Source organism: Lycium barbarum, chromosome 4, assembly GCF_019175385.1.
Source record: "Lycium barbarum isolate Lr01 chromosome 4, ASM1917538v2, whole genome shotgun sequence".
NCBI lineage: Eukaryota > Viridiplantae > Streptophyta > Magnoliopsida > Solanales > Solanaceae > Lycium > Lycium barbarum.
In genome coordinates, this window is record NC_083340.1 from 90,352,284 (window position 1) to 90,424,372 (window position 72,089).

Sequence of the window (72,089 nt, forward strand, 5' to 3'; positions counted from 1 at the left end):
GCAGTTTTGCCAACTTTCAACTTTTCACATTTCTCGTTTTTTCATTCTAATCATTCTCGTCCATATATGCACATTGCCCATGAAACATTATACACTCGCACTCCTCGCACACATCACTAGTTCGTTTACTTGCGTACCAATGGAAAATTTTCCGAGGTGTAACAAAAACTTACCTTTGATAGTGTGGGAATGAGCTTTAGGTGGAAATACTTCACTTGAGCAAAACCCTAATTCCACTTCCCATGAAATTTCTTGACTTGGATGAACTTTGATTTGTTTCTCACACTTAGTTTTGTTGATTTGATGAAGTTGATCATCAATTTCTCATGAGTTCTTGTATATGGAGTGTGTGGAAGGTTCTAGAGAATTCTTGAGTTGTGGAGAATTAAGATGAAATGAAAATAGTGAACTTGGTGTCCTTTATTTAAAAGTTAAAAATCTGTCCCGACATAATTATATGGACACTTATACGGTCCGTATAAATTTATACGGTCCGTATAAGTGACCGTGAAATTGGTTCAGTAACCATCCCTTTCTGTGTCAATTATACGACACATTATACGGTCCGTATAAGTGACCGTAAAATCACCCCATTCAACAACTCATTCTGTGACCATTATACGGCACATTATACGGTCCGTATAATCCCGTCAGTGAGGGACCTTCACTGTGATGATTCTGCGGACCATTATACGGACCGTATAATATTACACGGACCGTATAATTGGTCGTATAATCGGTCCTTTCTCAGATTTTGTTCTCGTCACTTAGTTTGATCTCAAATCCTCATGGGACCTTCTTGTTACTTGTTTAAAACCTTGTTAACAATCTAGGGAACATTATAACTCTTTTCCAAAACATCATTAAGCCATCATTAATTCGATACTCGTAATTTCTGCCCGACACACAACATATGCCTTGCTTTCCTTAACAATTTTCATCTCCTACCTCAAATGTCTTTGAAATCTTATTTAAAATCATGAAATGGTATTTCTTTCTTATCGAAACATCGTATACATCGTGCCCTTCATTAGTCTACTCATTGTACGTTAACGAAATATTTTCGGGGTGTAACATTCTTCCTCCCTTTTGGAACATTCGCCCTCGAATGCTAAGCACTCGGGAACTCTATGAAAATTTTGCCAGAGTTTCCCCTGTAATATGGCATTACCATCCTGTCACAACAACTCACAATAACATTGCCTCACAGGGCCACAACACAATAATAATTTAAGTTTGCCACACGCGACCCACATACATAAAAAAAAAAAGCATACATACCTCATAATCTTGGTGTTGCATCTTGGCTCTCTTCCGGGAGCTGAAATAAGTGCGGGTATTTGGATTTCATACTCTCTTCTACTTCCCAAGTCATTTCTGCTCGATTATTATTTCGCCGAGAAAAGGACAAAAATGGTCCCTTAACTATGATAGTAGGTCCAAAATAGTCCCTTAACTATGCACTTAACGGTTTTAGTCCTTTAAGTTTGTTACAAGTTAACAAAAATGGTCCCTTAACTATGAGAGTAGGTTCAAAATAGTCCCTTAACTATGCACTTAACGGTTTTGGTCCTTTAAGTTTGCCATAAGTTGACAAAATGGTCCCTTAACTATGAGGGTTGGTTAAAAATAGTCCCTTAAGTATGCACTTAACGGTTTGATAATGTCAGAAAATGGTGTCTCGAAGCACAAAGACCGACAGACTCTATCGATTAAAACTGAGGGAATCCATCGACTAAATAAAATACACTAGACTTTAGAAATAAATTAGAAATAGCAGAAACTAAAAAGTTGTCACTACCAAAAACAAACGAAAAAAACGATGGACGGAAACCGATGGATAAAATGGAGAGACACTATTTTTTTTTAATTTTTATTGTTTTTTACGAAAACCAACGGAAGTCCATCGGTTATTTTTGAGGAAAAATGCGCGGAAACTATTTAAAAAAAAAAAGAATCACTACACTCGAAGTATTTAGTTTTCTCTAATTTTCAGTAAAAACGAATCTAGTGTATTTTACATAGCGAATGGATTCCCTCGATGTTAATCGACAGAATCCGTCGGTCTTTGTGCTCTGAGACACTATTTTTTGACATTATCAAGTCTGTAGGTTTTTCCTCAGTTTTTTCCTATAACCGACTAACGTCCATCGGTTTTGTCCCGAGTTATTTGACCGATCTAGAGTTCTCACTAATTTTTCCCTTTTTTTCATAGTTCTCGTCAAATCTAACAAATAGAGTTCGGTGAATATTTTGTCGAGACTAAAACTGTCAACTTATGGCAAACTTAAAGGACCAAAACCGTTAAGTGCATAGTTAAGGGACTATTTTGAACCTACTCTCATAGTTAAGGGACCGTTTTTGTTAACTTGTAACAAACTTAAAGGACTAAAACCGTTAAGTGCATAGTTAAGGGACTATTTCGCCATAAGACTTTAACTGAGGCCACTTCCTTATTTCGGAATTTCCGTACTCGCCTGTCTAATATGGCAATGGGCACTTCTTCATATGCTAGTTTTTCTGTCACTTGAACATCATCTATTGGTACAATCCCGTAGGATCTCCAACACACTTACGCAACATGGAGACATGGAAAATTCGATGGACTGATTCAAGTTCTGGAGGCAAGTCTAACTCACAAGCTACTTGACCCACCTTGCGGATAATCTTATACGGTCAAATGTACCGAGTACTTAACTTTCCTTTCTTTCCAAATATCATCACACCTTTCATTGGTGAGACCTTTAAGAATACCCAATCATCAACTTGAAATTCTAAGTCTCGCCGGCGGTTGTCCGCATAAGATTTTTGGCGACTTTGGGCTGTCAATAATCGGTCTCGGATCACCTTGACTTTTTCTACCGCTTGCTGAATCAACTCATGGCCTATTAGTTGTACTTCTCCTATTTCAAACCATCCAATAGGGGATCTACAGTCCCTTCCATATAAAGCTTCATACGGAGCCATTTGGATACCGGAATGATAACTATTGTTATGTGCAAACTCAATCAGAGGTAAGTGGTCATCCCAGCTACCACCGAAATCTAGTACACATGCCTGTAGCATATCGTCCAAGGTCTGAATAGTATGTTTGGCTTGCCCATCATTTTGCGAATGGAATGTCGTGCTAAGCTTTATTTAAGTACCTAGACCTTCTTGGAAAGTTTTCCAGAACTTAGCTATAAATTGCGCTCCCTTATCTGTGATAATGGATATCAGAATGCCATGGAGTCGCACAATTTCTTTGAAATACAACCTTGCATAATCTTCAGCCGAATATGTGGTTCTGACTGGAAGAAAATGAGTCGCTTTCATGAGTCTGTCCACGATCACCCATATGGAATCATAGTTGCCTCGGGAACAAGGTAACCCCAAAATAAAATCCATGTTGATCACTTCCCATTTCCAAGTAGGGATTTCATTGCTTGCAATAATCCTTCTGGATTTTGATGTTCGATTTTCACTTGCTGGCAATTTGGACATTGAACTACAAATTCTGCTATGTCTCTCTTCATGCCATCCCACCAATATATCAGCTTGAGATCATGATACATCTTCGTTGCACCTGGGTGAATAGAATACCGAGGATAATGAGCTTTTTCTAGAATTCGACGGCGTAATTCTGCAACATTCGGAACACATAGTCTGCCTTGGTATCCAAGAATTCCATCCATAGAAGTTTCAAATGGAGACCTCTCTTTTTCACGAAATGTGTCTCTATAATGGCTCAATTGAAGATCTTTATATTGACGCTCTTTTACTTCCATATCCAGGGGCGAAACTGTGGGATCATTAATACCAATTCCAGCACTACCTGAATCAATTAGACATACTCCAAGATTAGCTAGTTAGTGGAGCTCATGAATCAATTCTTTCTTTTCCGGAGGAACTTCACATAGGCTGCCCATTGTTCGGCGGCTAAGCGCATCAATTACTACATTTGCCTTCCCAGGGTGGTAGAAAATACTTACATTATAATCTTTCAGTAATTCTAACCACCGCCTCTGCCGCAGATTCAACTCTTTTTGTTTGAAGATGTATTGAAAACTCTTGTGATCTGTATAAATATCGACATGTACCCCATACAAGTAGTCTCTCCACATTTTTAACGCATGGATAACTGTAGCCAATTTGAGTTCATGAGTTGGGTAATTCTTTTCATGTTTCCGCAGTTGCCTCGAAGCATAAGAAATAACTTTACCATGCTTCATTACCACACATCCTAACCCAACATCGGAAGAATCACAATATACAACATATCCATCTGGCCCTTCTGGTAGTGTCAAGACTGGGCTGAGGTTAATCTATCCTTCAACTCTTGGAAGCTGGATTCACAAGCATCATTCCACTGAAACTTAGCTGACTTTTGGGTTAGTTTCGTCAATGGGGCTGAAATAGATGAAAACCCTTTTACGAACCTTATGTAGTACCCTGCCAATCCCAGAAAACTACGGACTTCTGTAGGTGTCGTAGGCCTTGGCCAAGTCTTCATAGCTTCCATTTTTTGAGTATCAACTCGAATGCCGTTATGTGAAATAACATGGCCTAAAAATGTAACAGAATTCAGCCAGAACTCGCACTTTGAAAATTTTGCATACAATTCTCGGGTTCGAAGAATGCCAAGAACAATACGTAAATGATCTGCATGTTCTGATTCTGAGCCAGAGTATACCATAATATCGTCAATAAACAGTATTACGAATAAATCCAAGAGAGGCCTGAATACATTATTCATCCAATTCATGAACACTGCCGGAGCATTAGTCAACCCAAATGACATCACTCAGAATTCATAATGGCCATATGTCGTTCTGAAAGCGGTTTTGGGAATATCTTCTTCTTTAACTCTCACTTGGTGATAACCTGACCTCAAGTCGATTTTGGAAAACCATTTGGCACCCTTTAGTTGATCAAACAAATCATTAATCCTTGGGAGAGGATATTTGTTCTTTATCGACACTTTATTCTGCTGCCTATAATCGATGCACATCCATAGGGAACCATCTTTCTTCCTCACGAATAGGACTGGTGCTCCCCACAGTGATGAACTGGGTCTAATGAATCTCTTCTAACGCAAATCTTTCAACTGTTCCTTTAATTCTTTCAATTCTGCCGGAGCCATTCGGTAAGGAGGAATAGAAATAGGCTTAGTGTCCGGCAACACATCAATGGAAAAATCAATCTCTCTTTCCGGGGGAAGACCTGGAAGTTCGTCTGGAAATACGTCCGGGAATTCATTCACTACCGGAACGGATTGGAAAGTTTACGACTCTGCTTCGGTATCGTGAACTCGGACTAAGTGATAAATATATCCCTTAGCTATCATCTTTCTCGCCTTAAGGTAGGAAATAAACATACCTTTTCGAGAGAATGTATTACCCTTCCATTCAAGCACGGGCTCTCCCGGAAATTGAAATCGAACCACTTTCATTCGGCAGTCAACATTATCATAACATGAGGCCAACCAATCCATACCCATAATTACATCGAAATCTGACATTTCCAGCTCAACTAAATCAGCTTTAGTCTGGCAATCGCATATCACAATTATACAATTTTTATACACTTGTCTAGCTATCACGGGATCACCAAACGAAGTAGATACCTCAAAAGGTTTAATTGGCTTGGGTTTCACCCCAATATGACCAGCAACATACGCAGTAATATAGGATAGGGTAGAACCCGGATCTATCAATACATATACGTCGTGGGAAAATATGGATAATGTACCTGTAACCACATCCGGAGAGGACTCAAGATCCTGTCATCTGGCTAATGCATACATACGGGGATGAGTGGCACCCGAAGTAGATGCTCCCCCTCTGCCTCTACCTCGACCTTCTGGAATCTGGGAAGTCTGCCCTACCGGGCGCACTGAAGAAGAACCAGCCGCTGATCCTGTGGGCTGAGCCCCACCTCTACCATGCCTCGAGGGACAATCTCGCATCAAATGCCCAGTCTGTCCACAAACATAGCAAGCATCTGTACCCTGGCAAAATGCCCCTGAATGTAATTTACCGCACTGACTACATTGCAGCACTGGTGGTCTCCTCATGCAATGATCACCCCCAAAGTGAGAGCCTGAAGCTCTCGAACTCTGACCCTTTCCTGAAGGAAAAGAGCGATCAAATCTCCTATCTGCAAATCGTGGAGGCGCACTAATCACCGACTGGCCTGAATGTCTGGAATGGGTCTGCCTCGATCCCCTTCTATAGTCACTACCTGCCCCCATAGATCTGGCCCTCTTGCTTTTCCTTCTATCACTATCACGATCACCCCTTTGTGGATATTGTTGTCCTGCTAAATTTTGGGCATGGGCTTGAATACGGGAAATGTCCATCCCATCTTGCAACGAAGCCGTCAAACAATCCTTGAGTAAATGTGTCCCTAAGCCACCTGTGCACCCTATCCCCCATGTCAGCCACCATAGTCGGAGCATATCTAGCCAATGAATTAAACTGAAGGCTATACTCCCGGTCACTCATATTTCCTTGTTTCAAATTTAAAAATCTATCCCCTCTAGCTCGGCGGACCTCAGGTGGCAAATAGTGGTGGAAGAAGGCATCTACAAATTCTTGCCAAACGGGAGGAGGCGCATCCTCTTTTCTTGACGATATCCAATTATTATACAATAATACTGCCACATCTCGAAGTCTATAAGATGCCAACTCCAAAAATTCAGTTTCGGAGGCATGAATAATCTTCAACGTCCTCAACATTTCATCAATAAAACTTTGTGGGTCTTCATTCGGCTTTGACCCGAAAAATTCCGGAGGATTCAAACTCATGAAATCACGGGCCTTGGTGCTAGCTTCCCAATCACTTCGACCCGCATTCTGCCACTGTGCCTAGGCGGCAACTAATTGCGTCAATAGATGAATAGCCTCAGTTACTTGTTGACCCGAAGTAGCCGGTGGAGGAACTAGAGCTGAAGCTCCTCCTTGTTCTTCTACATTGGGCGGGGCGGAGGAAGTATGTTACACCCCATAGTTTCGCATGTCGAGATTCGAGCTACCTTTCAGGAGGTGTGTGAGCTTATATGTGTTTAACTTATGGTGTTAAGGATTTAAGTTCATATAGTAAGCTGTGAAAGGATGGGCAGGCAAGTGAATCAAGGAAATTAAGTTTGTCGGACTTTGGAGAAAATATGAGGAGAAATTTTTGTCCAACTTGGGGGACGAATATCTCTTAGCATATGAAGTGTTTTAAGGTGAAACAAAATCCCAAAATGAAGTTCGTCGAGTGTAGTTTCCAACGCAATAAACCGCTCATTAATAGGACATCGGAGTAGAGAATTAAGGACGTTACAAGTTCAGCTGACAGAGCAGAAACGCGTGCTACAGAACCCCTTTACTTAGCGGTTAGAACTTTACAGAAACCCGACCCGAATTTGACCCTTATTTTTTTTAAAAATAAATTGTGTTCTAGTAGGCCAGGCCTGTTAGAACTTTTTGTTAATAAATGTATAATTGTCACACCCCAATCCTGATGGGGAATGATGGGCACCCGACCACTTTACTTAGAGCCGAGCGAACCCACTGATTCTCAGTATATTCATAGTCTCACTGGACTCTTAAATCACAAAACGAACTGCATAATGAAAGCTTTTCAAGAACATTCCTTTCGTCTTTCTCAACTCAAGTAAAATCTGTAATCATATGATATTTGTAACATAATGCATAATGATACATCGGCTTGCAGAGCTGCTTGCAAGACTGGCATGCTATATACGTGACTCTGTCTGCAAAGTCTCTAACATAAATCAATATACCATAACTGTTATATCCCGTACTTTCGCATGTTCGGGAAAATTCGAAATGATTTTGATTTGCAAGGAATGAGGCCATATGTTGATATGAATTCACATAGGTGAGTGTTGTTCATGAAAAATATTGGTGTGGGAATACGGAGGAAGGCCAAGGGCAAAATTGAAACTTCGGAAATTAGTTTCGGGAATTATAAAAAATAAGATTTCTTTGGAATTGGGCTCACAAAATAAGGGATAAAATTAGGCCCAAAAGAAATGGGGTGGCCGGCCAAAGCTATGGCCCAACCCATGATTTTAATAATTTTCCATGTGCAAAAATTATATAAGGGTCACTATCCATTAGAATTTTCAAGAAACAACAAAGAGAGGACAAAACAAAAGATGAAGGGCAAGGGAAAGGAGCTTTCGACCATGGCTATGGAAAAATAGCCATGGGAAATCTTGTTCTAAAAATATTTTTCTTGTGGTATTTATACTAATTCAAGGTCCCTCTACAACATGGTGCAATTATTTGGGAAGAAAGGGCACTAGTTTCTTCAATGGGACAACATATTTGAGTGAAGAAGTTGAAGAGAAAAGGTAAGAATTCATTCCATATTATTATGTTATAAAGGTTTGTTTGTGTTGTAGTATATGGAAATGAGTAGAAAGTGTGGAAAAATGGAAGTTTGCAAAGTGGGAATGGAATATAGAATGTGGCCGTGTGTGTGTGTTAGTGTATAGGTGTGATTAGTTGAATTTTATGTTGCATTCTAGTTGTGTGTAGGATGGAATGTATATTGAGAATGAAAGTTGAATGATTTGATGGAAGTTGGGAAAAATGGAGTGTGGCCGTGTGATGTTGAAATTGGAATGGAAATGAATCACTTTGTTTAATATGTTAATTGTGTTAATGTGATGCTTGCAATGTAAATGAAGATGAAATGATATAAGTTTGCATTGAAATGGAAAGTAGAAGTTTATGTCGTTTTATGATAATTTTATGACATTATGAAAATGGAGTTGTTAAGGATACAATTATGATGATCATTGGTGGATTTGGAAGATGGAAACATGTTATGAATATGTATGCCAAAGATTAGGAGTTTTGAATGAAATATGGTTTTGGTTGAAAATTGTATATTTTGTATATCGTGTGAATATTTTGTGAAAACGATATGAAATGCTTTTAAACCATATGGTGATGACCTTGATTAACGATGAATATGAAAATTTGAGATTAGTTTGGAAATGTGAAGTCGGAATGAACGTTATTGCATTATGTCGGAAAATAGAACTAGTTGCCTTATATTGTGCTATATTGTGGTGATTGTGGACATTGTTGATGTTGTTGGGTTGTTGTTACTACTATTTGAGCCGAGATGATTCTCGGGGGTGCTATATTTATAGGGGAGATGCTGCCGAAATTTCGGTAGACAAAATGAAGTTAAGTGCCTTCTTAAGTCTTGGAAATTCTAATTGGTAACAATGACCAATTGCAGATTCTGGACGAAACGGTAATCGAGTTTGAACGAGCGTACGAAGTAAGAAAGGTATGTAAGGCTACCCTATTCCTTCCTTTGGCATGTCTTAGTATGCTAGGTCGATATCGGAGCCCCAGGAGCAATCCGGCTCTTGGAAACCCGAATTGGAAATTAGGTACTATTCATTCAATTCAATTGAAGCATGAAACTCTCATTTGTGTCGAAAAGTGATCTAATGTCCGAAACTTGTATAAATGTGATCGAATTGTATCGAAACCTCCATGTATGATCCCATAGACCCCAAATGTCCGTAAATCATATCCGCCACCTCGACTTGACCCGAGGTGGGCCCGCTAAGTCCGAAACCCTTTTGTTTGCCCTATAAGGTTCACTTTGGCATAACGCCGGTAAAGGACTTTCGTTTATGAATTTGACTATTGTAAAATAATGTTTTCGTCGCCACGATATCTTAAACTATATTTTGAACCACAACGACCATTTTGGAAATATTTTTGTGAAATGAACCCCGTTTGATTAATTATCCGAATTATTTTGAATATTGGGTCAACCTATGATTTTATCAAGCTTACAAAAGTATTTCGACATTCTAACTTACATTTTGAACTATAAACATAGTTTTGGAAGAGCCTTTGTGAAATAAACCCCGTATTGACCATTGTTCGGACTAGTTGGATTAACGGGCCGACATATGACTATATTGGGCCCTATAGCTATTCCGATCCATAAATTGTGTTAGCCGTTCATGACGCCGCTCGTGCCCATTATTATGATATCGTTCAACGGTCCTCCGGGCCGGGTTATTGATCGTGCGCACTATGACAATTTGACTGCATGCCCTTTTATTGACATGAGTATCCGAGCATAGGTGTTCCGATACAAGTACTCCGTTAGAGCTATTTTGACATTAGTATTCGGATATGAATGTTTTGATCGAGTAATCCGATACGAATATTCCGATAGTATGTTCAATCACTCTCACCAGTCTTATTAAAATGCTTGGACATGTGAAATGACTCTAGACGTTTTGTGTTGAAACAATCCATCGTGCCATCCAAAGAGTTATGTATGTGCCTTATGACTACTGTCCGATTCCTTGGACCGATCCGTCAATCGAAATCTGTTTTGAAACGTTCGTAACGATTCTGTGGTAAACGTATCCGTGAATATCACGTATCAATTGTGATCGTTCCGAATTACGTCTATAATCCTCCAATGTCAATAAGTGTTTGTATCTATCGAGTCTGAAAATATGTGTATCTGGTCTCTCACTACTCCGTTCGTGCAAGCCCTACCATGTCTATTCACTGAGCCAGACCAAGCTATGCTGTCGTGCGCTATTTCCCTATGTTGCCTATGGAGTTCTGAAATAAAATCGTGAGGGGTGGTCTGGGCTGAGCTCGATCCCCAAAGCGGATAGTATCTGCGCTGTGTGATTTGATACCAGGCAGACGCGTTGGGAGTGTACTGGGCGGAGCTCGAGCTCCCGAGACTGGTCCGTGACCCGTGTACTGGGCAGAGCTCGAGCGGGAAAAACGGGCAGTTTCTGCATGGGATGACCACTGTACTGGGCCGAGCTCGAGGTGGCATACCCCTTGTAGACGCGTATTCTGATATGACATGATATGATTTGATACGATATGTTTGTGTATGGTGTGACCACTGTACTGGGCTGAGCTCGAGGTGGCACACTCTTTGTAAACATCATATGATTCACAGGTGGCAACATCTGATCTGATAAGCTACGGCGTTCTGATATGGCATATGACTCTATATAACTCTGGATTATGATTCTGTCTATCCGCCTGGAATCTGATTCTGTCTGTCCATCTGAAATGTGATACTGTCTATCCGTCGGGAATCTGATTCTGCCTGTTCGTCTGAAATATGATTCTATCTGCCCGTCTGGAGTATGATTTTGTCTGTCCGTCTAGATTTTGATGTTGTCCGTTACGCCTCGGTCTGTCCGATACGATTATGATTCTATTCGTACACTTCGGTCTATCTGATAGGATTATGGTTCTGTCCGCTACCCTTCTGTCTGTCCGGCTAAATTACGTTTCCTTATGTTGTACTTCTGGTAATCTGATCCGGACCACGACTCAGTCTGTTCCATTCTGTACCTCTGTCTCTGATTATGATGGTATCAGTTACATCTGTGCCCCAGCTCTGTGCGATGATTCTGTCAGCTAAACTCGGTATGTTTGTCTTGGATTTGGATTCGATTATGCCTGTATATATTTCTGTGCTTCTGGTCCGGGCTATGATTGTACTTGTGATATTTTTGCTTTAGATACTCGGTACATTTTCGTATAAACAAGAAGCTGCGGGCATTTTAGGAATGACTGACCTTTTTTCCTCATAGGAATCGTACGATAGAGATATGATATCAGAAATTCTTGTTCCTTAATCGTGTGTTGTGTATTTCAGAAATACCTGTAAAGAGAAAGGCTACAGCAGCCCAAAAGGGCAAGACGGTGGCAGAAAAGCGGGCTGAAAGAGCACCGCTACCGGTAGTAGTGGAAAGTGAGTCCCAGAGTGCGGATCAATCTCAGTCCTCTCGTTCAGTACCTATATTAGAGAAGCGTGAGGGAGCCTCAGCCCCAGCTCCAGCACCTCCGGCTCCTCCACCGGATGCTTCAGGCCAAGATGTGAAAGAGGCCATAGGTTTGCTTACTCAGTTGGTTGCTGCTCAGACTCAGCGGCAAAGTGCAGGGCAAGGCGATAGGGCTGTTAGTGCTAGGGCCCGTGACTTCATTACTTTGAACCCTCCAAAATTCTTTAGATCAGAGCCGGAGGAGGACCCTCAGGAATTTATTGATGGTATGTTGAGGACGCTTCGACTGATACATGCTTCAGACACCGAATCGGTGGAGTTAGCGTTGTATAGGCTGAGAGATGTCTCGATCCAATGGTACACTGTTTGTATGGCTTCACGGGAAGCCAATGCACCTCCCCCGGTATGACAAGAGTTTGTTGATGCTTTTCTCCGACACTATATGCCTCCAGAAGTTCGACAAGCTAGAGCCGATAAGTTCTTAAATTTGAGGCAAGGTAGCATGAGTGATCTAGAGTATAGTCTCCGCTTCAATTCCTTGGCTAGGTATGCTTCGGCCATGGTAGCGAATATGGGTGACCAAGTACACCGATTTGTGAAGGGCCTAGGGACGCATTTGATGGATAGGTGCTTGACTGCGTCCCTTCAGGACAACATGGATATTGCGTGCATTCAGGCTCATGCTCAGATCTTAGAAGAAAGTTTACAACAGCAGAGAAGTGAACGCGAGCAGGATAGGGGTCATAGCAAGAGGGCCAGATCTTCAGGTCCAATGAGTGAGTTCAGTGGTGGGCACATACAGTAGATTTCTAGGCCCTCAGGCTATTCTATGACTAGTGCACCTCCCCGGTTTTTCGGCCATTGATTCGATAGATCTATTCGTTTCGGGCCGACTCAGAGTTATTCGGGGTTTCAGTTTAGAGATGATTAGGGTCAGGCAAGGCCACCTGCACTATGATGTTCCCAGTGTGGGAAGTTACATTGGGGTCGATGCCGATTGGATTCCGATGTTTGCTAGTCATGTGGTCGACCAGGCCATATCATACGTGATTGCCCCTCAGTTCATGGTAGAGGTAGGAGCCAACCTTTAGGGTCGGTAGCCGGGTCGTCAGCATCTGTGCGCCCTATGGGGCCAGGTTCACATGCGCCAGTCGGCCATGGTAGAGGCAGAGGGAGAGTCCCCAGTTCTAGCGGTCCTCAGCACCGTGTTTATGCTTTTGCTGGACGCCAAGATGTTGAGTCTTCTCCTGACGTGGTCACAGGTATATTATCGGTATTCTCTCATGATGTATATGCTTTGATTGATCCAGGTTCCACATTGTCATATGTTACTCCATATATTGCGGGTCGATTTAGAGTCGAACCGGACTCGATCAAACCTTTTGAGGTGTCTACACCCGTTGGTGAATCGGTAATAGCTAACCGAGTATATAGAAATTGTGTAGTTGTGATTTGTGATCATCGTACCATGATTGACTTGCATGAGTTAGAAATGGTGGATTTTGATGTTATTATGGGCATGGATTGGTTGGCTTCTTGCTACGCCAATGTTGATTGTAGAATGAAAATGGTTCGTTTCCAATTTCTGGGAGAACCAGTTTTAGAATGGAAAGGAAATACGGCGTCACCAAAAGGTTGGTTTATTTCCTATCTAAAGGCAAGGAAAATGATCACAAAAGGGTGTATCTACCATCTAGTCCGGGTTCAAGATGTAGAAGCTGAATCACCAACTCTTCAGTCAGTTCCTGTAGTAAATGAATTTCCGGATGTGTTCCCGGAAGAGCTTCCAGGCCTTCCTCCCGAGCGGGACATTCATTTTGCTATTGATGTGTTGCCAGGCACTAAGCCTATATCTATTCCTCCCTATAGAATGTCACCTGCAGAATTGAAAGAGTTGAAGGAGCAGTTGAAAAACTTGTTTAAGAAAGGCTTTATTAGGCCTAGTTCATCCTCGTGGGGAGCACCCGTATTGTTTGTCCGAAAGAAAGATGGCTCCTTGAGAATGTGCATTGATTATCGGCAATTGAATAAGGTGACGACTAAGAATGAATATCCTCTCCCGAGGATTGATGACTTATTTGATCAATTCGAAGGCGCCAAATGGTTTTCGAAGATAGATTTGAAATCCGGATATCACCAAGTAAGAGTTAGGGAGAAAGATACCCCTAAGACAGCTTTTAGAACAAGATATGGTCATTTTGAGTTCCGGGTAATGTCAGTGGTTAGTCAATTCATGCAGAATCCAAGACAAGATCACTGGGAGGCTTTTTGTCCTATCTTGAGGTATCTCAAGAAAACTCTTGGGCTTACTATTGCACCGGCAGTGTTTATGGATTTTATGAGCAATGTGTTCAGGCCCTTTCTGGATTTATTTGTGATTGTATTCATCGATGATATTTTGGTGTATTCTAGATCCGAGGCAGAACATGCGGATCATTTGCGTACTGTCCTTGGAGTTCTTCGAACTCGAGAGTTGTTTTTAAAATTCTCCAAGTGTGACTTTTGGTTGAACTCAGTGGCATTTCTGGGGCACATTGTTGCCGCAGATGGTATTCGAGTGGATAGTCAAAAGATTGAGGCCATGAAGACTTGGCCAAGGCCCACAACTCCTACGGAGGTTCGTAGCTTTCTAGGCTTAGCAAGTTATTATAGGAGATTTGTTGAAGGTTTTTCTTCTATTTCTGCCCCACTCACAAAGTTGACCCAGAAATCAGCAAAGTTTCAATGGATAGATGCTTGTGAACGTAGCTTCCAAGAGTTGAAAGGTAGATTGACTTCCGCCCCTGTCTTGACGCTTCCAGAGTGTTACACCTTGGAAAATCCCCCGCACAGGTACAGTGAGTAGGCTAACGAAGGACATAGCGTAGGCGATGTTGTGACAAGTAAGAAAGAGTATTAGATGACCCCCGACGAGATTCTAAAGGCATACAATTCAAGGAAAGAAAGTTGCTAAGAAAACGAATCATACGTTGTGTATCGGATAAGAATAACAAGCAACGATTTGGTGATGGCATAATGAGGTCTTAGGGATAAGAAATAACGTCCTTTAGATGGGTATTGAAGTGTGGTTTCATGGCATGGTCATTATGTATATATATATATATATATATATATATATATATTATTTTGCTAGCCTAAAGGCTCGTGTGTATAAAACATTTTGTTGCTAAATGAAGAATGGGTTTTTATTAAAAACTGAGCATGAATCGGGTAAATGATTGTTAAACAAGCCTAAGAAGTAATAGCACGAGTGGTGCTCGGTGGTCAGCCCCGGGTACCCGTCACGGCCCCTAGCCGGGTCGTGACAAAAGTGGTATCAGAGCAGTTCGGTCCTAGGACGTGTCTACGAGCTGTGTCTAGTAGAGTCTTGTTTATGGTGTGTAGCGCGCCACATCAATAAACAAGAGGCTACAGGGCATTTAGGAAAAATGACCATCCTTCTTCTATGAGATCGTGCGATAGAGCCGGGTGTAGGATTTTATCCTCCCTAATAGTGTGCTATGATTTCACGATGCCGCCAAAGGGAAAAGCTATAGCCGCCCAGAAGGGTAAACCTACATGAAAGAGGCGGGTAGAAAGAGAGCCTCCGATGAATATAGAGGAAGGCGAATCACACAACGAGGCCTTGTCAAAATACTTCTTCTACCCCGCCCGATGTGGGAGAGCAAGGAGGAGCCCTAGCTCCAATTCCTCCGCCGGTTGCTTCGGGTCAACAAATGACCGAGGCCATTCAGTTATTGACCAAATTGGTTGCCGCACAAGCACAATGACAACATGTGGGTCCAAGTGACCGGGCAGCAAGTACTAAAGCCCGTGATTTTATGAGTCTAAATCCTCCGGAGTTTTTCACGTCAAAACCGGAAGAAGACCCACAAGGCTTCATTGACGAAATATTGAGGACATTGAAGGTTTTCCATGCTTCCGAAACCGAATCCGTGGAGTTGGCATCTTATAGACTCCGGGATGTGGCGGTGTTATAGTACAATAATTGGGTATTATCAAGAGGAGAAAATGCGCCTCCTCCGGTTTGGCAAGAGTTTGTAGATGCTTTTATTCGCCACTATTTGCCGCCCGAGGTCCGCCGAGCTAGAGCAGATAGATTTCTGAATTTGAGACAGGGAAACATGAGTGCCCGGGAGTATAGCATGCAATTCAATTCCTTAGCTAGATATGCTCCGACTATGGTGGCCGACATGGGAGATCGGGTACATAGGTTTGTGAGTGGTTTGGGACCACATTTATTTAGAGATTGTCTGACGGCTTCCTTGCAAGATGGGATGGACATTTCCCGGATACAGGCCCATGCTCAGAATTTAGAGGGGAGACAACAACAACAAAGGGGTGATCGCGACAGTGATAGGAGGCAAAGCAAAAGGGCTAGATCTATGGGCATGGGCAGTGATTATAGATGGGGATCGAGGCAGGCTTATTCCCGACATTCAGGCCAGTCAGCGACTAGTGCACCTCCCCAGTTCGCAGATAGGGGATTTGGTCGCTCTTTTCCATCGGGCCAGGGTCAGAGCTCGAGTGCTCCGGGTTCTCAGTTTGGGGGTGATTACAGTCAAAGACGACCGCCAGTTCCACGATGTAGTCCGTGCCGCAAATTACATTCAGGGCTGTGTCGTTAGGACACTGATGGTTGTTATGTTTGTGGGCAGACTGGACATTTGATGCGAGATTGTCCCTCGCGATATGGTAGAGGTGGGGCTCATCCCACCGGCTTAGCAGTGGGTTCCTCATCAGCACGCCCCGCAGGGCAGACTCCTCAGATGACAGCAGGCCGAGGTAGAGGCCGAGGGGCAGCATCTACTTCAGGTACTACTCAGCCCCGTGTATATGCTTTAGCGGGACGACAGGATCTCGAGTCCTCTCCGGATGTAGTCACAGGTATATTGTCTATATTCTCCCGTGATGTGTATGCGTTGATAGATCCGGGTTCTATATGTTATGTCCCGTATTTTCGTATAACGGGAAATCAAGAAATAAATAAGACTTGTGTGTGTTGAGGAAATAATTTGATTCAAGTTGCTATGCTCATGTTGATTATGGAATCATTGATGTCAAGACCTCGGGGAAGGCCGAGGGTAAATTTGGAATTTTAGAAATTAGTTCCGGGAATTACCAAACGGGACATTTCACGAATTGGGCCAAGTTTGGACAACAAGGAATTGAAGCCCAAGTCCTTGAAGAGGCCGGCCAAGGGGGGGCAAGCCCAAGCCCATTTCATTAAGGTCATGTGCTATGCACATGACCTATGAGTGGATATATATCAAGCACACTTGGTAATTATCAAGAAAATAGATCAAAAAAATCAAGAACATAAAGAAAGAGGGGTTTCGGCCACTAGAGAGAAAAAGAAAGAAAAATTTCCAAGCTTGATTGTTGATCCAAAAATCTCAAGTTTTACATAGTTGTGGAGTACTCAAGACGCTCTCCGACGTGATACAAGTAGTTTGGAGAAAGAGCGACGTTTGCGACAAGTCGGAAATTCAAGAAAAAGGTAAGATTTTTATGTTTTAATGTTATGAAATGGATATATATGTGTTAGTGATTGGATTAGTGTGAAGATTGTGGGATGAGGTTGTGTTTGTGCATGGTGTGTGTGTGTAAAAAGGGTGTGTTTGGCCGTGAGTTCCATGTGGTGCAAGCCATAAGAATTTTATCTTGTTTAGTTTGAATAATGTGTTGTTGTGATCTTTATGTCGTAAAGGATCGATTAAAGAATTGAGTTGGTGCTAGCAAATAATTTCGGACGTTATCGGAAAGCGTATACATTTGGTATATTTGTGTATATCATAGTATATTTATGACACTAAAGACCTTAAATAAGATTTATGGTTGATGATAACGAATTTGGAACGAAACGACGCAAGTTAGAACATTCGTCGTAACTTTTGGTGTTTTGAATGAAAATTGGAAAGTAGTGAACTTTGGGGATGTTTCTATGTGGTTTGGAACTTGTATGTAGTGTGTTTGAATAATTGGGGATGAGTGAATGAATGGACTAATGTGGAAATAGATTTGGAATTTTGAAGTTGAATCAAGAATTTGTCAACTTATGCATTAAAGTGAAATTTTGAAGTTAATGTAGTATGATTGTGGTTTGTACGGTTTAATGATGTTTGGGTTGTTGTTGTTACTGTATTTTGAGCCGAGCCAAGTCTCGGGGGTGTTAGATTTATAGGGGAAGTGCTGCCGAAATTTCGGTAGCCAAATATAGCCCAAAGACTAAAATGTTAATTCTCATGAATAGTAACTGGTAAAAGTGACCATTTGCAGTTTCTGGACGAAACGGGAATTGCGATTTGAGGAGCGTAAGGCGCCAACCAGGTATGTAAAGCCTACCTATCATTTTTTTGGCATGTCCTAGACATACTAGGTTAAGATCGGCCCCTCGGGAATAACCCTGCTCTTGGAAATCGAAGTTCAAGTTCGAGCACTATTCATTCAGCGCGATTGAACCCTTTTTGTCGCATTTGGTTAAAAGAATGTTCGTACCTCCATAACTTGTGTTGTTGTGTCCGAAACTCCTCGAAACTTCCGTAGATGGCTCTATGGAGCCGAAAGTCTGTGATTTGTGTCCGCCGCCTCAATTTGACCCGAGGTGGGCCCGCGAGCCCCGAGGCTCCCCTTATCCGGTTTGTTTGGTCCGTTTGTGTCCGTTATAATCTGCGACCGTCTGTTTATGACCCAAGGATGTGTTTGAAACTTCCTATGCCATCAATGTACGTTTTCCCCTCTGAATGATGTGAGATTTTCGGAAAATGACTTATGAACGCTTTTTCTTGAGAATTTGGCAGTTTGGAACTTCGTAACTTTTACACATAAACTTTTATCAATCTGATTCCTGCTCCGAGCCTTCTGGCGTCAGTATATACCTATACGTAAACTATATGTTGAGTCCGACAAATTATTTTTGATATGCATATGGTTTCTGCACTACTCTGTTCGTGCTGTCTGCTATGACTTCATTCGTCGGTACCCGGGCTGACTTTGTGATCGTGCGCGCTAAAATATATTCGGGAGTTATGATGTGTTACGGTTTCCGAGGCCTCGCCATAGGGCCGATTACCGCTTATGGAGTTATGATGTGATATGGCATTTGATATGTTCTGATGATATGATGTGTGTGTGATATGATGTGTTTGGAGACTGTACGGAGATTTGAAAACTTCTGGAGTTATGATGTGTTGTGGCACCAGCGTCGGGGGGTGACCACGTTCCTAAACCCTATACATGATCTGATTTGCATTTGTACGTTCGCCTCCCGCGCAGGTTTGCTTTGTTTACGATGTTGGTGTGTTTGTTCTTTCTGACTCCAGCTGTGTTGTGATTTCTGTACCTTCTGCTTTACATACTCAGTACTTCTCCCGTACTGACCCCCGTTTCTTCGGGGGCTGTGTTTCATGCCCGCAGGTACAGAAGCTCGTTTGGGTGGTCCTCCAGTTTAGGCTACTCATTCTGCTGTGTTGGAGAGCTCCCCTTGATTCGGAGCCTACTTTTGGTACATATCTTCTGTTGTATGTGTGTGTTCGGTACATTTGTGTATGTGTGGGTACGGCGGGGCCCTGTCCCGTCATATGTTCATATGTTCTGTTTTGTTTAGAGGCCTGTAGTCAGATTTGTGGGTCGTGGGTCCAGTGTGTTTGCATGTGAGTCTGTTTTGCGTTCTTAAGCGGCCCGTACGCTGCTATGGCCAAGTCGGTCTCTGAGTTTGTATGTATGTGTATGTACTTGGGGGCGATGTGCATTCCGCCACCCTTCTGATGTGTGTGTGTGAAATTTGGCGATGTATATTCCGCCTCCTTTCTGATTTGTGTTTTGTCTGATCTGTACGGGCGACTGCTTAGGATAAGTGTTCGGTAGATGTCTGATTACGATGTTGAGTTCGAATAACGTACGTGAGTTTGGGCGAGTCTGATTACGATGATCTGGGTGTGAGTTCGTTTGGGGTGTCCCAGAAGGGCACCAGTCGCGGCCCACGGGGCTGGGTCGTGACAAAAGTGGTATCAGAGCGGTTTGTCCTCGGAATGTCTACAGGCCGTGTCTAGTAGAGTCTTGTTTATCGATGTGTTGTGCACTACATCTATAAACAGGAAGCTACAGGACATCTAGGATGTTGTGTTACCTTTTCTTTGGAATCTTAGATCGTGCGATAAAGCTGTATGATTAGGATGATTCTCCTTTACGAATTGCTGTACCTGCAGTAAGGCTCCAAGGATCAGAGGTGTCGGTATTTGGGGAAAAATGATTCTGACCCTCTTCCTGCAGGTGATTGTAGGTTGGTGAAGGATGAAGAGGACGGCTTCCGACGATGAGGATGGGGGTGCCAGGAAGGCCCCCAGGCTGTCACCGGGGCCGAGTAGGCAGGGCCCCAGTTACTCGATCGAGACGGATCCTTCGGAGGATTCCCCGGAGGATAGCTACGATACGGATCCGTCGGAGGACCCCTCTACGACTCCTCCAGAGTCCCCGATTCCTGGGGCGGAGGATCCCGTGGAGGATGGCTACGACACAGATATCTCGGAGGATCTGGCGATGACCCCTCCAGAGCTTCTTACCTCCGCGGAGGAGGATAGTGATGAGGCAGGCCCATCGGAGCATTCTTCTGGGATGACTCAAGAGGAGATTTTCAAATATGCGCCAGCTCTTATCGTTAGGGAGAATCCTGATAGCCCAGCCACCTCGGAGAGTGCTATGGATTTCTCCGGTTCTTGGCCTGGGTCGTCAGTGAGCCGGGATTTGTCTGATCGTCCGTATCCCTCCGATTCAGATGCGGGTGATAATGGAGACCGGATAGGCAGGGAGCAGACAGACGTGGATGATAGTGGACATACCTCTCACGGCAGCTCCCCAGGTCAGACCCGATATTGATTATTTATAAGTGTATGAGTTTTTAGAATTTTCTATATGTGTATGATATTCGCAAAACGTTGTCCTATGAAGACGACGGAAATTTAAAGGAATTAGAGACCGGGTGACCCAAGGCAACGGCGACTAAATATCCCCACCGTCCGAGTGATTTTGGAAATCCTGGATGAAGGTAAACAGGAAAACGCCTCTTATGCCGTTTGAGTTGGGCACGTGTGGTAAGTGTCGACGATGTTATAATTCCTTTTTGAAGTCATCAGCCCTGTGTGGCTGCGTTACGACGTGATATGATGTGTATGTGTGTACATATGTGTTGGCCCTGTGAGGCGTGGTTGGTATTTCTGGTGTACAGGTTTCGGATAGTAAGAAATACAGAGGAAACTCTGCCCAAATTTTTCCAGAAATATAGAAGTAAATATGTAGACTAAGTACAAAGGCCCCGCGATACTTATCGGGCTTTAGTTTTCTTCTGTCGGTGGCCAGAGAACACCTTACGGTGGCATTTCTATCGGATCACATCGACTATTTGGAGGCTTAAATTCGTGGGTTAGTTGTGATCATATGTATATGTGTATGAAAGTGAATGTTGGAAATTCAGAAAGGCGACAAGGTAATGGTACGGCTTAGCCGAGAGTGGGACCCGCTACGAAAAATTTCCGAAAGATTTGCTAAGACCCCGTTTGGCCTAAAATTGCGTGACAAAGGTCGTGCAGGGCAATTGATGGAATTATATCAGCCCTAACGCATCAAAATGCGTGAAAGTTTCGGGGTTAAGCGTGCTCAAGCCAGAGCAATTCTGGGATGGGTGACCCCCTGGGAAGTAATGCAAAGTTTTTCATAAGTGTAAGTATGATTAATGTAGATGGGAATTTGAGGTAACCAAAACGTAATAGAATGTGTGTGGAGTAATTGGTGCCCTTTCGGGAGTCGCGCGAGACGAGGCGGACTAAATGGGCAAAAAGGAAAGGGTACAACACCTCTTGGGAAATTGAACGAATTTGAATAATAGTCAGAGATGTTCGCCAGTAAGGTGTGAGTAAACGTGTGTATGTGTATATGTATGTGTATGTGTGTGTATGATTCTCATTTGCTGCCTATGAGGGCTAAGAGCCGAGCCCCGGAAACTGATGTGGTGATAAATAAAAGATAAGCAGTGTGAGTAATTGGAATCCTTGAAGGAGTTGGTACGTAAGACGCAAGGTAAATTGTGTGACGACTTGGTGAGTGAGTTTGCAAATAAAGGGAATTATCATGAATTATTGAAGCCTTAATAGGAATGATTTGATCCTAAATTGACATCCTATCTGTGGCGCTTTTGCATTTCCGAGTCTGATAAGGCTCTGCCTAGTACGCCTCTATATTTCTGAGTTCGACTATGTTCCCGTCCGATGAACCTTTTGTGCGTTTGATTCTGAATCCGTTCCTGTCTGGCGCACCTCTGTGGGTCTGAATCTGGATATAAATCCGTCTGATATGCTTCGGTGCGTTTGATTTTGACCGCGTGTGTGTTTGATACACTTCGGTTTGACTGGTCACAACTTTGTATGAAACAATCCTGTATATTTGATTCTGATTTCGGATCCGTTCCATATGAGTCCATACGTTTGACTTCAATTGTGAATCTGTCTGGTGTATCTTCGTGTGTTGATTCTGCTTACAAATTCGTCCGATACGCCTTTGTACGTCTAACTCCGAGCCCAGATTTGTTTGACACATCTCAGTCTGTCTGATATACTTCCGTACCTCTGACTTCGATTACGAATCCGTCCGCCATAGTTGAGTATGTCTGCCTCCGATTATGAATCCGTCCGGTTTTAGTTCTGAATCTGTTTGGCATGAAGTGTCTGATATGAAGCAAAGTGAGATTACGACGATGTGGTAAGGAAACTCAGGAGTGTGAAAAGAAGACGATATTGACGATGATGTCTGGAAAGTGTCCGTCCCTTACAAGAATATAGTGCAGAGTTCGGTGATTACGTAGAGTATGAGAAAATGTATTATGAAGGTATTTGAGTCAGTGATGTGAAAAATCTACCCTAGTATTGGTAAAGAAGACATGTCGGAGAAATCAATAAAGGACAACTATCAAGAGAACCCTCCCGGAGTAGTACGACACCCATGAGTTCGATTCAACATTCGAGGACGAATGTTCTTAAGGGGGGGAGAATGTTATGTCCCGTATTTTCGTATAACGGGAAATCAAGAAATAAATAAGACTTGTGTGTGTTGAGGAAATAATTTGATTCAAGTTGCTATGCTCATGTTGATTATGGAATCATTGATGTCAAGACCTCGGGGAAGGCCGAGGGTAAATTTGGAATTTTAGAAATTAGTTCCGGGAATTACCAAACGGGACATTTCACGAATTGGGCCAAGTTTGGACAACAAGGAATTGAAGCCCAAGTCCTTGAAGAGGCCGGCCAAGGGGGGGCAAGCCCAAGCCCATTTCATTAAGGTCATGACCTATGAGTGGATATATATCAAGCACACTTGGTAATTATCAAGAAAATAGATCAAAAAAATCAAGAACATAAAGAAAGAGGGGTTTCGGCCACTAGAGAGAAAAAGAAAGAAAAATTTCCAAGCTTGATTGTTGATCCAAAAATCTCAAGTTTTACATAGTTGTGGAGTACTCAAGACGCTCTCCGACGTGATACAAGTAGTTTGGAGAAAGAGCGACGTTTGCGACAAGTCGGAAATTCAAGAAAAAGGTAAGATTTTTATGTTTTAATGTTATGAAATGGATATATATGTGTTAGTGATTGGATTAGTGTGAAGATTGTGGGATGAGGTTGTGTTTGTGCATGGTGTGTGTGTGTAAAAAGGGTGTGTTTGGCCGTGAGTTCCATGTGGTGCAAGCCATAAGAATTTTATCTTGTTTAGTTTGAATAATGTGTTGTTGTGATCTTTATGTCGTAAAGGATCGATTAAAGAATTGAGTTGGTGCTAGCAAATAATTTCGGACGTTATCGGAAAGCGTATACATTTGGTATATTTGTGTATATCATAGTATATTTATGACACTAAAGACCTTAAATAAGATTTATGGTTGATGATAACGAATTTGGAACGAAACGACGCAAGTTAGAACATTCGTCGTAACTTTTGGTGTTTTGAATGAAAATTGGAAAGTAGTGAACTTTGGGGATGTTTCTATGTGGTTTGGAACTTGTATGTAGTGTGTTTGAATAATTGGGGATGAGTGAATGAATGGACTAATGTGGAAATAGATTTGGAATTTTGAAGTTGAATCAAGAATTTGTCAACTTATGCATTAAAGTGAAATTTTGAAGTTAATGTAGTATGATTGTGGTTTGTACGGTTTAATGATGTTTGGGCTGTTGTTGTTACTGTATTTTGAGCCAAGCCAAGTCTCGGGGGTGTTAGATTTATAGGGGAAGTGCTGCCGAAATTTCGGTAGCCAAATATAGCCCAAAGACTAAAATGTTAATTCTCATGAATAGTAACTGGTAAAAGTGACCATTTGCAGTTTCTGGACGAAACGGGAATTGCGATTTGAGGAGCGTAAGGCGCCAACCAGGTATGTAAAGCCTACCTATCATTTTTTTGGCATGTCCTAGACATACTAGGTTAAGATCGGCCCCTCGGGAATAACCCTGCTCTTGGAAATCGAAGTTCAAGTTCGAGCACTATTCATTCAGCGCGATTGAACCCTTTTTGTCGCATTTGGTTAAAAGAATGTTCGTACCTCCATAACTTGTGTTGTTGTGTCCGAAACTCCTCGAAACTTCCGTAGATGGCTCTATGGAGCCGAAAGTCTGTGATTTGTGTCCGCCGCCTCAATTTGACCCGAGGTGGGCCCGCGAGCCCCGAGGCTCCACTTATCCGGTTTGTTTGGTCCGTTTGTGTCCGTTATAATCTGCGACCGTCTGTTTATGACCCAAGGATGTGTTTGAAACTTCCTATGCCATCAATGTACGTTTTCCCCTCTGAATGATGTGAGATTTTCGGAAAATGACTTATGAACGCTTTTTCTTGAGAATTTGGCAGTTTGGAACTTCGTAACTTTTACACATAAACTTTGATCAATCTGATTCCTGCTCCGAGCCTTCTGGCGTCAGTATATACCTATACGTAAACTATATGTTGAGTCCGACAAATTATTTTTGATATGCATATGGTTTCTGCACTACTCTGTTCGTGCTGTCTGCTATGACTTCATTCGTCGGTACCCGGGCCGACTTTGTGATCGTGCGCGCTAAAATATATTCGGGAGTTATGATGTGTTACGGTTTCCGAGGCCTCGCCATAGGGCCGGTTACCGCTTATGGAGTTATGATGTGATATGGCATTTGATATGTTCTGATGATATGATGTGTGTGTGATATGATGTGTTTGGAGACTGTACGGAGATTTGAAAACTTCTGGAGTTATGATGTGTTGTGGCACCAGCGTAGGGGGGTGACCACGTTCCTAAACCCTATACATGATCTGATTTGCATTTGTACGTTCGCCTCCCGCGCAGGTTTGCTTTGTTTACGATGTTGGTGTGTTTGTTCTTTCTGACTCCAGCTGTGTTGTGATTTCTGTACCTTCTGCTTTACATACTCAGTACTTCTCCCGTACTGACCCCCGTTTCTTCGGGGGCTGTGTTTCATGCCCGCAGGTACAGAAGCTCGTTTGGGTGGTCCTCCAGTTTAGGCTACTCATTCTGCTGTGTTGGAGAGCTCCCCTTGATTCGGAGCCTACTTTTGGTACATATCTTCTGTTGTATGTGTGTGTTCGGTACATTTGTGGATGTGTGGGTACGGCGGGGCCCTGTCCCGTCATATGTTCATATGTTCTGTTTTGTTTAGAGGCCTGTAGTCAGATTTGTGGGTCGTGGGTCCGGTGTGTTTGCATGTGAGTCTGTTTTGCGTTCTTAAGCGGCCCGTACGCTGCTATGGCCAAGTCGGCCTCTGAGTTTGTATGTATGTGTATGTACTTGGGGGCGATGTGCATTCCGCCACCCTTCTGATGTGTGTGTGTGAAATTTGGCGATGTATATTCCGCCTCCTTTCTGATTTGTGTTTTGTCTGATCTGTACGGGCGACTGCTTAGGATAAGTGTTCGGTAGATGTCTGATTACGATGTTGAGTTCGAATAACGTACGTGAGTTTGGGCGAGTCTGATTACGATGATCTGGGTGTGAGTTCGTTTGGGGTGTCCCAGAAGGGCACCAGTCGCGGCCCACGGGGCTGGGTCGTGACACTATATTTTTTTATATTACTCCATATGTTGCTGGTTGTATTGGGGTGAAACCCGAGTCAATTAAACCCTTTGAGTTGCTTACTCTGGTTGGTGATTCCGTGATAGGAAGACAAGTGTACAAAAATTGCGTCGTTGTGATATGTGATCGTCAGACCCAAGCTGATATGATCGAGCTGCAAATGATAGACTTTGATATAATTATGGGTATGGATTGGTTGGCGTCATGTTAGACTAATGTTGATTGTCGCACAAAAGTGGTTCGATTCCAATTTCCGAAAGAGCCCGTGCTTGAATGGCAGGGTAATACAGCATCTCCGAAAGGTAGGTTTATTTCCTACCTCAAAGCAAGGAAGATGATAGCCAAGGGCTATATTTATCACTTAGTTCGGGTTCACGATACCGAGGCAAAGCTGCCAACTTTCCAGTCAGTTCCGATGGTGAATGAATTTCCAGACGTATTCCCAGAAGAACTTCCAGGTCTCCCACCAGAAAGAGAGATTGATTTCACTATTGATGTATTGTCGCACACAAAGCCTATTTCTATTCCTCCTTATCGAATGGCTCCGGCAGAATTAAAAGAGCTAAAGGCACAGTTGAAAGACTTGCTCGAGAAGGGATTCATTAAACCCAGTTCATCACCGTGGGGAGCACCGGTCTTGTTTGTGAGAAATAAATTCGTATCTCTACGAATGTGTATCGACTATAGACAATTGAACAAAGTGACGATAAAGAACAGATATCCTCTTCCAAGGATTGATGATTTATTCGATTAATTGCAAGGTGCCAAGTGGTTTTCAAAAATAGATTTTAGGTCGGGTTATCATCAAGTGAGAGTTAGAGAAGCGGATATTCCTAAAACAGCTTTCAGAACGAGATATGGCCACTATGAATTCCGGGTGATGCCATTCGGGTTGACTAATGCTCCGGCTGTATTTATGAATTTGATGAACAACGTATTCAGGCCTCTCTTGGATTTATTTGTGATAGTATTTATTGATGATATTCTGGTGTATTCCCGCACGGAATCGGAACATGCAAATCATCTAAGGATTGTTCTTGGTATTCTTCGAACCCGGGTGCTATATGCAAAATTTTCAAAGTGCGAGTTTTGGCTAAATTCCGTGACATTTCTGGGCCATGTTATTTCCGATGATGGTATTCGAGTCGACACTCAGAAAATTGAAGCAGTGAAGACTTGGCCAAGGCCTACGACGCCTACAGAAGTTCATAGTTTTCTGGGTTTAGCAGGCTATTATAGAAGGTTTGTAGAGGGATTTTCATCTATTTTGGCCCCATTGACAAAGCTAACTCAGAAGACAGCTAAGTTCCAATGGGATGATGCTTGTGAGCGCAGTTTCCAAGAGTTGAAAAATAGATTGACCTCAGCTCCAGTTTTAACACTTCCAGAAGGGCCAGATGGCTATGTTGTGTATTGTGATGCTTCCGCTGTAGGATTAGGATGCGTATTGAAGCAGCATGGTAAAGTTATTGCATATGCTTCGAGACAATTGCGGAAACATGATAAGAATTATCCAACGCATGATCTTGAATTGGCTGCGGTTATTCATGCCCTGAAAATGTGGAGACATTATTTGTATGGTGTGCACGTTGATATCTATACAAATCACAAAAGTCTCAGTACATTTTCAAGCAAAGGGAGTTGAACTTGCGACAGAGGCGGTGGTTAGAATTGTTAAAAGATTATGGTGTGAACATTTTATATCACCCCGGAAAGGCGAATATAGTAGCCAATGCACTTAGCCGCCGATCAATGGGCAGTTTATGTGAAATCCCTCCGGAAAGGAAGGAGATGGTTCAAGAACTTCATCGATTGGCTAATCTTGGAGTGTGTGTAATTGATTCGGGTGATGCAGGTATTGGTATCAAAGATTCCACCATTTCGTCCTTTGATATGGAAGTGAAAGAACGACAGTATGAAGATCCTCAGTTATGCCGTTATAGAGACACATCTCATGGAAAGGAAAAGTCTCCGTTTAAAGTTTCTATTGATGGAATTCTTAGATACCGAGGCAGGTTGTGTGTACCGAATGTGGCGGAATTGCGCCGATGAATTCTAGAAGAAGCACATTGTTCCCGGTATTCTATTCATCCAGGTGCAACCAAAATGTATCATGATCTCAAGATGATGTATTGGTGGGAAGGCATGAAGAGAGACATAGCAGAATTTTTAGCACAATGTCCAATTTGCCAACAAGTAAAGGTTGAGCATCAGATGCCGGGAGGCTTATTGCAAGCGATAGAAATACCCACTTGGAAATGGGAAGTGATCAACATGGATTTCATCGTGGGATTACCCCGTTCTCGTGGTAAACATGACTCTATATGGGTGATCGTGGATAGGTTGACGAAAGCAACCCATTTTCTTGCAGTTAGGACTACGTACTCAGCAGAAGACTATGCAACGCTGTATCTTAAAGAAGTCGTGCGACTCCATGGTATCCCACTGTCTATTATCACGGATAGAGGAGCACAGTTCACAGCTAAGTTCTGGAAGTCCTTTCAAGAAGGTTTAGGCACGCAAGTGAAGTTTAGCACGACATTTCATCCACAGACCGATGGGCAAGCCGAGCGCACTATTCAAACCTTAGAAGATATGCTACGAGCATGTGTGCTGGATTTCGGTGGTAGTTTGGATGAGAATTTACCCCTTATCGAATTTGCATACAATAATAGCTATCATTCTAGTATACAAATGGCTCCATATGAAGCGTTATACGGAAGGAAATGTAGATCTCCAATCGAATGGTTCGAAATAGGAGAAGCACAGTTAGTGGGCCCTTAATTGATTCAACAAGCAGTAGAAAAGGTCAAGGTGATTTGAGATCGGTTGTTGACGGCCTAAAGTCGCCAAAATTCCTATGCGGACAACCGCCGATGAGACTTGAAGTTTCAAGTTAATGATTGGGTATTTTTGAAAGTGTCACCAATGAAAGGGGTGATGAGATTTGGTAAGAAAGGGAAACTAAGTCCTAGATACATCGGACCCTACAAAATCATCCGCAAGGTGGGACAGGTAGCATATGAATTGGAGTTGCCTTCGGAGCTTGAATCTGTTCATCCAGTCTTTCATGTTTCGATGCTCCGCAAGTGTGTTGGAGATCCCACAAATATTGTCCCGATAGATGATGTGCAAATAACGGAAAAGCTAACTTACGAAGAGGTGCCTATTGCCATCTTGGATAGGCAAGTACGAAAGCTTCGAAATAAAGAGGTAGCGTCAGTCAAAGTCCTATGGCAGAACAACAATCGGAAAGAAATGACTTGGGAGGCAGAAGAGAAGATGAAGTCCAAGTATCCACACTTATTCCAACCCCCAAGAGAGATACAAAATGAAACGCCGACAATATAAGGTATGTATGCTTTATCTTTATGTTTTTGGTCGTGTGTGGCCATAGATATGTTGCTATTGTGATGTAGTCCTGTGAGGCGATGGTATTATGGGTTGTTGTGACAGGTTGGTAGTGCCAAGTTACAGGGGAAACTCTGGCGAAATTTTTATAGAATCTCGAGTGTTTAACATTCGAGGACGAATGTTCCAAAAAGGGGGGGAGAATGTTACACCTTGGAAAATCCCCCGCACAGGTACAGTGAGTAGGCTAATGAAGGACATAGCGTAGGCGATGTTGTGATGAGTAAGAAAGAGTATTAGATGACCCCCGACGAGATTCTAAAGGCATACAATGCAAGGAAAGAAAGTTGCTAAGAAAATGAATCATACGTTGTGTATCGGATAAGAATAACAAGCAACGATTTGGTGATGGCATAATGAGGTCTTAGGGATAAGAAATAACGTCCTAAAGATGGGTATTGAAGTGTTAAATGTTATATCCCGCAATTTTGCATATTTGAAATTTTTTGAAATAATTGTGACAAGCTAAAGACAAGGCCATATTTTGATTTGGTTCAAGATATATAAGTTGTGCATGAAAAATATTGATGTGGAGAATATGGAAGGAGACCAAGGGCAAAAATTGGAATTTTGGGAATTTGTTTCGGGAATTACAAAATAAGGTTTCTAATGAATTGGGCTCAAAATAATACAAGAAAAATTGAGGCCCAATCCACATAAGGTGGACGGCCATGGAACTAAATAAAGAGGCCTAAGGCCCATTTTTAAATTAAATCCATGTTAAATAAGAGAGAAGACCATGTGCACATCATTTTGACTCTAGAAAGTTCAAGAAAAAAAAAATCAAAGAAGAGAGGAGAAAAAAAGAAAGGAGAGCCACGGCCAAAGGAGAAAGAGGAAAAATAAATAATAAAATTTCCAAGCCTTCATTCTTGATCCAAGAATTAAAATTTTCTTGTATTCTTAATAAGTTCAAGGTTCTCTACAAAGGGGTATAATTAGTTGGCAAGAAAGTGCTTGTGCTTGCAAGGAGAACATGTTGGAAAAAGGTAAGAATTTCATATTTTTTTATGTTATAGAAGGATATATATATTATAGTATGTAGAGATGAATGACAAGTATAAAAATTTTGTGTGTTGTGGATGTGTATGTGTGGCCGTGTGGTGCCTCATGTGTAGGAGAATTGATGGAATTTGTTTAGTATGTTAATTGTGTTGTTATGGCTTTGTGAAGTAGATGGAAGAATAATGGGTTAAGCTAACATGAAGAATTTGTTGTTAAGTTGTTGTCGGAAAGTATGTCGTTTTAGTATGATCTTATGTAATTATAAGAATTGAAGTTGTAGGGTGCAATTAATGATGGTTGTAAGTGAAATGATAAGATAACAATGCGTTGTGAACATTTATGTTGAAGTTGGAGGTTTTGAGTGAATTATGATCTTGGAGGAAAACTTGTATATTTTGTATATCTTGTGTATGTTGTGTAAAATGATATGGAAAGGATATGAAATGCCTCCAAATTGTGTTGTAATGGTCGTGATTAGTAAGGAATGTGAAATTAATAAGATTAGTGTGGAGGTATGAAGTTTGGGTAAAAGTTGTCGCCTTATGTAGAAAAGAAGACTATTTATACTATGTTGTATTTTGTGGTGATTGTTATTTGTTGCCGGTATTGTTGTTGGGTTGGTTGTTGATGTTTGGAGCCGAGTTAAATCTCGGGGATGTCGTATATATAGGGGAGATGCTGCCCAAATTTTTGTAGAAAAGTATGAGTAAAAATTCAAGTTCTAAAGGCTTGAAATTGCTAATTGGTAAACATGACCATTTGTAGATTTTGGGCGAAACGGGAATCGAATTTGGACGAGCGTAAGACGCGACCAAGGTATGTAAAGTTTCTCCCTTCATTCTTATGCATGTTCTAAACGTAATAGGCTCGGTCGCGAGCCTTAGATATGACTCAGTCTCTCGAAATCCGAGATTGAAAGTGGCCTCATTTCATTCAGTAATATTGAATTAGTTTCCTTACAAATTGTCGTCAAAATGACTTATGTGTATGAAACCTTCCCAATTGAAGTCGAATGGTTCCAAAATTCTCATAAATGACTCTATAAGGTCTATGATTCATAACTTGAGTTCACCACCTCGATTGACCCGAGGTGGGCTCGCAAATTCCGAGACCTCATACTATTGCTTTATTTGTCTTATATCTATACAGTGCTTAAAAGAAACTTTGGATTATTGTTCCGTTTATCAAATAAAAAAATGTGAAGAATCTGTATTATACTTTGATACGTGCTATGATTCTAGAAACATGATTTGATATGATGAATCGTGCCATCCCCAAAAAGCCCATACATGTACACTATGACTAGCGTCCGACTTCTTTCAACTGGTTTGTCATTTGAACTGTTCCATTCGTTAAAGGACGACCATTCTGACTATCCTGTTGAACCCCATGGTATATTTGTTATGTACGAACAATCTCAGAAATTCTGCTTGACATAATCCGTCGCAAATTACGAAAGGTACATTCTATGATTTATTGTTTGGTTTGCCTAGTGAGTCTGGATTTATATGCATATGTTTCTGCACTACTCTGTTCGTGCAAGTTATAGTATGTCTTTTTACTGAGCCCGGGCCAGGACATGATCTCGTGCGCACTTCTCTGCATTTCCCACCGAGTCCCTCGTACTTGCGGGCCGGGACACGTTATTTGTATATGTTTATGATATGATAATACGGGGATGGCGGCCAGGATGGCACATGATGATTATCCACCGAGACCCGCAGTAGAGGGCCGGGACACGTTATGTATACACAGTACATGATTCTGACATGCACGATTTCACCACCGAGTCCCTTAACAAAGGGCCGAGACACGCTATTTGCATATATGATATATGATTTTGTTATACATGATTTCATCCACCGAGTCCCTTATCAGAGGGCCGGGACATGTTATATGTGTTTATATGATGTTATACGACTTGGCATGCATCATCTATGCTTTGACATTACTTTTCTGAGGTCTCGGATAAGGTATTCACCTTTTGTACTTCGGACTCTGACTATAGTTCCGTCTGTCTTATTCTGGATCTACGACTCCGAGTATGATTCTGCTATCTATATCTTTGTACCTCCGTCTCTGACTGTGATCCTGACAGTTATCATTCTCCACTTCTGTTCTTGATTATGATTTTATTTGTTGCATTTCTGCTTTACATACTCGGTACATTTTCCGTACTGACCCCCTGTTCTTCGGGGGGCTGCGTTACATGCCCGCAGGTACAGACGCTCCTTTTGATACGCCACCGGCTTAGGACACCTGTTCCGCTACTTGGGAGTGCTCCAGTTGATCCGGAGCTTATATTTTGGTATATATCTTCTGTTGTTTTCATCTTCTGTACATATGGTCATTTGGGTACGGCGGGGCCCAGTCCCGTCATATGATTCTGTTATGTCCATTAGAGGCCTGTAGACATGTCTGTGGGTTATGGTCTTTCTGTATGGTTATGTGTATATGTTGTTTGGGCGATCCCATACGCCGAGGCGGCCAGTCCGCATATGTTTATACGTTGCTTTGTTAGCCCTGTGTGGCCTTTGATGGTGTTTGCTGTGTACCGGGCTATTTTGGATAGTTTGTAAAACAAGGGAAACTCTGCCGAAATGTTCTAGAAATTATCTAAATTTGGAATATAGCCTTGTCGGCTTCTGCTATATATTTGAATACATTTGATAGATGGGTTTGGGTGCCCAGATCGGGCAATAGTCACGGCCTACGGGGTTGGGTCGTGACATTAAACAAGTGTTAAGAAGGTTCCATAAGGATCGGAGATCAAACGAGTCGACGAAAACGGAAGTCGCTTCAGTTGGCATTATACGGCCAAACATACGGTCCGTATAAATTATACTGGCCGTATGTTGGACCGTATAATTAGCCAAGATGAAGATAACATTCTAGACCAAATGTACGCCCATACATACGGTCTGTATAAATAGTACAGACCGTATGTTGGTCCGTATAATGAGGGTCGGACAGCTTTTAAGTTTAAGTGTGAGGGGTCTTTTTCATTTCATATTTCACTCCCTCCTCACTCTATACTTCAAGAGACCTCTAGAACCTTCCCTACTCTTCAACTACAAGAGAAATCCAAGGGAAACTAAGATCAATAACACATAATCCATGAATCAAAGTGTATGAAACTCAAGTAAAGCTCACCTTCTTCAAAGAAAACCAAGAGAGGTGAGATAGGGTTTTGGTGTTAGAGGAGTAACTTCACTCAAGGCTTGTTCAACCATCATCCAAGGTAAGTTTCATGACCATTTCATGTTGTTTAAGGTATTGGAAGGTGAAGATACCCGAATTGTAGAAAAACATAGCAAATGGGTCATTCAAGAGTGAATAGTGTCATAAGTGACTGGTAGTTGAATTGAATCATGAATGTTAGTGTGTTGTGAGTATGAATATGTTATAAATGACATGTAGACCATGAGATAAGTGTGATACATGGGAAAATATGATAGCGAACCCAAAACCATGAATGTAGGAAAAATGGAGAGAAATGGTGGATCATGGTTATTGTATATGAATGATGATTATTGATTGCTATATTGTGATTGTTATTGTAAGTGTTGGGAGTTGATATGGAATACGGGAAAAGTCGTATAAACAAAGGAAGTGCTGCCCAATTTTCTCTAGAAATAGTCGTGCGTTTTTATGGTTGATTGACTAATGTTAGTACGAATCCTCTTTTGAAGATAGAGGCTCGTAGATACTCAACGTGGGTCGTGTGGTTTCATGGCATGGTCATTATGTATATATATATATATATATATATATATATATAAATATATATTATTTTGCTAGCCTAAAGGCTCGTGTGTATAAAACATTTTGTTGCTAAATGAAGAATCGGTTTTTATTATAAATTGAGCATGTATCGGGTAAATGATTGTTAAATAAGCCTAAGAAGTAATAGTACGAGCGGTGCTCGGTGGTCAGCCCCGGGTACCCGTCACGGCCCCTAGCCGGGTCGTGACACAGAGGGATCGGAAGGATATGTTGTTTATTGCAATGCTTCAGGTGTTGGGCTAGGCTGTGTATTAATGCAACATGGTAAGGTGATTGCCTATGCTTCAAGGCAATTGCGAAAACATGAGCAGAATTACCCAACCCATAATCTAGAATTGGCCGGAGTGGTTCATGCATTAAAGATATGGAGACATTATTTATATGGTGTCCATGTGGACATTTATACAGATCATAAGAGTCTTCAGTATATCTTCAAATAGAAAGAGTTAAATTTGCGGCAACGACAATGGTTGGAATTGCTAAAAGACTACGATGTCGACATCATGTATCACCCCGGAAAGGAAAATGTTGTGGCTGATGCCCTTAGCCGCAGATCTATGGGAAGTTTATGTGATGTACGACCAGAGAAAAGAGAAATGGCTCGTGAGCTCCAACAACTAGCTAGTCTAGGAGTTGGAGTAGTGGACTCAGGTAGCAAGGGAACTACTATTCAGAATTCAGCAGTCTCGTCGCTAGTAGCAGAAGTGAAGAAGCGACAATACGAATATTCCATGCTAATGCATTACAGAGATACACTCACTCAGAAAGAGGAGTCATCATTTGAGCTTTCAGGAGACGGAGTTCTCTGATATCGAGGCAGACTATGCGTTCCCAATGTGGCAGGTTTACGCCACTAGATATTGAAAGAAGCTCATTGTTCCCGTTGTTCTTTTCACCCCGGTGCGACAAAGATGCATCGTGATCTTAAGTCTGTATATTGGTGGAATGGGAATGAAGAAAGATAGAGCGGAATTTGTAGCTCAATGTCCCAACTGTCAACAGGTGAAAATCGAGCACCAACAGTCGGGTGGATTGTTGCAAGCCATAGAAATTCCATCTTGGAAGTGGGAAGTAATTAACATGGACTCCATTGCAGGCTTACCCCGTTCTCGACGTAAGTATGATTCTATATGGGTGATTGTGGATAGGCTCACAAATTCAGCTCATTTCTTACCGGTCAGAATGACCTATGTGGTAGAAGATTATGCAAGGCTTTATATTAAAGAGATAGTGAGACTCCATGGTATTCCAGCATCTATTATCTCTGATAGAGGGACTCAGTTTACAGCAAAATTTTGGAAGTATTTCCAAGAGGGTTTAGGGACCCAAGTGAGCCTTAGCACGGCATTTCACCCGCAGACCGATGGGAAAGCTGAGCGCACCATTCAGACTCTTAAAGATATGTTACGGGCATGTATGCTAGATTTTGGAGGTAATAGGGATGACCATTTGCCGTTCATTGAATTTGCTTACAATAATAGCTATCACTCTGGCATTCAAATGGCACCGTATGAAGCCCTATATGGGCGGAAGTGTAGATCCCCAATTAGGTGATTTGAACTAGGAGATACTAAGTTGATAGGACCAAACTTGGTCCAGCAAGTCATAGAGAAAGTCAAGCTCATACAAGATCGATTATTTGCAGCTCAAAGTCGTCAGAAGTCCTATGCGAATAATCGTCGAAGGGACTTGGAGTTCCAAGTTAAAGATTGGGTATTCTTGAAAGTGTCGCTAATGAAGGGTGTCATGAGATTTGGAAAAAAAGGGGATGCTTAGTCTCCGATACATTGGGCCCTATGAGATTGTACGAAAGATAGGCAAAGTGGCCTATAAGCTAGAGTTACCTCCAGATTTGGAGTCAGTCCATCCAGGTTTTCATGTCTCGATGCTTTGGAAATGTGTTGGAGACCCTACTAAGGTCGTGCCAATAAGTGATGTGCAGGTGACAGAAAAGTTGACTTATGAAGAAGTACCCATTGCCATACTAGATAGGCAAGTACGGAGGCTTAGAAACAAAGAGGTGACCTCAGTTAAGGTTCTATGGAGAAGAAGTAAACGAGAAGAAATGACATGGGAAGCGGAAGAAAGTATGCGATCCAGATACCCGCATTTATTTCAACCCTTGGGAGAGATCCCAGACGAGATATCAAGATCAAAAGGTATGTATGATTTCCTTTTCATACTTTTGGTCGTGTATGGCCATAGATATGTTGATATTGTGATGTAGCCCTGTGAGGCGATGATATTAGGGGCTGTTGCAGCAGGTTGGTAGTGCCAAATTACAGGGGAAGCTCTGGCGAAATTTTCGCAGGATCCCGAGTGTTTAACATTCGAGGACGAATGTTCCAAAAGGGGGAAGACTGTTACAACTTGAAAATCTCCCCGCGAACGTACAGTGGATAGGCTAACAAAGGGCATAGCGTGTACGATGTTTTAATAAGAAGGGAACGACGTTTAACGACCCTAAGTAAGATTCCAAAGGCAATTGCAATAAGAGATAGGTTATGCTCCATAATCACTAACTATAGGTTCTGAAAATGTGAAAAATTGCAGATTTGCACTTTGGCCAGTTGATCGTAAAATGAAATACGGACCGTAAAGTAGTTTACGGGCCGTACACTGCCATGTCGTATTTCAACTTCCAAAACTTCAACTTTCTGTCAAATGCTTGAATGGTTAAAGACGACTTGAAATACGGACCGTAAACTGAAATACGGCCCGTAAACTGTGTTACGGCCCGTAAACTGTGTTCGTAAATCACCATGTCTCAGCCTGATTTTCTAGTTCTGTTATGATTAAATACGTCCACGAAATATGGCTCGTAAACTGGAATGCGGACCGTAAACTGAGTTTACGACCACTGGTGCACTTTCGACGACTGTTCATGTCAGATCAGATTTTGGGTTATTAAAAGGGGGACCAAGTTTATTATTTCATTTCCACATTTCACCCCTTCTCTCTAAAAAATCTCTCTACATTTATTCCACAAGAATTCAAGGATTATTAGTGATCAACAACATAAACCAAGTGAATCAAGTGTAAGAAAACCCATTAAAGATCATACAAGTCAAGAAATCTCATTGGAGATGAACTAGGGTTTTTTACTCAAGTGGAGTATTATTGTTATAGCCCGTATTTTGTACATTCGGATATTTCAAGGAAGTCGTGGTAAGTTGAGGGCAAGACTATTTTCCAAAGTTATTTTTATGTACAAGTTGTTTATTAGTATGGAAATATCGTGAAAGGCTAAGGGTAAAAAGGGAAATTTACAAGGTGGCTCATGATAATATTGTGAAAGGCTAGGGGCGAAACGGGAATTTCGCAAAACATTCAAGAAAATTCTTGAAAAGGCCACTTTGGCCGTGTGACATAGGTGTCGACCCCACCCCATGGCTTAGCCAATTGCCTCAAGACACAAGGGGGGGGGGGGGGGGATATGTGTCCACTTAATATTAGAGGGGGGCTAAGTATATATATAGAGAAGTAGTGTCAAAGTAAGGCATATTTGCCTTCATGAAAAAAAGATGGAGAGCATTCGGCCAAGCTAAGGCCGATTCTTGGGCCATGGAAATTGATCACAAAAAAAATATTTCTTCTAGTATTCCAAGCAATTCGAAGGTCCTTATTAACATGAAGCATTTGTTGGAGTAATCAAATCGTTCATTTGTGTGGATTCCAACCCTAGCCGAGCAAGAGGATGGATGGAAGAAGGTAAGGTTTAATCTTCTCTCCCATGTGTTATGGATGATTTGTGAATATTATAATAGGTAGAAATGGACGAAATTCATGAAATATGTATGTGTATGGTGTGGCCGAATAGGAGTGATGTTGGTAGGATGTGGTGAATTGATTTTATTTAGTATTTTGATTGTTGTTGTTGTGGATTCCATAATAAAAATGAAGGTTTAATGACTTGAAATGAAGTTGTAATCGTTGTGGGATTGTGGAAGAAGCTAATGTGATTTTAATATAGTTTCTTGTAATTATGAGAATGAAGTTGTTAATGCATAGGCTATTATTATAGTTCATGAATTTCGAAGGAAAGAATGTGTTGTTGTTGGTTATGTTGAGTTGAGAAGGGTTCGGGTGGTAGGTATAATTTATGAATTTGAAAGAAGGAAATATGTTGTTATTGTTATTATTGAATTTTGAAGGTTTCGGGTGAAGTGGTATGTTGGTTGGGTTGTTTGAACATTATCTGAATTGTTTGAAAGTTCATGAACCATGTTAGAATATATTTTGGATTGATTGTTGAAGTTGTTAGTATGATTGTTGGTATTGTTGTTGATAATTTGGCCGAGTTGAATTCTCGGATTGTTGTTGACAAATTGGCCGAGTTAGATTCTCGGGGATGGTGTATTTACAGGGGAAATGCTGCCAAAATTTCGGCAGATTATAAACGAATTTGTTTGAAAGACTACGAAGAGTATATGTCAATGAGTTTAATGATTATGTCGATTCCCTTGAATGTAGACTAGCAAGCTTGGACGAATAAGCGTAGCTAATTCGACGTGGGACAGGTATGTAAGGCTTACCCTTTCTTTCTTTTGGCATGATCCTTGTGAAACGAACAGACTAAGTATATGTATGATTTCAAAGAAACTTCTACTCTTAGAGCCACTAGGATGGCTAACGTTCTTGATTTCCATAAGCTATTTCATATGGTTTCGATGCGTATCTATGATGTCCGAAGTTCTATTTGATTTGTTTCCGAATGGCATTCAAGAGATAATTGATATGACTAATGTCTTGATTTTCAAATGATAGCACGTTTGATTATTCCATTGAGTCCTTGATATATTTTGATACGTACATATGGTTCCAAAGGTTTTATTTTGATTTGGTCCATAATGATATTCAAAAGGTACTTGACATGATTATTGCTTTGATTTTCAAAAAATAGCTTCTGAAACGTTCAAAGGGGTTTCTGTAGTAAAATGTCCCTAACTTTCGTATACTAACTCGGATTGCCTCGAAACGCGTTTACGATCTATCACGTGTCGTTTGTGTACTTACTCATCCAGTCTTGAAGTTGTTTTATGTGCATATAGTTTCTCACGACTCTGCTCGTGCATGCCTTAATGTATCTTCCACTGAGTCCCAGGCCAGGACATGTTCTCGTGCGTACTCCACTGCATTGTTCACCGAGTCCCTCTCACTTGCAGGCCGGGACAGGTTATATATGTATATGATGATATGATGATACGGGGATGGCGGCCAGGATCACATATGATGACTCCATTCACCGAGACCCGCAAAAGAGGGCCGGGACACGTTATATGCATATAAGATATATGATGTTGACATGCATGATTTTATCCACCGAGTCCCTCACTTGAGGGCCGGGACACGTTACGCATATATGATACATGATGTGGACATGTATGATTTTATCCACCGAGTCCCTCACTGCAGGGCCGGGACACGTTATATGTATACATGATATATGATGTGGATATGCACGATTTCCGTTCAAAAAGGCAAGTGTATTGATGTTTTAAAAGTCATGTTTGTTCTGGTAAATCTCTGTCTCAGCTATGATCCTCTTTACTACATTTCATGCCTTACATGCTCAGTACATATTCCGTACTGACCCCCTTTCTTCGGGGGCTGCGTTTCATGCCACACAGGTACACCCAGATGAGTAAAGACATTGCTAGAAGGTGCTTCAGCTGGATTGGCGAGCTCCACTTCCTTTTGGAGTGTTGCCGAGTCAGAGTACATATGTTATGATTTCTGATTAATGTTAGAGACTTTGCAGACAGAGTCGTGGGTATAGGATGTCAGTTTTGTAAGCGGCTCCACCAGCCGATGTGTCATTATGTATTGTGATTACAGATTCTACTTGATTTGAGTACGATGAAAATAAAGTTTCTGAAAGCTTTACTATGGATTTCATCCTTATTGGATTTAAAGGTCCAAAGAGATTATGTGTGCAATAAGAGTCAGCGGGTTCGCTCGGCTCCGAATATGGGGTTGGGTGCCCATCACGCCCTGATCAATATTAGGGTGTGACAAAGTGGTATCAGAGCAGGTTGTCCTAGGGATTGTCTGCAAAGTCGTGTCCAGCAGAGTCCTGTTTATAGGTGTGAAGCCGGCCACATTTATAAACAGGAGGCTACAGGGCATCTAGGGATTGTTGACCTTCTTTCTGTCTTAGATCGTGCGATAGAGCCAAGTCATAGGAAATGAGATTCCTTATATAAGCCTTACATACGACGGAAAAAGATGAGTGATGATATGGAAAGTCATGGAGGTAAGTCTTGATATATTTGTTCTGTTACCTGAAATTGGAAGCCCCCGGTGACTGGAATATGTCGAATACATATGTGTGTGCCCTGTGAGGTATTGTCGATATTTGCTGCGTACAGATTTTGAATAGTAAGAATTGTAAAGGAGAATCGGTTAGGATTTTTCAAAATCAGGTCATTTAACTAGGTACGCCTAACAGGACGGAGCATGGAAAGGAAATATCGTAAATAGACAATAAGTGGGATGTGATATTTTAGAGGAGCTACGGCTTTGGGCATGGCGTGAAAAATGATTGTGAGAAAGACGATTAGCAGTCTGAAGGATTAAAATGGGTTGCATTCGAGGCTTAGCAGGGGCAAGGTCTGTTAGGGGACTCAGGGAAAGTCGACAATCAGTTTTGCTGTAGATTATTATATAAGGATGGTGACTGAAAATTCAAACAGGCTGATAACCGAGTGTTTAGTTCATAAGTAACGGCGACGAGGATATATTCGCTACCATCGGGAACCTAGGAATCTAGGACGAAGGGTAGTTATACACATAAGTAAAAGGTGAATATTGAGGATTGAAAAGGGTAAAATAGTAATTGTAAAAGGAAGGACGTGTTACGAAAATGTCTCGGAATCTGTAAGACTTCGACTTGCTCCAGATCATGTAATGAAGGTCATGCGATGAAGTGGATGTGATTATATCTGTACTAATGCATTGGATTTCATCGGAGTTTCAAGGTTAAGCGTGCTAACATGAGAGAAATCTTAGGATGGGTGACCCTCTAGGAAGTGTGCAAGAAATCCTATGGATTTAGACATAAGAGACAAATGAGAAGTTAGAGTAGCCTAAGGGAAATTAGAGTATACGGGATGGTTGGAGACCATAAGAGGACGCGTAGGACGAGGTAGACTAGACTGGTGAAGAGACAGAGAGTGCATCACAGCTCTGGAATTAGGATAGGTTTGAATAGCGTTTGGAAGTATTTTGTGGGCGAGTTGGTAGTGAATATATATGTATATATATGAATACGTACGATATCCCACATATGAATGTATCGGTGGGCACGTGTGTCCCAGCAACTGGTGCTACGGTGTGGAAGGTATCAATCGAGTAAGGGTACCGAAGTTCAAGAGACAACAAAAATAAATGGTACAAGTGTCACAGGGTAAGCTAATGTTATTTTCACTACGGGTTAAGATTGGAAATTCTAATACAATGATATTTGGAAAAGAAAGAGAGTGAGTAAATGGAAGGCAGGGAGATCAAATGTCGGAAAAAGGTGAAAGGTAAGAAAACCCGGTGAGTGAGATCCTCGAGAGAAACTACTGGCAAAGCACGAGACTACATGGGTAAAAATTCAAACGTAGGTACGTGAAAAGAATGAAGTGCAGTAATATGGAACAAAAGAGGAATGTACGGGGCTCGAGAACCGATTCCAATAAGTGGGGCTAAAGGAATAGTGACTATGACAAGGGATGTGAAGCAAGAAAAGAATGATTAGGCCTTGCGACGATGCTAGGAGATTTAGGCCCTTGAAAGGTATATAAAGGACCGTTGGCGTATAAGGAGCCCCTTAAAAGGGGGGGGGGGGGGAGAACATATTATATTGGACTTAAAAGGAATCGCAACGCTGTCAGGCTCCAGAGGGGGAAAATTTATTAGTTCGAGGCCAGAGTTCAAAACATATCGGCATATCAAGGGAATATATGAAAGAAGTAGAAACGAGTTGACAATGAGTGTACCGTGAGGCCGACATGAAGGGAAAGGATGGAAGACACCTTAAGAGAATGCTTCATGCCGACATGAACTATGATATGTTTAAAACATGATTTGAATCTCTTATATCAGGCAAATTGGCGTCGTACCTAAGTACGCAGCGACATGTTTTAAAGGATAATGGAGAGAATGACAATGGCTATTATAATAAAAGTACCAACAATTGGTAGACGGGAAATTTTTGAAAGAAAGAAAGAACGCAGTGCCTATGAATGAAATAAAAGAGTTCATCGGATACTAGAAAATAGTTCATGGACCTTTAATTATATAGAACATGAGGATATACGCTATGAACTTATATGAATCATCGAAGTGAAGCGATGCTCGATCATATTTGAAAGGAATACACACCGGAGAGCCAACAAGGAATAACGATGGACGAAACGAGCGCATATACAAATAAATCAAAGACAAGTATACTTGTGTCGAGAAATGTAAGGGAAGGAAGTAAAGAAAGAGTTGTAGTAAGAACTCAAGGATGTTGCGAAATAAGAAGTTAAGTGAACTCGGATCATAAGTTACCATAAGTGTAACTGGACTGCAATACTGTAGATAAATGAGAGCAAGGAACAACCTGTGGCCATATTGGATCGTTAAGTGAAGATTGCGTACCAAAGACATGGCTTCTGTTAAGGTGTGGTGATGAAACAATAACAAAGAAGAGATGATCTGGGAAGGACAAGGATAATGAGTTGGCGCAGTGGATTAGAAAACCCATAACACGGAATGAGAACTCATGTAAAGACCGAGGAGTTCGATTATAAAGAAAATAGGGTGAAAGATAAGGAATGGACATGAAGAAAAGGACAACTATAAAAGGGACCATCCCGAAGTATCATGACACCCCATGAGGTTAGTTGAACATTCGAGGACGAATGTTCTAAAGGGGGGGGGGGGAGGATGTTATAACCCATATTTTGTACATTCGGATATTTCAAGGCAGCCATGGTAAGTTGAGGGCAAGACTATTTTCCAAAGTTATTTTAATGTACAAGTTGTTTATTAGTATGGAAATATCGAGAAAGGCTACGGGTAAAAAGGGAAATTCACAAGGTGGCTCATGGTAATATTGTGAAAGGCTAGGGGCGAAACGGGAATTTCACAAAACATTCAAGAAAATTCTTGAAAAGGCCACTTTGGCCGTGTGACATAGGTATGGACCCCACCCCATGGCTTAGCCAATTGCCTCAAGCCACAAGGGGGGGATATCTGTCCACTTAATATTAGAGGGGGGCTAAGTATATATATATAGAGTAGTGTCAAAGTAAGGCATATTTGTCTTCATGAAAATTCAAGAAACTTGAGAAAAAAAGATGGAGAGCATTCGGCCAAGCTATTGCCGATTCTTAGGCCATGGAAATTGATCACAAAAAAAAACATTTCTTCTAGTATTCCAAGCAATTGGAAGGTCCTTATTAACATGAAGGATTTGTTGGAGTAATCAAATCGTTCATTTTTGTGGATTCCAACCCTAGCCGAGCAAGAGGATGGATGAAAGAGGGTAAGGTTTAATCTTCTCTCCCATGTGTTATGGATGATTTGTGAATATTATAGTAGGTAGAAATGGACGAAATTCATGAAATATGTATGTGTATGGTGTGGCCGAATAGGAGTGATGTTGGTAGGATGTGGTGAATTGATTTTATTTAGTATTTTGATTGTTGTGGTTGTGGATTCCATAATAAAAATGAAGGTTTGATGAGTTGAAATGAAGTTGTAATCGTTGTGGGATTCTGGTAGAAGCTAATGTGATTTTAATATAGTTTCTTGTAATTATGAGAATGAAGTTGTTAATGCATTGGCTATTATTATAGTTCATGAATTTGGAAGGAAAGAATGTGTTGTTGTTGGTTATGTTGAGTTGAGAAGGGTTCGGGTGGTAGGTATAATTTATGAATTTGAAAGAAGGAAATATGTTGTTATTGTTCTTATTGAATTTGGAAGGTTTCGGGTGAAGTAGTATGTTGGTTGGGTTGTTTGAACATTATGTGAATTGTTTGAAAGTTCATGAACCATGTTAGAATATATTTTGGATTGATTGTTGAAGTTGTTAGTATGATTGTTGGTATTGTTGTTGATAATTTGGCTGAGTTGAATTCTCGGATTGTTGTTGACAAATTGGCCGAGTTAGATTCTCGGGGATGGTGTATTTACAGGGGAAATGCTGCCGAAATTTCGGCAGATTATAAACGAATTTGTTTGAAAGACTTAGACAAGTATATGTCACTGAGTTTAATGATTATGTCGATTCGCTTGAATGTAGACTAGCAAGCTTGGACGAATAAGCGTACCTAATTGGACGTGGAACAGGTATGTAAGGCTTACCCTTTGTTTCTTTTGGCATGATCCTTGTGAAACGAACAGACTAAGTATATGTATGATTTCAAAGAAACTTCTACTCTTAGAGCCACTACGATGGCTAACGTTCTTGATTTCCATAAGCTATTTCATATGGTTTCGATGCATATCTATGATGTCCGAAGTTCTATTTGATATGTTTCCGAATGGCATTCAAGAGATAATTGATATGACTAATGTCTTGATTTTTCAAATGATAGCACGTTTGATTATTCCATTGAGTCCTTGATATATTTTGATACGTACATATGGTTCCAAAGGTTTTATTTTGATTTGGTCCATAATGATATTCAAAAGGTACTTGACATGATTATTGCTTTGATTTTCCAAAAATAGCTTCTGAAACGTTCAAAGGGGTTTCTGTAGTAAAATGTCCCTAACTTTCGTATACTAACTCGGATTGCCTCGAAACGTGTTTACGATCTTTCACGTGTCGTTTGTGTACTTACTCATCCAGTCTTGATGTTGTTTTATGTGCATATAGTTTATCACGACTCTGCTCGTGCATGCCTTAATGTATCTTCCACTGAGTCCCGGGCCAGGACATGTTCTCGTGCGTACTCCACTGCATTGTTCACCGAGTCCCTCTCACTTGTGGGCCGGGACACGTTATATATGTATATGATGATATGATGATATGATGATACGGGGATGGCGGCCAGGATGGCATATGATGACTCCATTCACCGAGACCCGCAAAAGAGGGCCGGGACACATTATATGCATATAAGATATATGATGTTGACATGCATGATTTTATCCACCGAGTCCCTCACTTGAGGGCCGGGACACGTTACGCATATATGATACATGATGTGGACATGTATGATTTTATCCACCGAGTCCCTCACTGGAGGGCCGGGACACATTATATGTATACATGATATATGATGTGGATATGCACGATTTCCGTTCAAAAAGGCAAGTGTATTGATGTTTTAAAAGTCATGTTTGTTCTGGTAAATCTCTGTCTCAGCTATGATCCTCTTTACTACATTTCATGCCTTACATGCTCAGTACATATTCCGTACTGACCTCCTTTCTTCGAGAGCTGCGTTTCATGCCACGCAGGTACACCCAGATGAGTAAAGACATTACTAGAATGTGCTTCATCTGGATTGGCGAGCTCCACTTCCTTTTGGAGTGTTGCCGAGTCAGAGTACATATGTTATGATTTCTGATTAATGTTAGAGACTTTGCAGACAGAGTCGTGGGTATAGGATGTCGGTTTGGTAAGCGGCTCCACCAGCCGATGTGTCATTATGTATTGTGATTACATATTCTACTTGATTTGAGTACGATGAAAAGAAAGTTTCTGAAAGCTTTACTATGTATTTCATCCTTATTGGATTTAAAGGTCTAAAGAGATTATGTGTGCAATAAGAGTTTGCGGGTTCGCTCGGCTCCGAATATGGGGTCGGGTGCCCATCACGCCCTGATCAATATTAGGGTGTGACAATTATCAACCAAGGCTTGTTCCTACGACATCTAAGGTATGATTTATGATATTTCTATGTTGTGTATGGTATTTGAGAGTTGAAATACTTGGATTGTAGAAGGGTATAGAAAAATGGGTCATGAATGTGGAATAGTGCCATTTTGAGAAATAGCTTAACTTGAGTTACGATTCTTGATGTGTTGTGATTTAAATATGTTATAAATGATGTTGAGAACATGAGATGAGCAATGTATGAGAATGGACGTCGTCGTGCGTTATGGCCATGGATAATGTGGATGAATAATGACTATCGTTATAGTATTGTGAATGTATTATTGACGTTTGAGAGTTGATATACGCTATAGAGGAATGTCGTATAAATAGAGGAGACGTTGCCAGATTTTCTATAGTTTTTGTCATGTATGCTAGCTATCGATTCTAATGATAGTATGACTTTAATGAAGGTAGAGACGTGAGCTTCGGAGGAGAACGTGCAAGTGTAGAATAGTTCGACGGAAAGGTATGTAAGGCTAACCCTTCTTTCATAAGGCATGGTTCTTTGGCCAAACGTCCAAATCTTCTATAAGACTATGATATCTTTCAAATGATTTGATTTTTCGAGCTTGAAAGCTCATGATTCTTGATACGCTACGATTGTACTAAGTTCCTTGTATGACGAGTAAGCCTATAAAGATAGATGTGATGAATGACGATAATAGCAACAATGATATGGAAGACGACTATAATGGTAATAGCGATAACGATGACGACAATGATAGTAATTATAATATTAAAGACGCTTATGAGCTATTATGTATAGGTATCTATGTATGACTATTATGGAACCCCGAGCTTATGAGGTCGGGTAGGATATGTAAATAAGTATGTATATGATTATGTAACGCGCGCACACCTCTGCAGATGGTACGGATAACCCTGGCGCCTTGGTAGGGCTAGGTAGATGTAACCCTGACGCCCTGGTAGGGCCAGGTATGTGCAACCTTGAGCCTTGGTTGGCCAAGTATGTATGAAACACAGATTCGGCATGGTCGGGTATGCTATGTAAATTCTATGTATATGATATGATTATGTATATGATATAGATACGAGTACGAATACGGATATGATACGATATGAATGTGAATAAGGGTATGTATATGAATACAAGTACAAATATGGAATGGATACGATTATGGATATGGATGTATGTACACAATACGCATTAGAAATGGAAAGTTCCTATGAAAGGCAAGTAAGTGCCTATGACAATGATATTACCATCTCCTATCCTGTGCTATTTTTCATGTTGCTTATTATGCTTCTACATTGATATTGATCATGCCTTACATACTCAGTACATTCTTCGTACTGACGTCCTTTTGTTTGTGGACGTTGCGTCATGCCCGCAGGTGCACAGGGAGACAGATTTGATCCATAGCCACATTCTGAGGGACTACATAGAGGAGCTCCATTTCATTCGGAGCTATAGCTTTTGGGTACTTATTCTTTTGTGTATATAATTATGGGCATAGTGGGGTCCTGTCCCGCTTATGTGATATGATAGACTCTCCTTAGAGGCTCGAGACATGTGTACGTGGTTAGATGTGTTTGGCCTTGTCGGCCTATATTTTGTATATCATTTTGTTAGCCCTGTCGGCTCATGTACATTGACATGGTATAGATGTCAATGATGATATAAAGGCATTGTTGTCCAATGGGACTAGTATGACTGATGAATAGAAATGTATGTTTAATTATGTGGCTCACCTAGATGTAAGTGTAAGTGCAAGCCAAGGGGCGCCCGGGAGGGCTAGCACGGGGCGCTCGTCGCGGCCCCCTAGTCGGGTCGTGACAGTTTCTCTTCATGCCATCCCACCAATAGATCATCTTGAGATCATGATACATTTTGGTTGCACCTGGGTGAATAGAATACCGAGAATAATAGGCTTCTTCTAGAATTCGTGGCGCAATTCTACGACATTCGGCACACATAGCCTGCCTCGGTATTTAAGAATTCCATCCGTGGAAACATCAAATGGAGACTTCTCTTTTTCCTGAGATATGTCTCTGTAATGGCTCAACTGAGGATCTTCATATTGCCGCTCTTTCACTTCTGTATCCAAGGACGAAACTGTGGGATAGTTAATACTAATCCCTGCACTACCCGAATCAATTACACGTACTCCAAGATTAGCTAGCTGGTGAAGCTCATGAGTCATCTCTCTCTTTTCCGGAGGGACTTCGCATAAGCTGCCTATTGATCAGCGGCTAAGCGCATCGGCTACTACATTTGCCTTTCCGGGATGGTACAAAATGTTCATATCATAATCTTTTAACAATTCTAACCACCGCCTCTGCCACAGATTTAACTCCTTCTGCTTGAAAATGTACTGAAGACTCTTGTGATCTGTATAAATATCGACATGCACTCTATACAAGTAATGTCTCCACATTTTCAGTGCTTGAATAACCGCAGCCAATTCGAGATCATGAGTTGCGTAGTTATTTTCCTGTTTCCGCAGCTGTCTCGAGGCATAAGCAATGAATTTACCGTGCGGCATTAATACACATCCTAACCCAACGCCAGAAGCATCACAATACATGACATAACCATCTGGCCCTTCTGGGAGTGTCAAGACTGGAGGCGAGGTTAATCTGCCCTTCAACTCTTGGAAACTACGCTCACAAGCATCATTCCATTGAAATTTAACTGACTTCTGAGTTAGTTTCGTCAATGGGGTTGAAATATAGGAAAATCCCTCTACGAAGCTTTTGTAGTAACCTGCCAAACTCAAAAAACTACGGACTTCTATAGGCGTCGTAGGCCTTGGCCAAGTCTTCACAGCTTTTATATTCTGAGTGTCGACTCGAATGCCATCATCTGAAATAACATGACCCAGAAATGTTACAGAATTCAGCCAGAACTCACACTTTGAAAATTTTGCATAAAATTCTCGGGCTCGAAGAATTCCAAGGACAATACGTAAATGATCTGCGTGTTCTGATTCTGTGCGAGAATACACCAGAATATCATCAATAAATACTATCACAAATAGATCCAAGAGAGGCCTGAATACATTATTCATCAAATTCATGAACACTGTCGGAGCATTAGTCAACCCAAACGACATTACTCGGAACTCATAGTGGCCATATCTCGTTCTGAAAGCTGTTTTGGGAATATCTTCTTCTCTAACCCTCACTTGATGATAACCATTTGGAACCTTGCAATGGATCAAACAAATCATAAATCCTTGGAAGAGGATATTTGTTCTTTATTGTCACCTTATTCAATTGCCTATAATCGATGCACATTCGGAGGGAACCGTCTTTCTTTCTCACAAACATGACCTGTGCTCCCCACGGTGAAGAACAGGGTCTAATAAACCCCTTTTCAAGCAAATCTCTCAACTGCGCCTTTAGCTCTTTCAATTCTGTCGGATCCATTCGATAAGGAGGAATAGAAATAGGCTTGGTGTCCGGCAACACATCAATGGCGAAGTCAATTTCTATTTCTGGAGGAAGACCTGGAAGTTCATCTGGGAATACATCTGGAAATTCATTCACTACCGGAACGGATTGGAAAGTTGGCGACTTTGCTTCGGTATCATGAACTCGGACTAGGTGATAAATATAGCCCTTAGCTATCATCTTTCTTACCTTAAGGTAGGAAATAAACCTACCTTTTAGAGATGCTGCCTTACCCTTCCATTCAAGCATGGGCTCTCCTGGAAATTGAAATCGAACTATTTTCATCCGACAATCAACATTAGCATAACATGAAGCCAACCAATCCATACCCATAATCACATCAAAATCTAGCATTTCCAGCTCAATTAAATCAACTTTAGTTTGGCGGTCACACATCACAATTACACAATCTTTGTACACTTGTCTTGCTATCACAGGATCACCAACCGGAGTAGATACCTCAAAAGGTTTAATTGGCTCGGGTTTTACCCCAATACGACCAGCAACATATGGATTAATATAAGATAGGGTAGAACTCGGATCTATCAATGCATACACATCATGAGAAAACACGGAAAATGTACCAGTAACCACATCTGGGGAGGACTCAAGATCCAATCGTCCGGCTAAAGCATAAATGCGGGGCTGAGTGGCACCTGAAGTAGATGCACCCCTCGGCCTCTACCACGACCTGCTGGGATCTGAGAAGTCTGCCATACCGGGCGCACTGAAGAAGAACCAGCCGCTAATCCTGTGGGCTGAATCCCAACTCTACCCCTCATCGACGGGCAATCTCTCATCATGTGCCCAGCCTAGCCACAGGCGTAGCAAGCATCCGAACCCTGGCGACACCGTCCGGAATGTAATCTACTTCACTGAATGCAATACAGTACTGGGGGTCTCCTCTGGCTATAATCTCCCCCAAACTGAGAATCTGGGGCCCTCGAACTCTGACCCTATCCTGGGCGGAATTAGCGATCAAATCCCCTACCTGTAAATCGGGGAGGTGCACTAGTCACCGACTGGCCTGAGTGTCTAGAATGCGACTGCCTTGATCCCCCTCTGTAGTCACTACCTGCGCCCGTAGATCTGGCCCTCTTGCTTTGCCCTCTATCAATATCACGATCACCCCTTTGTGAATGTCGTTGTCCTTCTAAGTTTTGAGAATGGGCTTGTATTCGGGAAATATCCATCCCATCTTGCAACGAAGTCTTCAAGCAATCCTTAAATAAATGTGGCCCTAGGCCACTCATAAAGCGATGCACTCTATCTCGCATATCGGCCACCATAGTTGGAGCATACCTAGCCAAGGAATTAAATTGCAGGCTATACTCCCGGGCACTCATATTTCCTTGCTTCAAATTTACAAATCTATCCGCTCTAGCTCGGCGGACCTCAGGTGGCAAATAATGGCGAATGAAAGCATCTACGAATTCTTGCCAAACGGGAGGAGGCACATTTCTCTTATTGATGCTATCCAATTATTATACCATAATACCGCCACATCTCGGAGTCTATAAGATGGAAACTCGACAAATTCAGTCTCGGAGGCATGAATAATCTTCAATGTTCTCAACATCTCATCAATGAAACCTTGCGAGTCTTCATCTAGCTTTGACCCAAAAAAACTCCGGAGGATTCAGACACATAAAATCACGGGCTCTGGTACTAACTGACCGATCACTTGGGCCCGCATTCTGCCACTGTGCCTGGGCGGCAACCAACTGTGTCAATAAGTGAATAGCTTCGGTCATTTATTGACCCAAAGTAGCCGGTGGAGGGACTGGCAGCATAGGAGCTGGAGCTGAAGCCCCTTCTTGTTTTTCGGTAATAGGTGGAGTAGAAGAAGCATTAGATGGAGCCTCATTATGTGATTCACCCTCATCTACATTCATTGGTGGCTCTCTTTTTGCCCGCCTTTTCATCGTAGTCTTTCCCTTCTGGGCGGCTTTAGCCTTTCCCTTTGGCGGCATTTCTGAAATCACAACAAACTATTAGGGAGGATAAAATCTTATACACGGCTCTATCGCACGATCTCATAAGAAGAAAGATGGTCATTTTTCCTAAATGCCCTGTAGCCTCTTGTTTATTAGTGTGGCACGCAACACACCATAAACAAGACTCTACTGGACACGGCTCGTAGACACTTCCTAGGACCGAACTGCTCTGATACCACTTTTGTCACGACCCGACTAGGGGCCGCGACAGGCACCCGGGGGCTAACCACCGAGCACCGCTTATTCTACTACTTATCATGCTCATTAAACATTTCTTTATCAGATTCATACTCAAATTATAAGGAACTAATCTTTCATTTGAAAACATGAATACTTTTATATACATACGCCTCTCGGCTATCAAAATGATAATATACACATATACATATGTACAGTAGTGACCTTGTGAGAACATATAACCCACACTGCATATCTACGAGCCTCTACTGGAGTGCTAGACTTAAGGACGGGACAAGACCCCGTCATGCCCAAAATATACATGTGCACAAAAGAATAATCATAAGCACCTCCGAACGATGGAGTGCTCTCAAATCATCTGTTGGCTCCTATGAGTCTGGATCAGGATCACCTCCCTGTCTACCTGTGGGCATGAACACAACGTCCAAAGAAAACAGACGTCAGTACGAACATTGTACTGAGTATGAGAGGCATAAACAATGAAAATACGTCAATGAGATAAAGGAAGCATCAATAACGAGCAACTGTATATGATTTTCACTTATAAAAGAAATGACACATGCTGGCTTACTCATAACCATCATCATATCATGTATGCAATAATGTATAAGCTGCCCGTCCATATCGGATCGGTGTGATAATCAATAACATTAGCCTGCGTCCAGGCCTCCCGCGTCTGTGGTATAAGCTGCCCACTATAGTAGTGTGTATGTCTGCCCGTCCATATAGGTACGGTGTAATATCATCATCATATGCTCATTATAATATGCTCATCATAGTATTCTCATCATAGTATGCTTACCATAATATGATTATCATAATATGCTCATCATAATACATGCATGAAGACTCCAGGACAACTATCTTTATCTGGGTGACGTAAGGTCGTGATCCCCCTGTTATAGCCCGTATTTTGTACGTTCGGAAAATTCGATATAGTCGTGATAAGTTGGGGTAAGATGTTACATCCCGCATTTTTGCATGTTCGGAAAATTCGAAATAATTTTTACTTGTAAGAAGTAAGGCCATACTTTGATTTTTTATTTAATATGTATATGTTGTTCATAAAAATATTGACGCGGAAATATGGAGGAAGGTTAAAGGCAAAATGGGAATTTTGGAAAAAAAAAAATTTGTATCATGATTTATAAAATACTAACCAAAGTTATTGGGCCAAAAAAAAAAAGGAGAGGCCCAACCATTGTGTGGATGGCCGGCCATAGAACCAAAAGGGCCAAGCCCATGTGGAGATTAAGTGGACTAAATAAAAGGAGAGAGAGCCATTAGTCTTCAACACATTCTAGAACTTACAAGACAAAAACAATTGAGAGCAAAGAGAGCCAAAGGTTCGGCCATAAAGAAGGAGAAAGAAAAAAAATTTGAGCCCTTCAACTTTGATCCAAAAATCCAAATTTTCTAGAATTCCTACTAAGTTGGAAACCATCTTCAATGTGATACAAATTTGGAGGCAAGAGAGTACTTTTTTATCAAGTGGGAAAAATTGGAAAAGGTAAGAATTCTACTCTTTTTAGCTTGGAAGAATTTTATATATATGTTGTAGTATGTGGGAATGAATGTAGAGTATGAAACTTTTGTGTCATGGGTATGTGTGTGTGTGGCCGAAAATGGGTGTTGATGGAGAGGAATGATCAAATTTTATTTATTATGTTAATTGTGTTGTAATGGCCTTTTTATGCAAATGGAAGAATTCTAGTTTAAGTTGGTATGAAAATTGTTGTTAAGTTGTTATAGGAAATTTTGTGATTTTATTGTAGATTTATGTAATTATGGGAATGGAATTGTTAAAGTGCAAATTGTGGTTGTTGTTGATGAAATTGGAAGATGAAAAATGTGAACGTTGTGTCGAAGGTTGGAGATTTCGGATGAATTCTAGTCTTGGTGGGATTTTTGTATATTTTGTAGGATGGTATGAAATGCTTTTGAATGGCACTTGAATGGTCTTGAATTGGTAGTGAATATGTAAGTGTCGGTATCGACTTGAAAATTCGTAATTAAAATTGAATGTTGATGAATTATGTTGGAAGGAAGATTACTAATATTAGAATGTGTTGTGAATTAATTATTGATGTTATTGGTATGGTTGTTGGTATTGTTGGTATGGTTGTTGATGAATTTGGCCGAGTTTAATTCTCGGGGATGTTGAATTTACAGGGGAGATGCTGCCGAAATTTCGGTAGACAAATACTAATTAGAATTAAAAATTCTAAGTACTAGTAACTATTTTTTGGGTAATTGATAATATTATTGTAGATATTGGAGAGCCCGAGACTTGAGTCGGGATTTGTTTGGCGAGGGATCGAGATTTGGTAGTGAGCGATTGAGGTATGTAAAGCTTACCGTTCTTCCTTTTTGGCATGACCTTTATGCAATAAACGAATGACATATATGTATGCTCCAAAGAAATATTCTACTCCTGGAGCCATTAGGATGGCCTGTGTCCTTGATTTCCATAAACTATTCCATATGACTTGTCACATGCCTATGATGTTTGAAGTATTAGTCGATACGTTTTGAATGTGATTCGAAAAATATTTGATATGGTCTAAGTTTGGATATGTATATTTCGGATATGTGCATATGATTCTAAGGCTCCGTTTGAAGTACTCTATAATGTTATTGAAAGCTCCTTAATATAGATGATACTTAATTTTCAGAAAATGACCTATGATGTGTTTTTTTTTTTTTTTTGAAAGTTTTGTAATTTAAAAGCCCGCAACTTTTGTATACAAATTCCAATGGACTCGATACTTACTTTGAGCCTTCTGATATCAATATATATATGTATTTATTCGTCGAGTCTCGGAATTTAATTATGTATATGCATATGGTTTTCACACTACTCCGCTTGTGCCTACTACTATGATGTCGTTCACCGGATCCCGGGCCGGTTTTGTGATCATGTGCACTATGTGATATTCGGCAATATGATGTGTTACGGTTCCCGAGACCTCGCCATAAGGCCGAGTACCGCCTATATACGGCGTTATGATGTGATATGGCATATGGTATGTTCTGGTGTTGTGATATGTACGATGATACGATATGTTCAGGGATTGTACGGAGATATGAAACCTTCTGGAGTATGATGTGTTGTGGCGCCAGCGTCGGAGTGGCGGCCACGTTCCTGAGCCTTATGCATGATTTTTATTTGCATGATATATACATATATTTTCTGCACAGATTTTTGATATACTCATTCTGTATCCATAATCTGTACTCCTCACTTCGGTTATGATTCGGATTTCTGTATTTCATGCTTTGCATACTCAGTACATATTTCGTACTGACCCCCTTTCTTCGGGGGCTGCGTTTCATGCCCGCAGGTACGGACGCTCGTTTTGGTGATCCTCCAGTATAGGATACATATTCTGCCACTTGGATTACTCCTTTTGATCCGGAGCTCATATTTTTAGTACATATCTTCTGTTATACATATTCTGTATATATGACTATTTGGGTACGGCGGAGCCCTGTCCCGTCATATGTTCTGTCATAGTTTGTAGAGGCCTGTAGTCATATATGTGGGTCATGGGTCATGTTTGTTCGTTTGTGATTATGATCTGCGTCTTAATGCGGTCCCGTTTGCTATTACGGCCAAAATGGCCCATATGTTTGTATATGTTTGTATATCTGGGCGATGTGTATTCCGCCAGTCTTAGGATTTGATATGATGTTTCTGTATGGGGGACCGCTTAAGATGATATTTGTTTTCAGTATCTGTTTAAAATGACGTATGTTAAGTTTGAATAAATCTTTGATATGTCAATCTGGTACGTAAATCTGTTTGGGTGTTCAAATAGGGCACCAGTCGCGGCCCACGGGGCTGGGTCGTGACACAAGACCATTTTCAAAAATTATTTTAATGTACAAGTTGTTATGAATATTATTTATGAATATTATTAGTATGGAAATATTGAGAAAGGCTAAGGGTAAAAAAGGATATTCGCAAAGAGGTTCATCGTAATATTGTGGAAGGCTAGGGGCAAAATGGGGATTTCACAAAAACAACATTCAAGAAAATTCTTGAAAAGGGCCACTTTGGCCGTGTACCATAGATGGGGGCCCCACCCATGACCATGTGCCCATATTTTATTTGAGGGACTTAATTATAAATATAGATAAGTGGTGGAGAAAATAATAAGACATAATATTCCCTCACAAGTTCATGAAACTTCAAGAAGAAGAAAAATGGAGAAGCATTCGGCCACCATGGCCAAAATTGAAGCCATGGAAATTGATCAAGAAAAATATTGTTCTTCTAGTATTCCAACCAAGTTGAAGGTCCTCTTTAACATGGAATGGTTGTTAGAGCAATAAAATCATTTAATTGTGCAAGTTCACAACCTTAGTCAAGCCAAGAAGTTGAGTGAAAAAGGTATGTGTTCAATCTTCCCTTTCATATGTTATGGATGATTTGTGCATGTGGTGGTATGTGGAAATGAATGAAATTCATGAAACTATGGTGTGGAAGTTGTAGCTGCGCCTATGTTGTGTTGTGTAGGAGTGGAGAACTAATTTTATTTAGTATTTTTGGATTGTTGTGTTGTGGATTCTATGATGTTGAATGAAGATTTAATGGGTTGAAATGAAGTGGAAATCGTTTGTGGATTATTGAAGACGTTAATGTGATTTTAGTATGACTCCTTATATTTGTACGAATGAATTTGTTAATGTGTGGGTTGTGGACACAACTCATGAATTTGGAAGCAAGAGATATGTTTCGAAGATTGTAAGTTGGGTTGTTGTGATTGTATTGAATATAAGAAAAATGTCGTTGAATTATGTAAAAGAAATTACTAACGTTAGAATGTATTTTGAATTGCTTGACAAAGTTGTTAATATGTAGATTGTTGGTGTAGTTCATGAATTGGAAGAAAACAATGTGGTTATTGTCCTTGCTAAGTTCGGAAGATTTCGGATTATTGTTAATAATGTGGCCGAGTGGAATTCTCAGATTATTGTTGATAAATTGGCTGAGTTGCATTCTTGGATTTGTTGTTGATAATTTGGCCGAGTTAGATTCTCGGGGATGGTGTATTTACAGGGGAGATGCTACCGAAATTTCGGCAGATTATAAGTAAATTCGTTTGAAGAACTAAGACAAGTGTGTGATGATGTGTCTAATGATTATGTCAATTCTCTTGAATGTAGATTATCAAGTTTGGACAAATAAGTGTAGATAATTTGACGTGGGACAGGTATGTAAGGCTTACCCTTTCTTTCTTTTGGCATGATCTTTATGAAACAAACAAATGACGTATATGTATGATTTCAAAGAAATTCCTATTCTTAGAGCCACTAGGATGGCTAATATCCTTGATTTCCATAAGTTGTTTCATATGATTTTGATGCGTATCTATGATGTCCGAAGATCTACTTGGTATGTTTCTGAATTGGCATTCGGGAGATAGGTGATATGGCTAATGTCTTGATTTTCAAATGATAAGCACGTCTGATTATTCCGTTAAGTCTTTGATACATTTTGATATGTACATATGATTCCAAAAGCTATATTTGGTTTGATCCATAACGATGTCCGAAAGATACTTGATATGACTGTTGCTTCGATTTTCCAAAAATAGCTTCTGAAATGTTCGTAGAAGGTTCTGTACTTCAAACGCTCATAACTTTCTCCTACTAAGCGGATGGACCCGAAACTTGTTTCTTAGTCCTCAGATGTCGGTAAGTATACTTATCTATCCAGTCTTGACTTATATGCATATAGTTTCTCACGACTCTGTTCGTGCAAGCCTCAATATGTCTATTCACTGAGTCCCGGGCCGGGTATGTTATCGTGCGCACTCCTCTGCATTGTTCACCGAGTCCCTCTCACTTGCGGGCCGGGACACGTTATATGTATATGTATATGATGATATAATGATACAGGGATGGCGGCCAGGATGGCATATGATGACTTTATTCACCGAGACCCGCAATAGAGGGCCGGGACACGTTATGTATATATGGTATATGACCCGGACATGCATGATTCTATCCACCGAGTCCCTCAATAGAGGGCCGGGACACGTTATGCATACATGATATATTATGACATATGGATCGGGACGTACGTTCCACGGCACTCTATTGATACATTATGATATATGGATTGGGACGTACGTTCCACAGCATTATATTGATACATGACTTTCATTTATGATTTATGATAATGACATACATGCTTTTCGTTTTAAAAAGGCAAGTGTTTTGATGTTTTAAAAGTTCATACTTGATTCTGGTAAATCTCTGTTGCAGCTATGATTCTCTCCTACTGTAATTCTTGCCTTACATGCTGAGTACATTTTCCGTACTGACCCCTTTTCTTCGGGGGCTGCGTTTCATGCCACGCAGGTACACCCAGATGAGTAAAGCACATTGCTAGAAGATGCTTCAGCTGGATTGGCAAGCTCCATTGCCCTGGAGTGTTGCTGGGTAAGAGTATTATGCTATGATGTTTCGTTCGAAGTTAGAGACTTTGCAGACAGAGTCATGGGTATTGGTTGTCAGTTTTGTAAGCGGCTCCATCAGCCGATGTGTCATTTTGTGTTATGATAAAGGTTCTATATGATTACTGATTTTGTTTGATTTGAAAGCAACGAAAAAGAATATTTCTGAAAGTTGTGCTATGCATTTCATCTTTATTTGATTTAAAAAGTCCAAAAGATTATGTATGTAATAAGAGTCCGCGGGTTCGCTCGGCTCCGAATATGGGGTCGGGTGCCCATAACACCGTAGTAAGGTTAGGGTGTGACACCCCCGATTTCATTATGAAGCATTCACAAGCATTCTGCCTCACCTTGAAGGAAGTAGTATATAAGGTGAGTGTTTACAATGCATAACATCATCGACTTTATGGTACTCTTCCTCACCTTGAAGGGACAATACATGAGGTGAGTGTACACAATACGACATCATTAGCGTTATAGGAACGTCATATCATGAACTCTAGAGTCTTTAGACTCAATCTTATCATCATCATCATTGAACTCCTAACATATCTCTTATCTCATATAGCTATTCATGATCATAGACTCTTGACTTTCCGGTATATATAGAAAATTTATGGAGAGAGGAGAATCATACCATCGGATTCATACCATAGAAATAAAGGACTAGCCTCACATACCTTTATCGCTTAACTATTGTATTGCTTGCTCGTTCTCCTTTAATGCACTCGTTCTACCTTCAAGAGAATTCGTATCGACATTAGTTAAACGGTTACAAGAACGTGCTTACTAAAGCTAGAGAAAATTGGACGGCATTTCCTTCATTTATACAACTTTTCCCATATTCTATATCAACTCCCAAACATTCATAACAACGTTCACAATATCATAAACGACAAGCATCATTCATTTATATTATCCACATTTCACAATTTCACTTTAATTCATCCATAATCATGACCATAGTTCACTATCGTGTTCTTTCACATATAATACTCATTCCATGTTCTACATGTCATTCATAACCTATTTACAATCTCAACATATCCATTTTCATGATTCATTCCAACTACTACTCAATAATGTCACTATTCACACTTTCATGACCCATTTCCTATATCTTCCTACAATCCAAGTGTCTCCACTTCTCCATACTTTAAATAACATGAAAATACCATAAAACTTACCTTAGATAGTGTAGGAACAAGTCTTGAGTGGTATTACTCTTCTTGCTCCAAAACCCTAGTTCACCTCTCCTGAAATTTCTTGACTTGGATGAACTTTGATGTGTTTCTCACACTTAGTTTTGTGGATTTGATGAAGTTGATCTTAAATTTTCACTTGGATTCTTGTATTGGAGGAGTTTGGAAAGTTCTAGAGAGCTATTGGGTCGTGGAGAGAGAAAATGGAATGAATTAAATGAACTTGGGTCATTATTTTATAAATGCAAAAGTTGTCCCGACGTCATTATACGGATAATTATACGCTCCGTATAAATTTATATGGTCCGTATAATTGACCGTAAAACTGCTCCAGTGAGCGTCTCATTCTGTGTCACTTTGACGGCACATTATACGGGTCGTATAATTTTATACGGTCCGTATAATTTGACCGTTAAATCGACCCTTCAGCAACTTCATTCTGTGACAATCCTACGGTCTATTATACGGTCCGTATAATCGACCGTATAACCCATCCTTTCACTGATTTTTTTCTTGCCACTTATTTTGATCTCCAACCTATATGGAACCTTCTTAGCACTTTTTTTATCATTTCATTGACATTCTAAGGGATGTTATAACTCCTCTTCAAGGCACCATTTAGTTATCATTAACTCGGTACTCGTAATTTCTTTCCAATACACATCGTATGCCTTGCCTTCTCTCGGCAAACTTTCTTCTCTTATCTCATGCCTTTGAAATCTTAATTAGGTCGTCAAACGTCATTCCTTTCTTATTAAAATATCGTATACTCGTTTTCTTTATTCATCTATTCACTGTACGCAAATGGGGAATCTTCCAAGGTGTAACACATGCGTTACCCGGAACTAAACTACTACTCCGCTACTTGAAAATTGCTCACTTTTTGTTTCCCTCTCTCTCTTTGTTCAAATTCTGGAAATTTCTTGGCTAAATCTGGTAAAAAAAAGGGGGTTCTTACCCTTTTATAAGGGTCAAATTCGGGTCGGGTCACTGTAGCATTTTACTGTAGAAGTATTGTAGCAAGTCAGTACTGTCCTGTCAGCTGAACTTGTAACGTCCATAATTCTCTACTCCGAAGTCCAATCGACGAGTGGTTTGTTAGTTGGAAACTAGACTCGACGAACTTCGTTTTAGGCTTTTGTTTCACCTTAAAACACTTCATATGATAAGAGATATTCGTCCACCAAGTTGGACCAAAATTTTCACACAAAACATTACCCATCCTTTTTCCAAAGTCGTACTACTCCATTTCTTCCACTCATTTCTTTATAAAACCTTCTGGTATACCTTATATACATACTTCCTCATTAAATATACTTAATAATGCTTTCTCCTTATATTCTAAAGTGGTTTTATTAACCATAACTCAACGTACTTACGTTTCAGATTTGATAAATGCTTCTTTGGAGATACGGGGTGTAACAGATCACCCCACCAAATAGAACCTTCTCAAGGGTAGAACGAGCTAATAGTTTCTGTTGTATAAGTCTAAGAACTGAAAAGTTGACCTGTTTGTGATTGTTGTTTAATTTTGTTGAGACCATCGGGGGTGACGTAGGTAATTATATCTCCGTTGGGAATTCCAAGGCCAGGGGTGGATTCATATGATGTTTTTATGTATACGTGCATGTTTTGTTTGTGTTTGTGAGGCATCAGATGAAATGTTGGGTGATAGAGTGAAAAACTGGGAAAAAGTGCAAGCTTACTGTCCAAATGATACCGCCGCGATGGGGTGGGTACCGCTACGGTGGCACCGTTATAACAGTAAGTCCTCGCCGCCAGCTGTTAATTCTTATTCGTGTGTCCGATGTGGCGGGCAATGGCCCGTTAAGGCGATGTCGACATAGCGGGATATGGCTAGCCACAGTAGAGGTCGGATTCTCTTTAGTCCGCTATAGTGGGCACTTGGCCGTTATAGAGACACCGCTGCTGTGGTGGTTTGACTGCCGCAGCGGTCGACGGGTACAGAATTCCGGGTTTTAAACATTTATTCCGAATTCTTTATTCATAAAACTACAACACAGTTCCCCACAAGCACCTTGGGAGAATTTCCAAGCTAAGGCAAGAATATTCTTGAAAGGTAAGTCTCATCCATCCCTTTCAATCATTACGTATCATCTTCATCATTATCATCCCTTTTTTGGTTCTTCAATGGTTAATTAGTAATAGTAACCCTAAAACCTAATAAACCTTCTATACTTGATGGGTTATGATTGTTATCACTTATTTATCATATAATGGCTTAGATAAACTCCTCTTAATGATGAATTGAACCTCTAGAGCCATGGACTAAGTGAATTGAGTCTCAGGGTTTCATAAAAAAATGGTAGCTTGACTATGGAAACTACTTGTAAATGATGTGTTGATAAAATATTATTATAAATTGATGGTTAGTGGTTACTAAGGCCTTGTTAGGTTGTTTTACACCTAGAAATTATTCACCCATTAGAATGGGGCTAAAGGGAAGGGTGTCTTGCATTGATTTTGTGACTAGAGTATTTGTGACTCATTGAGCATTCTAATTTCTAGACTTTGAGAATACCTAGGCGTTAAGGAAGGGAAAATCTGTAGCGGAGTGATTCGCATTGTTACAGCTCTACGTTTGAGGTAGGTTATGGTCTACTTGACTTAGACTTTGATTAATTGATTGTATGTGCTGTGAATTCAATAGGAGAAAGCATGTCTAGTCTTCATGCATGATGTCTGTGTGTTTGAACTCCTATATGCAATTGATTGTGTGACTGTGTGGGCTTCGTGCCACTATTCATTGTGTTGAACCTACAGTTGATGTTGTTGTGATAAGACGTTAATATGATCTTCTCGGTGAAATTGTGATACGAAGTGATGATTTGAGCATTGATAATAAAAGGGCAAGAAATGCTATTATGTATAGTTTATGAAAAGGCACACTTGACAGAAATGAGGATGTGACCTAGATTATAGGCTCGTGGTTTGAGGTTCATTCCGGAAACGAGTGATACATTAATGTGGACCGCGTCTGGCTTCTTTTCGGAGCGAAAGGTTTATGGCTCGTGTCCGATGAGTATCCGGAACAAGTGATACATGGACACTATGGGTCCCCTGCAGTCATGACTACTGAGAGATGACATCAATTAGCATGTGTGCATAGTGAGTATGAGGTTATTGTTGATGGACTTGTTCCATTTGTAGTTTCCGCTGATGTGATTCGTGATATCTTTGGGTGATTTGATTTGTGTTTATTCTTGTTGAGTTACTGTGGATTTTTTATTTCGTGTTGTTGGCTGACTTGTCTATTTTATTGAATTTACGATATATGCATGATACTAATCTTAGTCGGCCTATGATATCTACCAGTACATAGTGTTTGTATTGATACTACCTTGCTGCATTCTTTTGAGTGCAGATTATGATCCAGAGACTGCTACCCGTCCTCATATCTAGCGTTGAGGCCATTTGCTGACAGATTTAGGGTGACCTTCTATCTATGCCAAGCCGCTCGAAGATCTTCTTTTATGATGTCTATTTCTATTCCAGATATTGTGGCTATTTTTTAGACAGACTTCATTCCTTAGACATGTTTTAGATTAGAGTCCTTTAAGGTGACTTTCGAATTTTGGGATTTGTACTAGTTAGGGCTTCCGCATTTACTTCATTGTTTTATGACATGACTTATTTTGATTTTCTTGTGCTTGAATGAGTAATAACTGATTGAATTGGCTAATATAAAAACGGACTTGAATGAATAGATGACTTATGTGTTGTTCGCCCCACTAGGAGTTAGTCGGGGTCCAGTCATGGCAGGTTGGGTCATGACAGAGTTGGTATCAAAGCTTTAGGTTCATCGATCTCGTTGTACAAGGACATGTCTAGTAGAGTCTTGCGGATCACTTCAGAGACGTCAATACTTATCTTCGAAAGGCTATCGGACACTAGGAAAATTCCCTTTTCTTTCTTTCTTTCATGCTGCTTGATTCCAATTGGTATTTGACTATCCTTCATTCTCTCGCAGATGGCAAGAACACGCGCGGCAGCAGAGGAGGCAGAGGAGCTGGTAGAGGGGTGGCACCGGCTGGGGGAGGAGTCCCAGTAATTTATCCGGTGCCTCCAGCGGCTCCTAATGAGGCCGCAGGAGATGTCGCTGCACCAGCCTAGCTAACGGCAGTACCAGTTGCTCCAGGAGCTATAGCTGCTCCAGATGTACCAGATACTACGGCGCAGGTGCAGAATTAGTTGCATTGGTTAGCACAGGCCGGGGCCATACCAGCCCTTCCAGCAGGTAGGGCCACAGGAATAGCAGCCCTAGGTTCGGATAGAGTTCAGGTTTCAGGGGTTCAGCATGCCGTAGCAGTGGCACCTTGCTTGGATGATGTTCGGCGTTTGAGCTTTCTCTGAGGCCAGTTGTAGGGCCGGTGATGACTGGTGAGGAACATGATTTGTCTTGGAGGTTCACTAAAATGAAGCCTCCAGTTTTCTATGGTACTGAGTCGGAGGATGCGTACGAGTTCATAATAGACTGTCACGAAAGGTTCCATAAGATGGGGGTTGTGGACAAGTACAGTGTAGAGTTTGTGACATTCCAGCTCTTAGGTGATGCCAAGCGTATGTGGAGCGTGTATGTGGAGTACAGGCCAGCTGGGTCACCTCCATTGACTTGGGTACAGTACTATTTAGTGTTCTTGGATAAGTATGTCCCACGTACTCTGAGGGACCGGAAGAAGGACGAGTTTGCTAATATTGATCAAGGAAACTTGTCTGTTGCTGTGTACGAGTCCCATTTCCACTCTTTGTCCCGATATGATCTTCAGTTGCTGCCTACTGAGGGGGAGAGGATCAGGCACTTCGAGAAGGGGTTGAACACTGGACTTCAGCTATCGGCTCTTAAGATTGTAGCCACTAGGCTTCATTTGAGGAGGTGGTGGAGCACGTCCGTGTTGCTGAGGGGATTAGACAGGAGAGCCATGCAAAGCAGATAGAGAAGAAGGCCCGAAGGGGTGGGAATTTCAGCAACTCCTTCTCGAGGGGTCAGAGTTCGCAGGTATATTCAGGGCATCCGGTTCAGTCCGCGATGCAGGTATCCCCTGAAGGTCCATTAGGGGAAGATCATCAGGCTTTCGGTCAGCATGGAGGTTCTACTGCTTTGTCATCTTCTGTTCAATCACCTACGCTGGACCGTGCATGTTATGAGTGTGGTGAGATAGTGCATATTAAGAGGTATTGCCTCATACTCAGGCAGGGTGGACAGGGTACCCAGTATCAGGCTCCTCGAGCCCCATTTGCACCCGATAGAGGAGGTAGGGATCGTGCGCTGGTAGGGCGGGGCGTCCACATAGCGGGTAGGGTTGGTGCCTAGCCTAACCGAGGTGGTCCTAAGGCAGGCAGAGGCGGATAACAGCCCGGCAGGGGTGGGGCTCAGACTGGACAGGGTAATTGCGGTGGTACACAGGCTACAGGAAGCCGCGGTTATCTGTACTCTTTTCCATGTAGACCCGAGGTTAAGGCCTCCGATACTGTCATCACTGGTACTATCTCAGTTTATGACCGGATGACTTCTGTCTTATTTGATCCGGGTTCTACTTTTTCATATGTGTCTTCATATTTTGCTGTGGGTTTGGATATGATGTGTGATACTTTTGATGTCCCTATTTATGTATCTACTCTGGTTGGGGATTCAGTGGCGGTAGATAGAGTCTACCCTTCTTGCGCGATTACTTTTATGGGATGTAGTACTTGGGCAGATTTCATGATCCTAGATATGGTAGATTTCAATGTCATTTTGGGCATGAGTTGGCTGTCCCTGCATTATGCCATTCTTGATTGTCACTCTAAGACTGTTACCTTAGCTATGCCCGGGGCACCTAGACTTGAGTGGAAGGGTAACCTTAGTCCCCTCCCTAAGAAAGTCATATCCTTCGTTCGTGCTAGAAAGCTAGTGGAGAAGGATTGTCTAGCTTATTTGGCACATATGCATGACACCAGTGCAGATACTCTATCTATTGATTTGGTTCCAGTGGTACACCAGTTTGCAGATGTGTTCCCCGTGGACTTGCCAGCTATTTTCTTTCGGGCTTACAAATGCCCTAGCTGCATTCATGGATTTGATGAACAGTGTGTTTAAGCCTCTTCTAGACTTTATGATAGTGTTCATTGATGACATCCTGGTGTATTCTAGAAGTAAGGAGGAGCATGAGAAACATTTGAGGATTGCATTGCGGGAGAATGAGTTGTATGCTAAATTCTCCAAGTGTGAATTTTGGTTGTCTTCGATATCCTTTTTAGGGCATGTAATTTAGAAGGAGGGTATTATGGTGGATTCGCCGAAAATTCAGGCAGTCAGGGAATGGGCTAGGTCAAACATCAGTGATCGAGATCCGTAGTTTTGTGGGTTTGTGTCTCACCCTAATCCCAATAGGGTGTGATGGGCACCCGACCCCATACCCAGAGCCGAGCGAACCCACAGACTTTCATTTCATAGATAATCTTTCTGGACTTTTAATCAAATAGAATGTAATACACAGTAAAACTTACTGAAACACATATATATTTTGTAGCTTTCAAGTCAAACAAATTTGTAATCATACGGACTTAATAACGTGATACAAGATGACATATCGGCTGATGGAGCCGCTTACTAAACCGACATAACATACCCACGACTCTGTCTGCAAAGTCTCTAACATTAACAGAACCTTTAACACATATATTCTGACTCGGCAGTTCTCCGGGAGCAAATGGAGCTTGCCATCTTCGCTGGAACATCTTCCATAATATCTTCAACTCATCTGGGAGTACCTGCGCGGCATGAAACGCAGCCCCCGAAGAAAGGGGGTCAGTACGGAATATGTACTGAGCATGTAAGGCATGAAACACCAAAAAAACGAAGCCATAACCGAAGTAAAATGTACAGAAGGTGAGCACAATAACCAGAATACCAAAGTGTTGCATCTGACGTACAAATCATACATAAGAGGTTCCGGAAGACAAATACTGCAATCAAAATGCCGAAATGCTTTTCTTTCTTTTGAAAAAAAACATTTCCGTCTCATACACACAAAAAATCAAACACACAATTACCGCGGCCAAAAGTCCAGCGGTTAACATCCCAATCCCGACATACCGCGGTCAGGAGTCCAGCGGTCAATGTCGCAGATACCGCGGTCAGGGGTCTAGTGGTCAATATCACATAGTGCGGCATACCGCGGTCAGGAGTCCAGCGGACAATGTCGCACATACCGCGGTCAGGGGTCCAGCGGTCAATAACCAAATTTATTACTTTCCAAACATAAATCACACATGTCAGAATCATGCATCACACATACATACAACGTGCCCCGGCCCTCGGTGAGGGACTCGGTGAATAGATTCATGTATACCAAAATCGTATATCAGAAAAATACCGAAGGTAAGTAGCTTATCCAGAATATCAGAATACTTACTTTTCAACCATAACTGATGCATACCAAAGTCATGCAAGGGGCGCAGGAACATGGTCGCCACTCCCGTCTCTGGCGCCATAACACACCATGCTCCAGAAGATTTCATAACCTGTACACGGTATCTCGGGAACTGGACATATACCACGAGAACCCGAGAACCAGTCACATCATAATCCATATACACAGTAACTGGGGACGGACATATACCACAGTACCCCAGAACCGTACACGGTAACCGGAGACGGACATATACCACAGTACTCCGGAACCGAACACATCATACTCCATATACACGGCAACCAGGGACGGACATATACCACAGTACCCCGGAGCCGGACACTTCATACTTCAGAATTACATACATGGAACCCGACCCCTAGACAAAGGACTCGGCGAACCATACGCACGATACATACCGGCCCGGAACTCGGTGAAAGGGATCATAGCATATATACGAGCGGAGTAGTAAGAAACTAGGTGCACATAAATTAAAACCCGATGAAAGAATCGAATGTATTATCAGGATATTCGTAACGGATTATTTATAACCGAATACTTATTTCGGATACTTATATCAGATTACTTGTGTCAGGATATTTCTATCAACATACTTATATTAGATTACTCATAGCAGACTCCTTATATCGAATTACATGCTCACATCAGGATATTCACATTAAGGAGCTTTCCAATGACTTATGGAACGAATCAAACGGAGTATTAGATTCATAGACGAAAGTCTTACTTTTATATCATACAAAAATAGCTCAAGTGAGACAACGAAGGAAGTTTCGGAACATGTGGGCCCACCTCGGGTCAAGTCGAGGTGGCAGATATAAATTACAAACATTGGACTCTATGGAGTCATCCATGAAGGTTTCAAAGCGAGCCTATCACGTCTGTACGGGTTATGGATGTTTGAACAGTTATCCAACAAAACTTAAGGGCTATAATTCAATTGTGCTGAATGAATAGTACCAAAAATTCAGACTCACATTCCCATGAGCAGAATAACCTACGAGGCTCAAATCCGAATCTAGTAAACCTAGGACATGCCAAGAGAAGGAAAGGGATAGCTTTACATACCTCACTTGCGCCTTACGCTCGTCCAAACTCAATCCCCGCTTCGTCCAAAATCTACAATTGGTCATAGTTGCCAAATGTAAGTTTCAAGCTTAAATTCATATTGTCTACCAAAATTTCGGCAGCATTTCCCCTGTAAATTCAACGCCCCCGAGAATCATCTCGGCCCAAAATATCAACAACAACAACCCAACAATACCAACAACATCAACCATCATCACAAAATACATTATAATTTAAATAGTCTTCTTTTCTACATAATTCAACAACTTCCATCCCAACATCACACTATCAAACTAACGTCAACGTTTTTATGTTTATTCACTAATTCAAGACCATTCAAATACAATTCAAGAACAATTTCCATTATTCTACAAATTATGCAAAAGTTCCACCAAACCATAATCCACCCAAAAACTCTCCAACTTCCCTAGAAACAAATTTTTAATGCATTTCTTGCTTCCAAATTCATGAACTATCTTCACAACACATATTTTAACAACATTATTCTTACAATTAAAGAAACGACACCAAGATCATATTAACTTGCAAATCAGCCCGTAATCATTCCAACATCAATTTAAACCACCAAGTCCCCATTCTCCTCATAGAATACATATTAACAACAATCAAATTGCTACATAGAAATTTATTCATTCTTCCTACACAACACACATACCACACGGCCAAGACTCCAACATCCATATTTCCATGAATTTTATCCATTTCCACATACTATAACGTAAACAAACCCTTCATAACATATAAAAGATGATAAAATCTTACCTTTCTTCTTCAACTTCCTCACTTAGCTAGGGTTGTGGTTTTGCGACAAAGAGCGGTTCTCTTGTTTCAACAATTATACCACGTTGAAGAGGACCCTTGAATTAGTAGGAATACTAAAAGAAATAAATTTTTTGATCAAGATTTTTTATCTTCATCTTCTCCCTCTCTTGGCCGAAATGGCCCCTTGTTCTTGGCTCTCCATTCTCTTTCTTGAAAGTTCTTGAAAAATGAAGAAGTTTATGGCCCTTTTTCATATTTATCACATGGATAAAATTAAATTCCATGGGCTTGGGCCTTGGCACTATGGCCCCTCAACTCTTGGGCCTCAATTGTTTTCCATCTTTCTTGAGCCCAATTAATTTACGGATCTTATTTGTAATTCCCGAAACTAATTTCCGAAATTCTAATTTCGCCCTTGGCCTCCTCCCATATTTCCACACCAATATTTTCCATGAACAACTTATATATTGAACAAAATCAAAATATGACCTTGTCCTTCACTTGTCACAATTATTTCAATTCATTTTTTTTTAATATGCAAAATTGCGGGATATAACAGTCTGGCTAGTTATTATCGTCGGTTTATGAAAGGGTTTGCCTCTATTGCTTCTCATTTGACTCGCTTGACTCAGAAAGAGGTACCGTTTCAGTGCTCCGACGAGTGTGGGGAGAGCTTCCAAAAGCTCAAGACATTGTTGACTACAACACCTATTCTAGCATTGCCCATGGAGGGCAAGGATTTTGTTGTTTATTATGATGCTTTACTTTCTGGTTTGGGTGCTGTTTTGATGCAGGAAAAGAAGGTGATTGCCTATGCTTCTCATCAGTTGAAAGTTCATGAAAAAACTATCCTACTCATGATTTAGAGTTGGCAGCGGTGATGTTTGCATTGAAAATCTGGAGGCACTGCTTGTATGGTGTCCACTGTGAGGTGTACACTGACCATCGCAGCTTGCAGCATGTGTTCACTCAGAGAGATCTGAGCTCTAGGTAGCGGAGATGGATGGAACTGCTGAAGGATTATGACATCACCATTCTGTACCATCCTGGTAAGGGAAATGTAGTGGCTGACCCGTTGAGCAGGAAGTTGGCTAGTATGAGAAGTCTGGCTCATTTGATTTCTTCAGAACGTTCGTTAGCTAGAGAGGTTTGGACTCTGGCTAACAGTTTTATGAGGTTGGATATTTCTAACACAGGAAGGGTGTTGGTTTGTGTAGATGCTCGCTCATCATTTTTGGAGCAGATTAAGGCTACGGAGCTTGAGAATGCTAAGTTGTGCAAAATACATGACAAGGTGTGGCATGGTGTCACGACCCAGCCCCATGGGCCGCGACTGGCACCCTACTTGGGTACCCAGACCGAATCACACATTTATTTTCAAATCCAAACTTATTTCATAATTTTTCGAAATCATATCGAACATAATTGATATCAAATATGTCTTAAGCGGTCGTGCCAAATCAAAATATCATATCAAATACAAACTGAGCGGCGGAATGGACATCGCCGGTCAAAAGTGCAAATATAAGCATAAGGGCCATTTGGGGCCATCATGACAAACGGACCGCTTTAAGACCAGAAAATAAAATCAGACCAACATATGCAGGACCCTCACACCACATACATGACTACAGGCCTCTATGAGTTCGAAACAAAAACATATGGCGAGACAGGGCCTCGCCGTACCCAAATAGTCAAATATACCGAATATATACAAAGCAAAAAGAGTCTGTACCAAAAGTGGACTCCAGATCAAATAGGAGTAATCCGGAATAGCAAGAAGTGAAGCCTACTGTGGAGGATCACCGATATCTGCACCTGCGGGCATAAAACGCAGCCCCCGAAGAAACAGGGTCAGTACGAAATATGTACTGAGTATATAAAGCACGGAGTACAGAAATATGGATCAAAACCGAAAGCAAATCAAATGTCAAAGTGGAGTACAAATGGGTAGATCAAAATCTATATCGAAATCATATACGTATTCATAATGCAAATGAAATCATGCAAACGCTTAGGAACGTGGTCGCCACTCCGACGCTGGCGCCACACACAGCATAACACCAGAAGGTTTCAAATCTCCGTACATCCCCGAACACAAACATAATCATAGGTGAGCGTATCGCATCACGTGCCACATCACAGCATAACTCCAAACGGAACCCGGCCCTATGGCGAAGCCTCGGGAACCGTAACACAGCATACAGCCGAATTATCATAAGGCGCACGAATCAAAACCGGCTCGGGAACCGGTGAACGAAGTCATCATAAGGCACGAGCGGAGTCGTGAGCAAACAAATGCAATCCATATTTCAAAATAGCCTTTCAAAACTTAGTAGTCTCATAAGTCATTTCATAGTACAAAATAATCGAATACTTAGTCGATACAAAGTTTCATTTCACAAAACGTTTCCAAAATATTACGTATGGCTCAAAACGTAACTTAGCATATCATAATATTCAAAACATAGCCCATAGCAGAACGTTTCAAAATCAAAGGATTCATATCAAATCTTATTCCAAAGGAGAGCCCGATAGGACAAATAGGGCGTCTCGGGGTTAGCGGGCCCACCTCGAGTCAAATTGAGGTGGCGAACATAATTCACGAACATTAGCAGGCCAAAAGGGTCATACATAATCATTACCAGGTGACCCGATCACATTTCGATAGGTTTCGGACGATAGGTGGCATTCTAGCCAAAATAGAGCCCTTAGGCTTCAATCGAATTGAATGAATAGTAACTTTTCTATGGATCGGGTCTCGAGGAGCAGAAACGCTCCGGAAGTTCTCATATTCGCCTAACATACTAAGATATGCCAAATAAAGGAGTGGGAAGCTTTACATACCTCACAGACGTCGTAAGCTCTCCCGAAAGTCCAGTCCCGTTTCGTCAAAAATCTGCAAATGGTCAAAGTTACCAATTGAGATTCTTAGGCTTAAAAATGCCTTTAACTCCACTTTTGCCTACCGAAATTTCGGCAGCATTTCCCCTATAAATCTAACATCCCCGAGGCTTAGCTCGGCTCAAAATACATCAATCACAACAGCCCACACGTCAACAAACAACACAAACAACAATCAAACCATTCTAGCTTCAAAATTCTACTTTGTTATCTAAGTTGGCAACTTTCATTCAAACTTTCAAAACTCCAATTCTACATCTACATAATTGTATTCATTTCCTCATTCAAACTTATACAATCACATCCTAACTACAATCCAAGCCAAACACGAAATTGCCCCAAAATCCATTACTTTCCATAATTCTTCAAAACATCAAAAATTCACGACGAACATTCTAACTCACGTCGTTTCATTCCGAATTCATTAACATCATTATAAATTCATATTTAAAGTCTCTAGCACCCTAAATATACAATGATATACATAATGATACCATAGGTATACGCTTTCCGATAATATCCGAAATCATTTTCCAACGCCAATTTAATTCATCAATCAATCATTTACGACACAAGGATCACAACAACACATTATGCCAACTAAACAAGATCAATTCACCTCACTTTCTTCTCCCTATGGCT